The sequence below is a fragment of the Gastrolobium bilobum genome, unplaced genomic scaffold, assembly GCF_033153095.1.
Source record: "Gastrolobium bilobum isolate Gb01-03AN ecotype WA unplaced genomic scaffold, APGP_CSIRO_Gbil_v1 utg117450, whole genome shotgun sequence".
Taxonomy (NCBI): domain Eukaryota; kingdom Viridiplantae; phylum Streptophyta; class Magnoliopsida; order Fabales; family Fabaceae; genus Gastrolobium; species Gastrolobium bilobum.
Window position 1 is genome coordinate 70,611 of NW_026896053.1, and position 72,089 is coordinate 142,699.

Genomic DNA, 72,089 nt, shown 5'->3' on the forward strand with positions numbered 1-72,089 from the left:
AAATGATAAATTTTTTAATTGCAATGAGTCTGATTTATACTTTGCATTCAGATGACGCTTGTAGTAGGTGGTGCGGCCAACAGCCGCCCGACGGGGGTCCCGCTCTGAGCAAAACATTATCTATTTTCCACTCCTCTCTCACTTAGGGGCTGTTTGGTAGGGAGTAATTTGTTGGATGTCCTGGAAAGTGAGAGAGGGAATAATTTATGCACACGTTTGGTACAAGAGAAAGGTAAAATTTTTCTGGGTATCCTTTGCTCCCGGGCATCCATTTAACACTAGCGAGGTGGGATTATAATTCCCATTTAGAAGGTGGGTATTGTCTGTTCCCATCATTTGGTTTTCACGCGTTGTATTTGGCAGACTAAATTACCCTCGAACCCTAGCTTATCATTTGTGCAAAAAAATGGATTTGTGGTGAAAAGGGATGAGGCTCTCCAGCGAATGTTGAACGGAGATCCATCTACAGTTGAAAACATCTGAAACCACCTCTCCAACGTGCTGCACCACAGTGTCCGACCGAAACTCTTTCAATCTCGCATCAGTCCAAGCTCGCCGTTACTGCATATTTTGACGTTTTTCTTTGAATGGTGAGTTGTCCTGTAAGCATCGGCTCATCACAATGGGTGGTAGGTCCTATACAGTTTTTAGTAAATGTTTTCCAGTGGCGTTTGTAAATGAACGTACTAAGATTGTGTTGGTCTCCTTGAGGTATGTGTCTTGTTCATCTCGTGAAGCTACGAATTTTTATTTTTGTCATCCATGATTCATCCTCCCTCATTTGTCACTCCGATCTACAAATTTACGAGGCAGGTAATGTCAAACTCTACCATGTGCAGCATCACAGAGGCAAAGCCTACATGTTAATCGTGAGGGTTAATTTTGCTATTTTCCCCCCTTGATTCATAGATCGATATTATGTCACTCAGTTTTGGTAACCAGAAAACAACAACATCTCTATATAATGTTGGTGGGATTGTGAAATCGACATAAAGAACCCTTGTCAAATTTATCGGTAACTGGGTTTTTGTATTAGGAAAAAGAATCAAAATCCCTACAAGGTAATAAAATACAAAAACATACACATCCATAAAACACAACTCACAAAGTATTCAAGCGTGAAGTTGGTATCAAGGTAGAGTAACTCATAAACCCCAGGCTGTCTCTCTTCGTATAATCTTTATTTTTCTGATTTTTGGAACTGATTCTCTTATTTGACTCCTTTTGAGTTTATTTATGTGTCTCTGTGTTAGTCTATTGAATAATTCAACTAGACAACCTTCATTTTATTTTATAGAGTATTCACATATTTTGTTTATGATGTTGTAGTTGGTGTCAAAGTTTGGGACATAAAGGTGTTTAAGAAGAGACAATTAGTTTTTAAATAAATAGATGGAATGATCAGTCCAAGACTTATATGATTTGGCAAGGAGAAATAAATAAGTAAAATATTTATTACTAAGAAGCATAGAATATTATGATGTTACACTGTACATATATTTTAACTTTTGATTTCAGACATCAGGACTGTTTCCTAATTAGTATTACCATCAGATTAAGTTTCAGTTAAGAAGATTAAAGTGTGGTGCTGTTAGATTATTTCATACAAAAGAGAAGGAAAAAAAAGATATTTTGTATCAACATGCAATATTTGAGTGGGTAAGATATTTCATACAACTCCATGTTCTGGATGATGTTATATAGTAGATAAGATATATGTTAGTACCTGCATCAACATATCTATATTTGAGTGGGGTCTGTGCATTTGGTGTATTTTGTATCTGTTAGATTGGTTCATTATTAAAAATATTTAATAATGAACGTTCTTTAAGGACTACTTGAGTTGCTTTGTATTTTTCTGAAGTCATGTGATGATTGATAAAGTGGCCAACTTGAGGGATATCATATTGTGCAAAAGCATGATGCAATTGGATGAGTTTTCAAAATTATGTTGAAGAAATACTGAATTGTGTCCAATAGCTACTCGTGTTTATATACCAACATGTGCTTTAATGTATGGAATGAGTGAAAATATAGTATGACAAAAAAATTTGTGCTTATAAAAGAAATACTTGTATGATGATCAAAGTTGAACTTCGGTTGGTTTTATTTTTCTTAATATTGGTAATACAAAAATCCTTATAATAAGTTATTTCGTAGATGACATTATTGTGAACTACATAACCCCCTTTATTCATCAAAGGATTTTTGTTTGATGACACAAAGCCTAGGTTCTGTGTGAAAGAATTTTTTTGTATTTTCTTGCTTCATCTTTAGTTTTGCTTTTCAACTTGGCTTCAATGTCATTTATTCTGCACAATGCAACCTTGGACGAAGATAATGGAGAATATACCCTGACCCGGTTGTTGTGCTATGTAGTTCCACACACCGTTGATACCTCTGCAAATCTTCCAAATCTACGAGCTAATTCCTGCTCCGCAACTGTGCCAAATACACATCTGGGCTGAAATTTGAGGTAGACATTTTGTGTTGTTTTGCATGATCCCATTTTTTCTCTCTATATCCTTTTATTTTCAGCAACTTCAGTTTGGTTTATGCTGTTGAAATATCTGTATTTGGTGTTGCATATGCAGTGACATATGGTACTATATTTGTTTTGCAGAGGGGTAAATATATTTGACTACGCCTTATCCATTCTAAAGACATATCAATGTAACCCTTTACTTATGACATTGAATCATACACTAATACTCTTTCTTCTGTCAATGCAGAATCCTAGATTCGTCACTAGATTAGTGTGTCCGTGTTTCACAAATACGATAGGTCATTTTGTGAATGATATTTAAGCGTTGAAAAAATTCAGTAAGATTGAGTGTCAATTATGAATAGAAAGAAAAAGAAACTATTAGTTCTATTCTTGTGCTATATGGACTGTTTGAATCAACTTACCTTGATATTAATTAGTATGTGTGCTCTATTATTAGCCAAAATGGAAAAAAGGAAACGTAGTAGGAACAAAGTTACATGGGATTGTTATAGAAGAGCGACGATAAGGAAAATAAGTGTCCACCGAATAGTTTACATGAGTGACACAGCTTGTATTGAGAATACCAGGATGGATAGGAATAGTTTTTATAAATTGTGTGACTTACTGAGGACAGTTGGGAGGCTTGAACCAACTAAGCACATGCATGTAGAAGAGCTTGTTGCAATTTTTTTGCACATTTTGGCTCATGATGTCAAGAATAGGATAATTAAAAGACAATTCATTCGATTCGGTGAAACGATAAGTAGACAGTTCGCTAAGGTTTTGGAGGCTATTATACGATGTCATTGCGTTTTACTCAAAAAACCTGAGCCTGTCCCGGAAAATTCAACTGACGAGAGGTGGAAATGGTTCAAGGTACTATCTTAGTGTGTATTTAACTTTACAATGAATCTAATGATAATGGATGCTTGTCATATCAGTTGCATGAGTAATAATTTTTTTTTGTTATTATAGAATTGTTTAGGAGCATTGGATGGAACACACATCAAGGTAAATCTCCTACAAGCTGATAAGGCTAGATATCGGAGTAGGAAGGGTGAAATATCCACAAACGTCCTAGGAGTTTGTTCTCAAGATTGTCAATTCATTTATGTATTTCCTGGATGGGAGGGTTCAGCCGCAGACTCAAGGGTACTCAGGGATGCTATCTCTCGTCGGAATGGATTAAGGGTGCCAAAAGGTAATGAAAGACTATGATTTGTTACCATTTTACATTTAGTTAGAGGTACATTTTTTATTAAAGTAATTAAAACATGCTTAACCTATTTTATTTCCAGGATACTATTATCTGTGTGATGCTGGCTACATGAACGGGGAAGGATTTCTGGCACCATATAGAGGGCAAAGATATCATCTTAATGAGTGGCGACATGGGTCACAACCAACAACAGCACAAGAGTTTTTTAACATGAAACACTCTTGTGCTAGGAACGTCATTGAACGATGTTTCGGGTTGTTGAAGGGGCGTTGGGCCATTCTAAGATCAAAATCATATTATCCGGTTAAAACGCAATGCAGGATAATAACTGCATGTTGCTTGCTTCATAACCATATAAGGAGGGAGATGCCAGTTGACCCTTTAGAAGATAATGGAGAAGTGCACATACATGAGGCCCAAGATGATAGTCCAGAAGAGGCTATGATAACTCGTGTTGAGACATCCAATGCTTGGACTGCTCAAAGGGATGAGTTGGCACAACAGATGTTTAACGCATGGAGGAGACGTGTTTGAATTGGTTGTGCCATGTTTTGAACAACTATATATGTGTGTTCTTTTTTGTATTGTATTAGGGTGGCACACTATAGATGCTTAAAAAACCTCGGGTATAATGTAATAATAACTACTAGACAGATTATAGCAATATGTGGTTATTATGGTCTAATATGGTTGTATTTATATAATTTTCAATTTAGTAAGATTTTTTGCTTCATTATTTTCAATGTTGTATATTATTTTGTTTCTTTGCATAGATGGCCGACGAAAGTCAACAATCCACCAAACGCAGCAATCATACGTGGACGGCTGAGGAAGACAAGGCTCTTGTACAATGTCTGCTGGAAATTGGTTTATTATGGAAGGGTGACAATGGTTTTAAGGCCGGTTTTGCTATTCATCTTGAGAAGATGATACAAAGGAAAATACCTGGGTGTCTTTTGAAAGCAACCCCTCATATCACATCAAGAATAAAACTGCTGAAACGACACTACAATGCAATTTGCGAGATGACAGGCCCTAATGGAGGAAGCGGGTTTGGATGGAACGATAAGTCTAAGTGCATTGATGTGGAAAAACAAATCTTCAATGATTGGGTTAAGGTCAAATTTAATGTTAAATTTGTTGCTGCACTACATCTCTCATATGTAAACCTTATAGCACATGTTTTTTGTAATATATGTATGTAATGGTTTTTTTTTTTTTTTTACAGACCCATCCAAATGCTAGGGGGCTTTACAAAAAACCTTTCCCTTTCTTTCATGACTTAGCTCCAATTTTCGGTCGGGATGTTGCTACTGGACAACATGTAGAGGCCCCTGAAGATGTTGTAGAAGATTATGACAGAGGACCTGCTACATTCGATGAAACTGTGGATGGTGGAGATGATTTCTATAACCTCATGGATGACACTCTAGAAACAGGAAATCTTAATCCACTCCCGGATACTGCTACTGAAGAGGTTGTGGCACATTCTCCAGGGTCTACCACAGCTGCTAAGAGGGGGAAGAAACGTGCAAGAAGTGAGGATGCAGTTACTGTTATGGTTGCTGAAACCATGAAAGACCTGACCCATACTTATAGAAATGCAACCGACAAAATGGATAGAATGGTTTCTTGTTTTGAATCTGAAATTCCAACTCCAACTCCAACTCCAATTCCTACTCCATCGGAGCCAACTCCTGTAGATCCTAGAATGTCTATTCTAGATGAATTAAAAAAGATAGAAGGATTGAGTGTCTCACAGAGGGTGAAGGTTGCAATGATATTGGCCAAGAATAAGGACATGATGGATATTTTCATGCAGGGAAATTATGAGGAGAGGTTCTTTGTTGTGGCAACGTTGTTGGAAACTGCTCACTAAACAAAGAAAGTGTCTTTTTTGGAGATCTATGTACAGTATGTGGGTGCTTGTGGTAACCCTTTTTTGGACTGTACATGACAGTGTACAAAGAATTATCAATTATGTATATGTTAATATTTTTGGAGGTCAAGTCAAATGGATAGTAAAGGAAGACCATTTCATATGGACATACTGTCGGATTGTGACCTTTTTTTGGATTGTACATGAAACACTAGATCGCATACTGAATTTTTTGGAGGCATGCGTATGTATATGGGTCTTTTGGTGTTAATCTGTTTTCATGATATTTTGAGGAGGAGGATTACATCTCTCATATGTTGATAATGTGCATCTTGTACATGTGTGCTGTATGGATGAGGTTAGTATGATACATCAAAATGAATGGCAGTACATTGTTGTCATAGTATGAGGTATTGCTGCCAATTTTATATGTAGACGTACTTAACATTTAGTAGAAAATAATGCATCTGTCTCAATTGCAGGTTGTGAAACCAGTTATGTCAACTGCAATGTGCAGCATTCCCTAAGTGTCACTTTGTATCAGGTAAGTATGTATGTAAATGTCTGATGCAGACTTGATTTACTATCTTAAGGTTAGAACTATATGATACGTTACAAGCCTTATGATATGGGTTTACATGATATTCAAGTCTGATTCAAAAAAATGGTTTAAAATCTGCAAAAATCATAGCTTTGATAATGATAGTTCTAGCCTCGGTTAGTTAGGGTCTTTAGGAGTAGTTTAAACACAAAATTGACATATGCCTAAAACTTGATGCATTCGTTTGTCTGTGTTTCAGGTTTCAATTGTGCAGAAGAAGTACCACGAAGAAGAGTGTCAAGTATGCCTGTTGCTGCTGTATAGAGAGCAGCTTGTTCAGTTCCTTGTTAATGTAGTGAATTGAAGTAGGTTAAAATACTATGACAAACTCTGTTGGGAAACATATATGTATGTAATGTGAAACCCGTATGTATATGTGGTTGATATGTTATATAAATCGTGTGCAATTTATGCAGTATGAGGTGTCACACTCTGTTTATATGTGTTACTTGGAACTAACTATAATAGTTTAATAGTTTTAAATAAAAATTCCAGCCAGAAATCAGATTAGAGGTCACAAAAACTCAAATCAAACTAACTTGTTCAAGGTCTTGTTCTTTCTTCATTCTCTCATCTGTTCTTTTTCTTTTGCTTCTCGAACTGCTGTCAATCAAGTTGCCTCTGTGAAATCCTGCTAGTCAGTATACTGATCTATTTTTTTTCTTTTCGATTCAATATAAATTTCCTATTTTCATTGATTAATGGTTCTGCATTCTGCTTCATCTTCATTCTTGTTTCTTTACCATTTCCAACCAGAACTGGCATCACCACTCACACAATTCTTAAAAATAAATTTTAATCATTTTCTAATACTGCTATAGTTTAATAAATTATAAATATAAAAATATATTACTTTAATAGTGAAAGACAATAACAAGTTCAATTATTTTAGTACAAAATAATTGCGCACCAAGATTCTCTTCGTAACAACTCTTATGCGGCTCCACATATGTTCAATTGTGCAGTTCTGTGATTACAAAAGTTGTTTAAGAGACATTAGGCATGGCTGGTTTTATGTGACATATGTAGTGGGACCCTCATAGTTTATTGCTTTACCATGGCAAAGGGTCTATTCTGGTGTTCCCTTTTTTTTCTTTTTTCTTTATTGCAGTTTAAAATGAACTAAAAAAAGAATCGTAGACTTTGAGAAATTTTGTTTTATGATTAAAAGTGAGCTGAAGTAGCTGTGAAGATAATTACCTTATTGGACAATTAACAAATTGAAAAGACAGTCACCTTATGTTTAGAACAAAATACAAAAGAGAAAATACAGGTTGTTGTGACACCTAAAAAGTTATAGCCTAAGTTGAGCTCTTCTTGATTAAATATTAAATAAACTTTGCAGTAAGAATAGAACCATCATCAATATTTCTTGCAAGAATTTCTACTTAAATCAAAGATTAATAACTCAGTTAATGCACTAAAAACATCTGGAATCTTCCCAGTAAAATAGTTTACAGCAAGAACATGCTTCTTCAACTTGTTGAGGTTGCCAATATCTGGTGGAATCTCATCTGTCAAACCATTCTTTAATAATACTAGTGACTGAGGGTTCATGAGGACTCCAAAACTTGAAGGAATTAATCCAATGAGACTTGTGTTTGATCTAAACTCAAGTGATTCTAAGCTGCCAGCCAGTTTTTCCCAGTTTCCCTTGGGGATAGTAACTTGATTCCTGTGTTGTGATTCAAAGAGTTTGAAGAAGGACAGAGCTTTAAGGTGCTTGAGCTCAAACAATTGTGGTCTAAATTCCAAAATTTTGGCACAACTTAGAGAATTTTCATGAATGGGCCCAATGTTCAAGTCAGTAACATACCAAACTATTAATTGTCATACTTTGAAAGGTATCATTGTGTGACAGAAGGTTCAAATAAGAATAGTTTTTGGATAAGTGTAGAATTGACACAATTAAGCCAAGCAATTTTATTTATTTTTCCTTTGGCTTGTAGCAGAATGGACAAAAGCTAAAGTTCACTTGAGAATTCATTACTAAGTATTTCGAAAGCCTCATTTGTGGACATAAATAACCCAACATAAAGTTCACTTGATAATGTAAAATGAAGCATAAATAACCCAACACAACTAGGAGGATAGAAAAATATCCAATTCCTAGACATGAAATAAAAAAAATTGAATTAATAAAACTACTGCAAATGGTTTCCTTGACAAAGCATATTCCCATGAAAAATATCTATTCAAGCTAAACACATCAAGGAAATGGTTTCAGCTTTATTGTGCTTGTTGATGAATCCTATAATAAAATTAATATATCAAGCCTTACACCAAACTACCAAAGCTTAGTTAATCACAAATTTTTACAATTCATAATACATCCAAATAACACAAAAAGGGCCTACATCCATGTCTGCAACACATATCTAAAAAATTAAACCACCCCAAAGCAATACATTCTCTAATTCTGCCATCACTTTCCCAATAACAACTCAAAGATTCAGACTTTAGAAAACAATTCCCATAATGACTAACATAACTGAAGCAGTAAACTGAAGGACATACCTGACCCTTCTCCCCAACTACATGCAACTCGTCCGACGTAATTAACTTTTCCCCTGCGCAAAGAAAATGACACTGTTAGCGGAACAATTATCATTTTTTGTTCCAACATGCTTGCAAAGGTAAGACACAACAGTAACTTTAGAATATGGGAACATTGAACGAAACTTACACGGAGAATTGATCATAACATCGCGGTTTCACGAAATGGAAGAACTCAGATTGATAAAGTGGAACATTAGGTCACCAATGATGCATCAGGTCGTTCTTTACGTTTTGTTTTGTTATATTTTCAGTTAATCATAGGCACTTTTGTCAAATTTTATTATATTCCCAACAATATTTTGTTTTCAACCAAACACCAATACTCAAAAATTAACTAATATTCCCAGTAATATTTTATCCTACCAAACATCATTTTCGTAAAATTCCCAGACAATTTTTGTTCCAACTATATACCCGGTAATCGTGATTCCAGGATACAAAAAAATTTCTCCAGTACCAAACGCCCCCTTAGAGGAACAAAACATTACCTATTTTCCAGACATAGAAGTAGAGCCATTAGAACCTGAGCAACCCTTGATGACATTGAAAGAGACAACCTTTCCTCAACCCCATTTCTTGTTGAAGACGAGAACCCCAAAAAGGTATACTCTTTTCCTTTGTAGCCATTTGGGTTGTCATTAACGTTTCAAAGCTTTGTTGAAAATGTTGAAAACGCTAAAGGTTGAATCTTTAATGCGGCCTTTTTAGTTTTATGTTTTGGACTTGAGAACGCAAACACCTTTCAATATGAAAACTTGGTCATTTATGTAATTTAATTTAATTTTTAATTTCTAAGTTTGCTTAGGAAGTGGAGGAAAGTGTTACTTTGATGCAGCGAAGACAAGAAAGGTAGCAGCAGAGGAGGTTCTTTTTGCACTGTCTGTCATTAAGAAAGCAAATATTGATTCTGGTTTTCTTGAAACCCTTGGCAGAAAGCAAATATTTCTCCTTGTAAGTATGTAGGAGCCTATATTGTTCCTGAATATAGACATATTTCATCGTAACTCTAAAGGGCTTCATTTTAACATTTACTATAAAGTAAAATTCATTGGTGGTTTCCATAGTTAGCAAAATGATATGTATAATATTGAAGTGAGATGTTTTATATTCATTGTACTTAACTCTAAAAGGCATTCATGACATGCCGTATATTTTTGGTCTAGAAAAGTGCAATATATAGGTCTCTTTAATTAGTAAATGACAGAGACTTTTGTATATGTATGTCTTTTTTGATTAGTATATGTCTTGGACATTTATACATATAAGACTCTTTCGATTAGTTTATGACAGAGACTTTTATAACAGAGACTTTTGTATACATAATTATATTAAGATCATTTCAACTTTCATTATATTTGTTTATCAGGTGCAAAACATAAAATTTGTATTAATTTTGTAGAGAGAAATTAAAAATAAAATTTCAATGGAAAAGCAATTTCGTCAAAAATTGATAGAATAATTTTTGACGGAGTTTCATTCATTTTCCTTCGAAAATTATTAAAGGATTTTTCGACGGAATTTCATTCTTTTTTGGTCGAAATTTTTTGATAGAATTTGTTTTCCTTCGAAAATTATCACATCATTTTTCAACGGAATTTCATTTATTTTTCATTGAAAATTTTCGACGGAATTTGTTTTCCATCATAAATTATTACAAGATTTTTCGACGGAATTTCATTCATTTTTCGTCGAAAATTTTAGACGAAATTTATTTTTCGTCGAAATTTATTATTAGATTTTTTTACGGAATTTCATTCATTTTTCGTCAAAACTTTCCACGAAAAATATTCCGTCAAAAATTTTCTACGGAAATAATGTCCGTCGAATCACTAATTCCGTCGAAAAAATCATTACCAACGAAGAGATACTCGACAACAATGATGCACGGACACGGGACACGTGACACGTGACACGACACGCTGACACGTTAATTCTAAAAAATACTAAATTCCGACACGTTGGGACACGTTTTGATATTAAATAAAATATTTAATATATATAATATAATTTATATTTAATACATATAAGAGTCCATAATAAGTCATATAACCAATCAAATATTTAAATTTCCTAACATAAATATTAAAAAAAATAGAACATCCAAAGAGTGTAGAGTGTAGAAAAAATAAAAAATTTATTTTACTTATGATTACTCACAGTTCAATTATTTTCATCTCCATCTTGAATAATCATGGCCTCTATCTCTGGCTCATCAAGTGAAAGGCTAGCAAATTGAAGATCTCCAATATCATCAAGTGAATCGAATGTATCTCCAGCAATATCCCACATTTGATTTGCTCCTTGTGCATAACTAGGAGTCTTTCTTGATAAGAGTCGAAGATTGCTATGCACATAAACCAAGTCTTCAGCATGTTTTGGAGTGATTTTATTCCTCTTGATGGAATGCACAAAAGAATAAGTACTTCAATTGCGTTCAGCACATGATGAAGAGGAGGGTTGTTGCACAAGTCTCAATGCTATTTTTTGAAGCATCGGTGTAAAGGTACCATAAAGTAGCCACCAAGATTTTGGATCCATAGTGTATTGAGTACTATTGATGGCATCAAAATCGCCAAAGGTTCCACTATTGCTAATAAAATCCGCATACTCCAAACTAATCCGGCTTCGGTCCTCCATGCTAGGAAAGAATCTCCTTAAACATTTTTGTCGCTCTTGAGTAAGCTCTAAATCCATGTGTGGAGGAACTCGACTAGAATCTTCCTGAAGCCATTGTTGACTATAGTATCTAAAAGAGAAGCAAAAAAAATCAACAAGTTGTCAAATTATATCAAGAGGAGTATTAATTTTAAACTAAATCATATTTAAAAACTTACTTGGAATTCAAAGTATGTGCCAAATAGTGTAGTGGAGTTGAGTTTTTTGTCCAACGATCCACAAGAATGCAATGCACCACATCATAAAAAGAGGAGCTCTTTTCCATCCTCCTCCCCTCTTTATGGTATTAGCTTTCTCCACTTTCACAATCATTGTATCCCACATATCATATATCAAGTGAAGACAAGCTCTATCAGTGTCACAAGCTCTGATCATATCATAAATAGGAGCAGTGAAGGCAAGTATGTAATCAACTGAATCCCAAAAACAATCATCCAATAATTTTTCCTTCACATGTCTGGCTCTCCCAAGATTATCATCTCTATAAATATTCCATTTTTCACTTATCACCATATTTTGGAGACCACTCTTTATTAAATTGAACCTCTTCAGCATCACAATCATTGAAGCAAAACGAGTATCAGCAATAGAAAGCAACTTCAAACTCACAAACTCATTAAAGATGGCCAATCTCATAGAATGATTCATAATGAAATGCTTTATTGCAACAACATCACCTACAATATTAGAAATCCAGCTGCATTCCTCATACGTTATTTGATTGCTCTCCACATTCTTTGCAGCACAAATATTTTTCACAGTCAAATTCAATGTGTGAACGACACACGGTGTCCAGGTAATAGATGAGAATTCCTGCTCAATCAATTGCCCTGCTCCCTTACAATTTGCAGCATTATCTGTGATTACTTGAACCACATTCGTCTCTCCTACTTCTTGAATAACTTCCTTTAGCAACCTGAAAATGAGATTTTTATCATTAGTCTCCCTCGAGCAAATAAACACTTAAATAGAATACAAAAGTTCAAACAAATAACCTGAAAATGAAATTCTTATCCTTAATCTCCCCTGAGCAATCAACTGATTTTAAAAACATTGCTTTACCATCAGATACTGCCATGAAATTAATGAGTGGCCTCCTTTGTGAATCACTCCACCCATCACTTACAATACTCACCCCTTTATGAGTCCAAGCCTCTCGAATAGGTTCACACAACTTATCAATATTTTCTTTCTCCTTTTGCAACAAAGTGGTTCGCAGTGAGTTATATCCCGGTGGCAAATAACCTCCAATATTATGATTTGCTGCATAAGTATACGAAGCTTGGAAGTAAGGTTCTTTGCCAAATTAAATGGCGATCCTGCTGAATAAAACATTCTAGCAATCAGGTAATTTAATTCTTCTCGCTCCCCAACATTAAATGTCATCTCAAGAGAACCTGTAGTTTTTCTTGTTTTTGGGCACGTGGAAGAGCTAGAAGGAGGTAAAGGTACATTTCTGGGTGCATTGGATTGCTTTCTCTGGTCAGTTTCTTTTTCTAATTTCTCCATCTCTATCAGATCTCTATTTTGCACCATTAAGCATTTCCCAATTTCTTTGCCTGATAGTTTCAACAAATGAGCCCTCACTCTAGTATATGAACTTTTAAAATCTTTTTTACAAAAGTTGTACATCCAAGATAAATTTCCTCCTCCTTCCACTATAGCATCTATTTTGGTAACATATTTCCATAAGGGTTTATCTAGTAATTCATTGACATCAGAAGCACCGGTAGCAGCAGTGGCACTATTACTTGCACTGGCAGAGGCAGAACTCGAATGATCCATCTTGTAATTCTATAAATGTGTTAAACAAAAATAAAATTAGTGAGATTGATTTAGTATATAAAACAGAGCACTAAATTACTTGATGCAAGTAGAACAGAACCCTTTATGACTAATTTAGTGTATAAAACAGAGCACTAAATTACTTGTGAAGGGACAAAGAACACTTTATCATATCAGTGGGGTTACTGTACTTTATGACTAATCATTAGAATCGGGAAAAAGTAAAACTAAAGTAGTTCGTAGGTCTGAGGGAGTTGGATTAACATGGTTGAAAGAAAAAAGAATGAAATAAAAAGGATCAAATCTAATGATTAAAAGGAAAGTGCAACAAAAAAAGGCACTTTTTTACAGCTTACATTTCCTATATGCATGAAAGTATGCATCCTCTTCTGTTCTAAACAATACTATAATAACAAAGAAACATGAACAGATTAGCAGGCATTTAGAATACCTCCTTGGTTATAATATAATAACATAGAAACCTGAACAAATAAATAATTGGTAATCAAGGATTTTAGGTAAACTAACTTCACAACTCATAAACATAATATATCAGATAGCTTATAAATAAACAAGGGAACCGATAGCCTCATCAACCACATTCTTTGCTTATTTCTACTACTTAGTTGTTCAATCAACTAAAGATTTGTATGAATTTAATGAAGACCAACTTAGGATTCCTACACAAGTAGCCAACATAAGATATTCCAGCTGCTGCTTATATATGGTTTCATTGACAATTTGTTTGAAATGATGCTTAAATCACAATATTGTAATTAAGTATAAGATGAGATAAGTTAGCCTTTTAAAGAGAAAACTGAGATTTCTCTTTATATTTTGCAGGTGGAGATAATTAAGCAAGTGTATTTTGATTTTCACTCAAGCTCTTCTTCCATCTTTGTGCTGTGTTCGTTTCATGTATTAATGGAGAATAGAAGTTTTGCTTGGTCAAATGCCCTATATAATTTTTAACTTTGTTAGTAGTGTCATTCATTCAATTAGGGATGATTTCGTTCACATTTATAGATATATTCTGAAAGTGTCGAATGTAACAGATCCCCCTTTCTCTCTTTGCTATGCTTACTCGAATGTAACAGCTGCTTATATATTCTATTTAAATAAAGAGAAACCATCTATTACTCTCGACTATTGAACACTACGGAAATATTAAAGAAACCATCTAGAGTATCAAGTTCCATTGTGAGCAGAACTTAATTCACTACAAGGTCCCATTGACTGATAATCAAAAAGGAGAGAATCGAAAGAGAATGGAAAGAGTCTTACCGGAGATGTAGACGACGACCAACGACCAGAGACGACGACCGACGACGAAAAAAGAGAAGGACCAGGCGGCGACCAGCAGCCTCCACTCTCCAGCGCGAGAGAGGATCAGAGATTCAGAGGATAGGGTTCATTTTTGATTTTTATTAAATATTTTTTATTTTTTTTAATTGTAATTTTATTTATTTTTTACAAAAAAATGCAAAACGTGTCCAAATACGTTGACTACGTGTCGGATTCGGTCAAACACGCGTGTCCCCCAAGTCAACGTGTCCCAAAAAGTTGACCACGTGTCGGACGCATGTCCGAACGTGTCCGTGTCCGACACGTGTCGGACACATTTTTTCACAAAAAACACGTGTCCGTGTTTCATAGCTCGACGGCTTCATTTCCGTCGATAATTTCGTCGCAAGCTTCATTTTTTACAGAATTTTTCCGTCGAAAAAAATACCATTTTTAGTAGTGTATAAATAGATACCTTTACTATAATGAAAAGAAAATGCGTTAAAAAGCATAACAATACTGACAAAATGAAAAAAAATACATCAAATATAAAATGATTAATAAATAAATATAATTTACATTTTGAACTAATCACGATCTGCATCTTATGTAAAGCATAGAAATGACTAAGAATATTTCACACCGAAGGCAAATATATACAGTTTTATAACGTAAATCATATCGTGTGCCTCTTCTCAAAATACATTTAAAAATCCTATAATGATTCTCAATATTTGCATTTGAGAATTGCAACTTAACTCAAAACTTAACATGTCTAACAAATTTAACTAAAAAATATTTAAAAAATAAAATAACGGAAGCCCAAACCCCAAATTCTTGTGAAAGAACCTATTGATTATAAATTTTTTAAAACTTATATGTTTCATGTAATTTTTAAATATTTTATCAGACTAATGCAGTCATAGTTGTGTACATCCTTAATGCGCAATTGTCACTTGACTTTATTACATGACTAAATCTTGAGAATTGTGCATATATCACATGAGCAACTAGTAACACAAGTACTAGGATGTTGCCGCATGGTATATGTTGAACCTAAGGCTTTCTTTGAGAGTTGATTTTAGAAGGGAAAGAAAGTGAAGAGTTTTATTATGGGTTTAAAAAAGTGAGGAAAAGGAATTGGGGTTTTTTAAAAATCCTTGAAAGCCATTCTTGTTCTTAAAATTAAAGTTTCCTCGTTTCCGAGAATTTTAAGAGGTAAACTATTCAAATTTACTTATTTACCATTCCCATTAAAATCAAAACACACATTCTCTCTCTTTCTCCCCGCGTCACTCCTCCTAATCCAAGCCTCTTCGCCGTCGCCACAGACGCTGGCTTCCACCTCTCTTTTGTTGTGACTTCCTTTTTCTACTCTTCCAAGAGCTCCACCTCTTTCTCCTCATCTTGTCACCAAAAACAACCACCGAAAACCCCACCCATCTCTTTGTCTCCAATTTTCTCTTCCTCTTCGAGCCATATCTCTTCGAACCATTCGCACAAGGTAAATATACTCTTTAACTTTCCTATTTCTATTTGGTTCCCAAGAAAATATTTTCTCTCCAATCTCACTATCCTCGTTCAGTTTTGAGTTTGCCCAATATATGATTCTATTGTCAATTTTGATCTCTAGGTAATGCAGCTCTAAGAGAGAATACAACTATTTATGAGAAAGTTCAGCATAAACTTCCAATTCCAGAAACTGAAATTTGGAAATTTTTGGAGGATTTGAAGATTGAGAGGCAAGTGTTCACCTGTGCATGTCTTTATCTTCTCGATAATCCTGAGAGGATTAGAACAGTGATTGGCTGTCCTCTAGACAAACACAAAGAGTTGCTACTTGAGATGGTGCTTGATCCTGTTGGTTCTTTGAGGAAATTGTTGAAGTTGTAAAAAATGTATTCTTTGTTGGACTTTGAAATTGGAAATTATGGTATGTCTATATTTTATCATTTATTGCGTTGTTGTTGTGTGGTCTCATTCAATTTGACACATGCTTCAAGAGTTCTAAGTATAATTTCATTTTTATTTTTTCTGTTGAAAGTTGTCCCTGAATCACTATATGGGAAGCCCTTTACCAATCTAGGTATTCAAATATTAAATTTTTGAAAGGTAATCAAAACACATATTCAAAGCACTTCATATGATTGATAATTCAAAATTGCTTATCAGTCATATGAGTACTTATTAGAATATTTCAGGGAAAACTGGACTTATGGGTTTATGATAGTCATATTTACATCTGTTAAGGAATATAAAAACATATTATATTATTTAGAAATTGCTTCAGGAGTGCCCACTGTGTATTACTGTCGTTGTGTAGTAGAAGTCCTATTATATATGGAGGGCAATTAGGCATGTAATGTAACCATTCGATGTAATCTAGCAAGACCATTGCGTCCCCTCTCATTCTGCTTCCATTTTTCCTCTGATCATTATAAGGGGTGATATTGAGGGACAATTGTAGTAGGGTCCCTAACAATTAGAAAATGAATTATTTGTTAAGCGAGAATTTAAGTCCAAAAAAAGACATGCAGATGGCAATCAAGCTTTACTACATAAAGGTCCATCATGAAGCGATAGTGGTTGAGAGTACAGCTGCTAAATTGGTAATGAAATGTTGCAATCATGAATATGGTGCCCGTGGAAGGTTAAGGCAATGGAACTGAAAAATTAAGACAAGTGCATAAGTTATTAGGATTGGTCTAATAGTGAGGGGTTTGGATAGTTTGCATAAAGTCATAGGTTCGAACCTCAGCCTACACATATTGTGGTTTAATAGTAAATAAGGGAAAAAAAGACAATTGCCTTAACTAGTAAATGGGCTTGTAGTTATTGTAACATTTATGTTAGGCTTAGCCTACATATATTAATCACTATCCTATTTTACATGATTATCACTATCTTATTCTAAAATTACTATTACTATCTTATTCTATATAATGATCATTGCCATATTCCGCAAACCTATTGAAAAATTTAAATAGAGGGTTGAAGGACTTACTTGAGAAATGTCATAGAGAGATGTTTTAGAGAGGTGATAGATGGTGTCAAATAAGGGATGTGGGATTGGTTTTGGTTTATATAAAACACAACAAATAATGCACAAGGCTCATGCGCAACTCGCCATGGGTTGCCATAGATCATTTATGTATCAATCTCGTGCGCTACTAATTGTGCACCCGCTATATGTGAATTAATCCGGTAAAATAGTTGAATTTGACATTAGTTCAATACTTTTTTTTTAAATGCAATTGTTAATTTTTGGGAAAAGTTCAAAAAAACCATGTGCTATTACTTTGAATCACTTACACCTCTATACTTTTTTTTAATCACTTTATCCCCTATAATTTTTTCCATCCACCCCCTTTTTTAACACTGTTAGAAATTTAACTAAATATATTTATTTTACCCTTCTTAGAAGAAGAAAATAAAGTGAGAAAAAAATAAAAAAATAAAATCAAATGTTATGAAAACTTAAAATACTTAATAAAAGACTAAAAGAAAAAAGATCAAATGTGTCTAAATAAAAAAAATAGAATAAGGGAAAAAAATTAGAAGAAAAAATAAGACCAAACATGTTAAAAATCACAACAGTGACAAAAAAGAAAAACCAAAAAAAAATGTCTAAATAAAAATATATATATATATTGAATACAAAAAAATAGAAGAAAAATTAAGATAAAAAATAAAATAAAAACAAAGAACAAAAAGAAACCACAGTTATGAATTTTCAATATATTTTGTTTTATTTTTTTTCTATTTTATCCTTGCTCTATTTTATTCTTTTTATTTACATATGTTTGATCTTTTTTATACCTCTATTTTATTCTCTCTTTTTGTTTTAAATTTTTTTACAAAAATCTTTAGTAGATGAGATGGCACAAGGCTAAAAAAGAGAGAGAGAGAGAAAAATCAGAATAAAATAGACCAAAATGTGAAAAATTAAAAAAAAAAGACCAAACATATCTAAATAAAAAAGAATAAAATAGATCAAGGACAAAAAAGAAACAAAATAAAACCAAATACATTGAAAACTCATAATTGTGATTTCTTTTTGTTTTTTTTTTTTATCTTAATTTTTTTTTTCTATTTTCATGTTCCGTTATGATTTTTAACATATTTGAATTTATTTATTGTATTTTTTTATTTAGACACATTTGATTTTTTTCTATTATTTTTTTTAGTCTTTTATTAAGTGTTCTAAGTTTTCATAACATCTGACCTTATTTTTTTCTTTTTTATCACATTATTTACTTCTTCTAAAAAATGTAAAATATGTATACTTAGTTAAGTTATGTTAAGTAGGGTGTGGATAGGATACCAAAAAAAAAAAAAAAAGTAGGGTGTCGATGAAAAAAATCATAATGGATTAAATGATTAAAAAAAAGTATAAGAGTATAAGTAATTCAAAGCAATATCATAGGAGATTTTTAAAATTCGTCCTTAATTTTTATTCCTAATAGAGAGAGAAAGATTATTCTATACAAAACAATAGAGACTGAAAGATTAAAGTTATTATTTAAGGTAATTCAATCATAACATAAAAATCTATATACAAACAAACATCTTCAAAAATATTTATTCTAAAATTAAACGTTCAAACATCTTACTGTACCGTTTCAGTTTATACTACATTAGTCTATGACTATTAAAGCTCTCATTGATAGTGGGAATTTGATTTTCAATTTAATCATACATGAATACATCACATCATACATGAATACGTTAACAATTCATGCGAGCAGTGGACGGTCAAGATCTCTTCTTGATTCCAATCAACGGCCATGATTGTTCATCTAAACAGGCACATTTCGCGCTTTCACAGACAAATATCCAGACTTAAACTTCCTTCCTCTGCGTGTTTCGCTTGCGAAATAAAGATCCTCTGAAAGGGTTTCTTTTCCTACAATTTGAAAACCTAGGTTCGTCTTTCTCAATCATCCATCACGCACTAGGTTCGTTTTTCTTCTCGCTATTTCCTCCTTTTCGGACCAAACTCAGTGACATCTTTTCTCTGTTTATGCGGTTCTTTACTTCTTTTTGTGAAAGAAACTGAATTGCAATATTTGGCGTTTCTTGCATTGCAGCGATTAGGGTTCTTGTTTTCTAAGAACGAAATGTTTACCCGAAACCGGCATTTGCGGTCTTCTTCTTCGTCCTCTGAGAAGAGGTCCTCCGTTTCAGAAAATTCAAGCAAGAAGGTCAATACCGTGAAGACCCATTTGACAAAGAAGCGTACCCCTCTCGCCGACGTAAGCAATAACAGAAATGCCTCTCTCGCCGGTGCAAAGACCTCCATTTCTGCTCCATCCAACCCTTTGGTATTGTTAACTGGTTTCTTCTTCTTCTTCTTTTTTATTAGTGGCTTTTGTTTATCGGTAATTTTAAGTTCGTGTTCTGATTGGTGTTGATGTAATGGTGATTACATTTGCTTCTTTTTATTGGTACTGGTCTTAGTGAATTTGTGCATGTGTATAAGAATGACTGGGTGGTGAGTGGTGGCAGAGTTGGTTTTGGGTGATGAACAACGTCGCATAATAATGCATCACATGCATCTTAAAGTTGTGTTGTTGAAGCATGAGAATGATGTAATAACAAGTTTGATTCAATTTATAGAGAGCCTCACCTCTCTCTTTTTTTTTTATCGGAAGACTTGGCATTCACTGGGGATTATTTGATTTAATACATCAGGCTTTACCACATATTCCTTAAATGTCAAACTTTTTGTCAATAAACTATACACTGCAAAGGGGATCTTTGGCACAACGGTTGGTGTTGTTGTCAGTTGTTTTACCACATAGACCCACACACTGACCCTTCCCTGACCCTGCACACAGCTAGAGCTTTATATTACCAGGGCGACTTTTAATTAATTTTGTTTAAGTGGGTTAGTAACTTAGTATCGTTCATGCCTGCCAAGAACTGGGGTATACATATGTTTGATTTCTGTACTTTAACAAACTGTTACTGTTATTTGAAGGTTCCATGTGTGTCAAAGACTGCCAAGACGAAGGATTCTATTGCCAGTTCGCAGAAAAAAGTTATGACCGGGAAGACTTTGAAAGCCTCATTGAGCATAAAATCAAGTGAGTTGGTACTTTCCAAAGACGCATGTTCAACCAGAAGTAGTCAACCTAAGGCTGGAGTTGGAGCCTTCCCTGCTCCAAGCACTGATGTTGCTGTGTGTCCTGATTTGAATATTGGGGTCATTTCTCCAAGTAAATCCTTTAGCGGTTCAGTTTCACTGGATGAGAGCATGTCAACCAGTGATTCTTTGAAGACCCCGGAATTCGATTATATTGACAGTGATGATCTCGTATTGACCAAATCAATTGATAATAAGACATGTAGCACACTCAATGTTTCAGACTCTTCATTACTAGCAGGTTCATTTATTAAAGGCTCAGTCTTGCTTTCTCCCTCTCCCTATGCTTTGGCTAATTTGGATTATACTTTTTTCAATAATTACAAGTTATAATCTGGAATACTTTTTTTACTGCCGTTCACATGCATCCCCCGCCAAATTGATTTCAGGGAGAATATGTGGTAGTGATACTATCAAGAAGATAGAAGCAAATGAAGTTGTGGATATTGACTACAATGTCAAGGACCCACAATCCTGTGCACTATTTGCCCATGAAATCTATGAATGTTTGCGTAAATCTGAGGTTTGTCATTTTCATCTATTTTACTGTTTTAATCTCCTGTTGCAATTCTCAAGGTTTTTGCTACCAGAGTAGCAGTTGTTTTAATATGATGTGTCTAATATGTTTAGAAATTTCCCGTTCATGACTTTGTGTTCCATTTATCGATAATGAATACAGTAAATGTAAGTTATCGGAACATTTCAGCTTCTTGAAGCAATACATGTTAATGTATGTAGCATTGTAGCTTAGCATTGTAGGATGTTTTATCTCACAAAATATCTGACATGTCAATTCGTTCTAAGCTTGAAAATCAAATTCAATTACTTCTAAAACTATGTTTGTCTATTTCACTTGTACAATCATTTTGATTATTTTAATTCAACCTTTGTCTAAATATTAATGAGAAAAATCTGGTGTAATTGTAAAAGTCATATTCACGTCAAGAGGTATACTCTGTAGCGTTTAGAGTGATAAAGTATGAATGCATCATTTTATTTTCTTCTCCTTTCTTTTACCTTCTCACAATTGTTAAGAATGTGAATTTGACTTTGGAGTGCAAAATAATGGATAAAATTTGCGATTGAATTTTCTGAGTACCTTATGAGAGTGATTTGGTCCCACCTAAAGGTCTACTGTTAATTTTGATTTGTTATTTTAAGGAGATATAGCTTTTGGAAGTTTCAAGCACAGAGTTACCTACCGTATTACATCTTTAATTATGCTTGTGGTTTAGAACTTGTATACTTTCTCTCTATTTCTCTTCATCTTTTGTTTTGGTCTATTTTCTGGTTTTAGGAAATTAAAAGGCCGTCTATGGACTATATGGAGAGGATACAGAAAGACCTCTATCCTATCATGAGGGCCATACTCATTGATTGGCTTGTGGAGGTAAACTATGGTGGGTGACGGTATTGCCAGGGTGATATATGGTTCCAGGGATTTTCTTCCTCTTTTTGACCCCATTTTTCAGATTTTTTATTACATTACAATTTATGATGAGTCTTGTTATATCATGATTAGTGGGCCTTTCTGTTTCATTAGAAAATTTAAAATGTCAATATTCTAATTCTATCTTCGTGCTATTTCATTAAGTTCCTATATTCAATGTTTTTCACCTTAATTTGTCTTTAAATTGTAGGTTGCCGAAGAGTACAGGCTTCTACCTGACACGCTATTTTTGACAGTTAATTACATTGATCGCTATCTTTCTGGAAATGCAATGCATAGGCAGCGATTACAATTACTTGGTGTTGCCTGCATGCTGATTGCTGCGTAGGTTTCTTATCTCTTAATGATTGTTTGTTGAGCAATATGTGCTTAATTTGTGAGTTTACATGCATGTTTCTTATTCTCTTCTGTCCTCTGTCATGCGTTTGTATGCCTATCCGGCAATCCCATAACTATAAGCATAACATTAGTTTGATTTTGCCAGCAAATACGAGGAGATCTGTGCCCCTAAGGTGGAAGAGTTCTGTTATATAACTGATAATACATATTCTAAGGAGCAGGTTTGTATTTTGTTATCTATTGATTCATACATGCAGCTATGGATGTCTTTTCACTTTTTAGTTGCCTTATTCTCCTAAAAAATATACGTATGAAATTACTGCAGGTGTTTCAGATGGAATCTGCTGTGCTTAATTTCTTAAAGTTTGAAATTACAGCTCCAACAGCCAGATGTTTTTTAAGGTAATGACTAGTTTTCATCTTATTATTGGCAAGTGCAAGTAGAAATCGGTTGCCCTAGTATTGACTTGTAATCATGCCAATGCAGGCGCTTCATTATTGTTGCCAAACGTACCTGTGAGGTATGCATTTTGATTGAGATTATTTTTTATATCTCAAGAGTCTGGATATAGTCATGACCCTTACTGGTTGCTACCTTATACTATTTTTAGGTTCCATTGATGCAGTTGGAGTATTTGGCAGACTATCTCGCAGAGTTATCTCTTATAGAGTATGGCATGCTTAAGTACTCCCCATCGTTAATTGCTGCGTCAGCCACTTTCTTGGCTATATACATACTGCTTCCGAGGAAGAAACCTTGGGTATGTATTACAGGAAGAGATTAATTTTACTGAGGAATATTTTTTTTTTGATAGTTATATATAGTGATGCTGTGCAACTATGTATATGTTTTGGTATAGAATTCTACGCTAAGGCATTACACCGGTTACCAAGCATCAGAATTGTGTGAATGTGTCAAGGGATTGCATTTGTTGTGCTGCGATGGCTGTCATGATTTACCCGCTATCAGGGAGAAATACAGTCAGCATAAGGTGAGAATACCCTTGTCTTGCTCTCTTGTGTATTAGCTTTGTAAAATCGGGTGACTTAAAGCAGTCAACCATTTTTAGTTCCTTCAAACTAGCTCTCCTCTAATTTATATAAAATAATTAATTAAGTAATAATCCTAGCGAGAATTAACGGGAATTGTTAATAACATGGATTTCGTTTATTGTATTAAAAAATTAATCATTTGAATTTCCTAGGATCTGTTAAGCCAGAATCTAACTTGATTATATTAAGTTTGCAATGCGTGCAAACTTCATATATAATGATGATCTATACCTCTAGAGGCTTAGTTTCATTCATATGCGAGTGATATTAAAAGGTCTGAAGGGGTTATCCATATAGAAACCAGATCGATTCTACCTGGTTATGATCTCTAGTCAGCAGTTACGAATCTCATCCACTCAAAACGAGGGATGTTGTTTCTTGAGTTTCTGTTTCAATTTCACGGTCATTTGGCATCCTTCCCCGCCCCGCTCATCTTATAGCATCTGTCTGCTACTCTGGAAGGGGTCAATTAAGTTGTAATTTTTAACAATTTACTTGTATTTGGGGTAATCTTTTTGTTCATTTCTAAATACTTCCGTTTTTTAATTGTTGTTGACTTATATCGCCAAGTATGATGTTTACGATTTGCTAATTAATTTCATGTTCTTTCATGCTTATGGATGCATTCAGTTCAAGTTTGTGGCAAAGGAATATTGTCCTCCATCAATACCTCTAGATATATTCGGCAACTAAAGCCCGCACACTATTAATGCTCTATATGGGCCATGCGGTGTCGGCTCTGGAAGTTTGGGATCATTGCAGTTAAGGGATGTAGTGCTTCTTAACCATCTTGGTTGAATTTTGCATATGCTAATTCCGTGCTAAATATTCAAGTTACTAGGCCATGTCCATTTAGACACACAGTGTCTGTAGTCCTTACTTCCTGCCTTGTACCATTCCACCTTTTTAGACTTTTATACATAAAATGATATAGGTTGAAATTGCATGCATATTATAGTATATTGTTTGGAGTTTAATTAGCCATGAAAATAAGTAGAGGAGTACTCCTTTTTCTTATCTTATTATTTAGATGGCATCTCATATTTCAATAATGGACTTGATCGCTTGATTTGTTAATCGTTCAGGGCCTAGTTTTGACAAACAACGGCAGGAGCAGATATTGTAAGAAAGAGACTGTTGTCGTAATACTATATTTGAATAATTAAATAATATCCAGAATCAATAATAATATAATATAAAAATCATTTTTATATCTTGAATAAAATTTCTCTCTTTCATCTTTATATTCGATGAAATTTCTTTATGTGGATTTAGTCTAAATTCCAAATAGAAGAATTATTCACATAAAAAAAATTCCTATAAATAAAGGTAAATGGTTCACGATCAGATAGGTCTGCTTAGGCCTTCTGATAGCCAGCTCACTAATTCACATGAGGGCAAATAATTCTTTTATATCTTATTCTTCCTTACTACTGTTGGGGGTGTAAATGAGTCCGTCAGCTTAATAAGGGTTTACGGCTCAATTTGTATCAGGTCACTCTCATTTTATTACATGTAATCAAATATAATAGGTTCACATCTCAAAAAAGTCTATTTAGAAAGCAAGTTATAGGCTTTCTTTTGCATATTGGACTTATAAACCTACAAGTTGTCTTATATTATATTATTTATTTTTTAAAATAAATAAGTTATTATTTTAAAAAAATTTGTTTAATAAAATAATATTATTTTAATTATTGAATGCCTAATAGGCTTCAACATACTAACAGGTTTATACCTAGACTTTTATTTTTTTAAATATAAGACAGATTAAACTTATAATTTAGACCTATACAAGATTAATAGATCAAATCAAACTTAAAATATTTTATACAAATCTGATCTCTTTAAGACAAGGCTCAGCTCAGTACAGCCTATTTATACCTTTATTCCCATACATGCCTCACAGCTATGTGAGAACAGTTATGATAACGCACTTTTCGTGTTTAAGAGTCTTTCCCATGCTATATATACCCTCTTTTCATCTTTGAGGAATCATCTTCATTCACCATTACTCCCATAGTGAAACTCTGTTGAAATCACCATTTTAAACATAACCGAGCCTTCACTACCTTCCCTTTATCCTCAACTTGCCTAAGACCTTCATGATGAACACCTTTGAGCTGTAGTTCGTATGCTGCCTCACTTAGTCATTGTTACATCGATCTACTTCACCCTTTAATGGATTCGTCAGTCTACTCACCCTCTTAACAAGTTCAATTGCTTCAAAGAAAAAAATTAAAAGAAATAAGAGAGAGAGAGAGAGAGACGGAGGGGTCTTGAAAATTGTGGAAAAAACTTATTAAGGGAAAAGGAGAGAAAAAATAATAATAAATTGAGAGTAAAGAAGTTTTGTCATCAAGGAAATATAAAAGTAAATACTAAAATAAGGATAACCTTTTTTTTCTTTTAAAATATAAATCCCATGATACTATCATTTTATTATTCCTATTTTTTCTCTTAGATGTCTCGATAGGATACCATATTCCGCAGCAATCTATATTTATGCAAATTATAATTTTATAATTTATAAATTTTGGAATTTAAGTATGTATATTGTAATTTATATTTCAACAAACTTAAAAACTTGAAATTTGAAATTACTGTATTTTTGTACAATAACATATGTGAATACTATCGTATATTCTCCAGTACCACCTTTGAGAGGAGTTTAAAGCCTTAATCCTAGACTTGCCCCGAATCGAATTAGTTGCGAAGTAATAAACTGATTGGAATATTTCAAAAAAAGAAAGAATACTATCGTATATTATATATTCAGTTGATTTGCTTTTTTCCATGTTTTTTATATTTATATATTATGTCTATATTTTTATCTTAAAAAATAATTCATGAAAATTTTATTTGGTAAATTTTATATAATAAATTTTTCTGTAACTCATATATATTAAGATTTGCAGCCGTTAAACTTTTATTACTTTATTGTGATATTAAAATTAAAGAAATGATATGTTTTGAATTATATTTTTCAAAAAATAATCATGGGATCTCTTCGGAGGTATCCACACATATTGTGTGCCTAAAAATTTGTGGGATTCCCCGTGAGAGGTAATCCAAACATATACACGGTCGAGAAATGATGTTTTTTTTTTTTTTTTAAATATTTCAATCGGTTCATTGCTTCACAAGAAATTCGATTCGGGGCTGGTCCATGATTAAGGCTTTAAACCCCTCCCAAAGGTGGTACTGGGGAGATTCGAACACATGCTCTCACCTCCACCTACTCAGCTCCCTTGCGCCAACTGAGCTACCACCATTTGGTGAAATTATATTTTTTAGATCAAGGAATTTGTTTCCGTATGGGGCGTTTGGTAGAGGAGAAATTTTTTTTACGAGAAGAAATAATTTTCAGAAATATGATGGAATTTTTTTTTCCCGGATAAGTTACTAAAAGGTGTTTGGTAGGTCAAATTTTTCTGAGAATGTTGGGTTAATTTTACTGATGTTGTGTGTTAATTTTCTCACCACATGGGAAAAAACAATTCCACCCCATCAATGGTAATCTTCCATAACCATTTTATGAAGAAAAACAAATGATGGGAATTTTTTTTTCCAACCATACTTTTACTTCATCTCCTATTAAATATAGGTAAATAATTTTCTCTACCCTATTTTTTTAGGAAATATTTTTTTCACCTTCTACCAAACACCCCTTATATAAAAGAAGGCACGAGGATACCATTGCAAGATATAGAGCTCTATTAGATTAAAAAATTTATTTTATGAAAATGTCTTGCAGAATGATTATATATTTGTGATGTTGTATTATGATTTTAACTAGGGGTGTTCGCGGTTTAGATTGAATCAGTTTTGGAAGTAAAAATCATCTGATCCAATTCTTTCGGTTTGATCATGTAATCATTCATTCGATTTAGATTTTTTTTTCAAATCCGATCCGATCTGATTCAATCCAATTTTTTTGGGTTTGGATTAGTTCGATTTTTGGTTTTTTGAAAATCTTAAAATTTGTTTCATAATTATTGTGCAAATAACATTTTTTGTATATATTGGCTTTGTAAATTTATTTTTTTTGAAATACAAAAGCATCAGTAAATGATAGTATAGTTTTTTTTTGGACAATGAGATATAAAGCTCTACACAGATGAAATTTTGTTGATAAGATGTGACTAAGTTTTTTCTTGGATTTAGTTGATGGGTTAATAGGTCTTGGGTTTAGAAATTTTTGGGCGATGAGTAGGGAAACGCCTAAGTAGATAGAGGGAAATTAATATATTGGATCGGTTTGGATTGAATTGATTTTCATTAACCAATCTAAAAATCGATCCAATCTAATTAAAATTTGCGGGTATTTTTTTCGATTTTCGGTTTATTCGATTGATGAACACCCCTAATTTTAACATTATTCATTTAAGGGAAATGATATTGTAACAACCAATTAGTGTTACTACCAATGTTACTACCAATCAATTTTACCGTTAGATCGATTATGTTGATCCAACGGTTATATTTAAAACCATAAAAGTTTCTCCATACTAAGTTATAATTGGAAATACTATACTTAGTGCCTGTTTGGATGAGCTTTTATTCCTAAAAAAGTTACTTCTTTTTAATACAAAAGTCCTTTCGAGAATTTTTAGATGTTTGGATAACAACTTTTTAAAAAAGCAAAATTTAAAATAAAAGTTAAAATGCTGTTTTTTTTATAGCAATTAGTTGGTTGCTTTTGAAAAAAGCAGAAATTAAAAGATAATATAAATTTTTTTTTGAAAAAAAGATAATATAAAATTTTAAAATACAATGTTAACCTTATCCTATCATATCTATTTTATCTCTCCTTATCCCACCTATTTTATCTCTCATTTATTGTAATTTTATATATAAAAAGTGCTTTTTTTATTTTAACATCCAAACAACTTTTTTATGTAAAAGTGATTTTGAGATCATACATCCAAACGTAAAATAACTTTATCTTTTAAAAAAAGCAATGCATAAAAAGTCATTTTTTGAAAGCTCATCCAAACGGGCCCTTATAGGGAGAGGTTATAGTTACTACTTTTTTTTACTACTTATTACTACTAAATCTTAACCGTTGATTTCCATCAATCTAACGGTTATAATTTATTAGAATTAATAATTAATTAATAAGTGTGACCCAATAAATTAAAACCTTTAGATTGCCAGAAATCAACGGTTAAGATTTGGTAGTAACAAGTAGTAAGAAAAAAAAGTAGTAACTCTAACATTTCCCATACTTATTTGCGGAAACTCTTTTCAATTGTTATATTCACTAAGACAAATATCTCATTAAGCATGTGTTTTTAGATGTGGTGGTCATGGTTGGCAAAAAGATCGGGTTGGCTAGTAACCCGTCAAAAATGAGCCGGGTTGGGTTGACAAAAATGAGCTGCCAACCCGACCCGAGTCAGCTCGGAAAAAAATGAGCCAACTTGTAGGTCAAACGGGTCAGTTCGCGGGTTGAGTTTTTTTTTTATATATAAATACAAAATATAATATACAAAAATGGACAAAACTCACACATGTTACCATCTTCTTCTTTTTTTTCTCTCAGCCCAAGTTCTTAATCTTCTCGCATCGCTGTCATTTTTTATATTGTTAGGCACTGGCTTTGTTTGGTTCAAATATCTTACCCACTTGGTAGCAAGTGGTTCTAATTGTTTCTCGACGTTGGTGCAAATTTATTGTGAAGAAAATTTGAAACTAGAACATTTTGTTTTTACTTCTTATTCTGTAACTTTCTATTTTTCTTTTTTTATAAACTATTATGTAAGACAATTGTATTGTTTAAGCTGATGGAAATCGCATAGCTGATGCATTAATATTACAAGTTCATTTAAATAGACTGACAAAGAGCCAACCCGCGAGTCATTTTTGAGCCAATCCGCGAGTCAATTTTTGAGCCAACTCGCAAGCTATTTTTGCAAGCCAATCCACGAGCCATATTTTGAGCCAACCCTAACCCGACTCGGGTCGGGTTGGGTTGAATTTTCTGGCTCGTTTTTTTTTAGTCAACCTTAACCCGACTCATTTTTTTCATATTACATGCGGATTGAGCTAGGTTGGCCCGTTTTGCAAACTAGTGGTGGACACAATATAAATTAGATACTATATTTATCCAAGGTAGGAGTATTATCCAATAAAATTTATATTTTCATTCAGTTGAGAAGTTTTGTGATAATACGTACATGCATTTGATTGTGACAATTTGAATTTAGTAGGGTTGACCTTAATATCCTATTATAGTTTATATTTTAACATTTTAAAATAATACTAATTTTCTATAATATTTGCATCCAAATTTTTCTTTATAATATATATAGAGAATTAAAATTTAAATATATAAATAATGTTCCTTAATTAATAGTCTGAGGGATGTTAATAAATAGATCATATATAACAAGGTGATTTTGGTGGAAGTAAAATTGTCAAAATTTCACTTCCAAAACAATTTCAATTTTATTGAAAGCAAAAATCACTTTTTTTTCTGACATAAATTTACTCAAATACAAACAAATTCTGCACATCAATCAAATTATACTCGGAATGAAGTTTAGATAGTGAAAAATCTAAAGCAAACACATATCATGTTATTTATTAGGGATTAATATATCTGCTTCTGAGGCAGAAAGAAAATCTGCAGCAACGCAAAAACGACATCGTTGCTTCTTCTTTTTATTTTATTTTATTTTTTCCTTTGGTTTTAGATTGTCTTTTGCTTCTAATTCCCCCCTCCCCCCTCTTTGTTCCAAACCAAATCTTCCCTCCAATCAGTAACCTTCCACTGATCGTCAGCCCGTGCGAAGGGACACGTGATGGTGTTAATTTGTTTCCTTGTTTTCTTAATAGGTCAATGAGTAATAACAGATAAGTGAAAAAGAGCAGTTAGAGTGAGATGACACTTCAATTTCAAACCATCCATTTAAGAAGCACAGTTCTGAAAATTACCGTGGGCAAGCCCTTACTTCTAAGGTGAGTTATATGGGTAGCACAAGATCGAAGTTCCTTGTTTTCAGGTTCTATAGATAATGTATTATCGGTCCGGAGAGCCAAAATATAGAAAAATTCGCATTCATTGTACTTAGCAACTGGCTATGAAAATGAGCCTATCATTATATCTTAATTGAACACCTTAATATATTATGTTCATAAATATGGCTCTGCATCAAAATCACGTTTACTAAGACAGTCCTTGATGAATGAAGACCAAGATCAAAATTTCCCTCAAATACCTAAATGTTTGTTAGTATTTTATAACTATTGTTTTCGATTCAACATCTGTTCATATCACAAATTAAATTAAACTCCTGAATTTATTTCATTTTGATTGAATTTATTTTGTAGGAAGGGACAATATTTCCTTGTTGACATGGATGCTCAAATATTGAAGGGTTTATTGCTCTTTTTTAGGGGTTCATGTACTATTTTTTTAAAGAAAATCTAGAAAAACAGAAATAGATATTCAGGCAAACGACTGGACTAAGAAAATGATAGAAGGTTTTCCTAGTAGAAGTTGGGTTGCGAAGATTTACTGGACTAAGACAGTCAATCAAGTAGGTTTGACTAACAAATCAGTCCCGTCTGATAGGATGACAAGACTAGCCTCCACGTCGGATGCCACCTCAGTCACGTCTGAGAGATTGGCGCGTTTAGTTTTGTTTGAGAGAGTGACGCGATTAGTCTTGAATGAGAGGGTGACACGATTAGTCCCGTTTAAAAAGGTGACACGATTAGTGAATTAATTACCAACAAAAATAATTAATTCACTAATTCTACACATTAATTCATCAAAATATTAAACTAATTTACTAAGTATAATTCACTACTTAACTAGCTCACTAATTAGTTTAGTAATTAGGCTTCTATCTTAAGGTTTTATAAATAATAGACAAATTATTATTCAGTAATTAGGTTTAAAAAATGACATAAAAATATTATTTTACAAATTATTATTCAGTAATTAGTTAGGCTTCTAAGGTTTTATAAATAACATGCAAATTAATTTATAAAAATTAATAATTAATTCACAAATTAGGCTTCTATTCTAAGGAATTACAAATTATAATTATTATTTAATTAAATCGTAAGTTATAATTACTATTTATTTATTTCACTAATTATAATTACTAATTAATTATTTTGCTAATTATGATTCTAGCCTAAGATTTTATAAATAACATACAAAATAATTTATAAAAATTAATAATTAATTCATTAATTGTGACCTATGGTTCAACAGAAACGATTCTTTACATATTATCAGAGCCTTGGTGTCATGGGTTGGATCCTCACCGCCTCCCATTTAATTAATAATTAATTATGTCTTGTGAAATTTCTTAGCATAGGTAGGTGGACATGTGCATTGTCTACTCTTCAAGCCCAGTGAGCTCTCGTGTGAGGGGCATGTTAGAGATATATAAAACCATTAATGTAGCCTCACCCATCAGCTTAAGCTTTTGGGTTGAATTGGTTCTTTACAGTTTACTTGGTAATTGTTATGCCTCCAGCATATATATGCTTTAAAGCCAAAAAGAGAAAGAATTTTGATCAATCTTGGATAAAAGGGCTATAATTGTTATTAAATTGATAAATCTCAATCAGATATCTTGTTACTGGTTTTCTTCTAATTTTGTAGGAAAACAGGACAAAAAGAAGCCTAAATTGGAAGCACAAGTCTGAAGTCCCGCACTATTAGCGCGGGTGTGGCGCTAGTAGCGCCAGAAGAACTTTTCAAGGCAGAACCTCCACGCTACTAGCGTGGAACTAGCGCTAGTAGCGCCAGACTTTCAAGCCAACCACGCTTGCAGCGTGGGAACCACGCTAGTAGCGCGAAGCTGCAGTAGGCTGAATAAAACTCTCATGCTATTAGCGCAGAACTGGCGCTAGTAGCGCGAGAGTTACGTGAGAAATTTTTAAACAAATCCCAGGCTGAATCGGAGAAAGATTGAACCAAGATACACAATGAAGATTCAATCAAGATTTCTAAGCAAGGCATAAACTCTATAAATAGAGACTCATACCTCAGAGACAAGAAATCTTTGGCTGGAGAGAATTCTTGGAGGCTCACGCTGGAGATCAGGATTCCGACGGAGTTCAAGAACGAAGACCATTGATCTTTCATCTTCTTTTTCGTTATTGTTTTCATGAATACTTTTTATTTCTTTAACTTGTTTAAGTCATCTATGTCTGGCTAGTTTCTTTTTGTAGTTGGGATCACGGACCCAATGTGAATCCTTTATATTTCCTGTATTGCTATTTTATAATTTAATTAGTTAGTTTTTTTTATTCTACATGTGTTAATTTTTCCGTATCCTGTTTAGAACTGATCACTCTAAATTATAGGACTTTGAGGGTTAGAATCCACAATAGACATATTGAGATTTTAATCTGGATAAGGGTAGAATAACAATTTATGTATGATCTAGACATAGGCTTACATAGATTGCAGACTCATAATTCATTTGTTTAATGCTTGATTCAAGAGGAATTACTAAGACATTAGGATTCCAATTGGGTTAAAGGGTTGAAATCACTAAAATATTAGGGTTCAACTATTTTATAGGGAAATAATGAATTGTCTGAGCCAACTAATTAAGTAATTATAAAATAGAATATAGGAATATAAGGGGAAATCGAAGGTGAAGTGCATCCTGGCTACATCTTTTTTACAAATTTCTATCAATATTTTCTTACGTTCTTGATCTTTTCTTGCATGCGTTGGAAATTAATTGTTTTTAATTTTCTGTTTTTAAATATTATTTTATTTTAAATTCTGTTTTTAAATTATAAACACTCAATTACTTTCACAAACCAAACCAATTTTATTTTCCAACTTAAGGGGAATAGTTAAACTAGTACTTGGTGCATTAATTCTCGTGGGAACGATACTCTACTTATCACTTTATTACTTGAAACGAACGGTTTACTTGCCGATTTCGCAACAGTAATGTATCTAAAAAAAGTTATACTATCTAATTAGTCAGAAATGATGAATTGAAGGAAGTTTCCATGTCCGGATGAAATATGTCAATATGACGATGATTGAAGAAACAATGATAGGAACCAAGACTCAGAAGAGTTACTATACTATAAACTGAGAATCAATGGGAAGGTGATTAGGGTAGAATATGGCTGGTGGTGAGAGAACATGGCAGAGTTTATGCAAGTCAAGTGATGGAGATAAAGATTTTTATTTTGGAGTGTGATTTAATATTTATTTAGTGAGAAAGTTTTCTTTAAGCGTGAAAAATGTGATGTCATAACCGTTTTTAACCCTTTGAGATCCATAACGGTGTGAGATTGCGTGACTTCTCACCTTCGGATGATTTTTTCTTCAAAGGAAAGATGGTGCAATTGGAACCTGTTTTCAATTCGTCCGAACCAAACTCTAAAGCTGCGTTATTGTTGCCACCAATTTTTGTGTTTTCAGGTTGGGACTTAAGAAATCCAAGTCAAATGGCTCTGACTCTGCTTCTGCAAATTCGAAGCAGCAACAGAGAAAGCTTTTCACGGTGAAATTCAAGGTTGAAGAAGTCCCCATTATGTCCTTTTTCACCAGAGATAACAGCTAAAATGGAGGAACAAGTGTTTCAGTTAACAAAGCCTCCCACAACCAGAACACCCAGGAATCACAGTCACAATCACCTTATGAAGAGAAACACTTCTTAAAAGAAGTGATGCAAAAGTATTTGAAGAAGGTACCTTTCCATTTTACTTTTGGCATCTTGTTTTTTCTCTTTCTGAATAATACATATACCAATCTTTTTTTCTTCTTTTCCTTTTTTTAATATTCCATAGCTGATTAAGCAAAATTATATTATTGTGATTATCATTATTATTATTCTCGCGTCGACGATGTAGACGGTGGATGACAGTGGCGGTGGATCATCAGAGTGTCGTTGAGCTTGGGAGAATCAAAATGATTGGGAAGGTTAATTTTGTAAAATTATCACATATTCCCATCAATATTTTACAATCAACCAAATATAACATTAGAAAAATTGACCCAACATTTTCGAGAATATTTTGGCCTACCAAACAATTGTTCAATAACATTATCAGAAAAGTCATTTTCCCACTATATTCCTAAGAATTGTGATTCCCAGATAAAAATAAAATTTCTTACCAAACACCCCCTAAGATAATCATGTGTATAAAGAATCCATGCACTTTAAGGTGTTTAAGGGCCTGTTTGGTGTGATGTATAAGGCTTGATAGTATACGCTTATACTATACGTTATGACATTTTCAGTTGTTTGGTGTGATCATCGTATAATATAAGCTTATACAGCAGAATCCCTTAATATATCAAAATGATGTATAACTTAATCAAACCTAAGGGGGTGAGATTAGACTTGATAAGGGATTGATGTATTAATATTGCTTACAAGTATAATTTTCAAGAACTAATATATCATTTCAATATTAATGTATTAAAATAATTTTTTCTAATATATTAATTTTTAAAATATTAGAGGATTTTATCTTATGCAATATCATACCAAATGCTGGATAGTATTAAAATTTAATCAGGTCTTATACAATCAAGTATTATACTATCAGACCTTATCCAATACTATACACCAAACATGCCTCGAGTGTTTCCGGCCTTATCAAACGGTTAATGAGATGACCTATCAAAATTATATGACTGGTAAAAAATACTTTCTTTTTAAATTACAGACAATATATTCTACGTTAAGAAAAATTATATTTTCATAAACACCCAAAAAAATGTTATATTTTTATAACTTACTTTTTAATTTTAAAAGGGTAGTACACGGGGGGAGTACCGTAGTGAACTATCTTTTTTTTTGAAGTGAACTGCCTTAATTAGAATGTGAAATCTATTAATTTTTGGTCACTGATTAATCTTTTTAATTGGACTGTTATTTCTTAGTATTTTTATTAAGTGGAATGAAAGAAAATAAAATAGTAATGGAACAAAACATTAATTTAGTCAAATATACTCATACTTAATAAATTTCTTGATGATCATCGTACAAAATCATAAATGACAATTATTTATGGATAGAAGAAATAATATTATTCCTGTACAAAATATATCATAATGTCATAGATTTTCTTCCCTTAAATGACAGATATTTCAATTTGCGTAGCCCCTCCACACACAAATTTAAATTTTGCATAATTTAATTTAAATTTCAGAACAGGCATTTGAATATCAAAATGTGGCAAGCATGACTAGGGTTGGGAATTGGATTCGCAAAAGCAGCAGCTAACGACATATCCAGTGACCGTTTGAATTCAAATTCAAACCGAAAACTCCGATCCGAGTTCACGGCCTGTCACCTTGCCAGCGTGGCCGTTAACAGCCAATCATATCCCTCCATTTTCAAATCAACGGAAGCATGTTGGGCCCCACATGTTCCACCCCCGCTCCTAAGCTAACGAATACCGAGCCAGATCAACGGCCCAGATCTGTCCCCATTTGAAACCAACCCGTTTCCCCGCCTCCAAAGTACTATTAATAAATATAAACAATATAAACAAATTTATTACACTCACACACACAAACACAATCTCTCTCTCTCTTTCTTTATTCTGCAAAAGTCTCAAAGAAATAAAAGCGTAACATAAAGAAACAGTAACGCTCTCTTTCTTTCTTTCTCTCTCTCTCTGAAACAGTCTTGGTTGGTTCTTGTATAGAGCTAAAGCCAAGAAAGAAGCGTTCTTGTAATTGTAAATTTGTAATTGTGAAACAAATCGAATTTTGAAAAAAGGATGAGCCAGAATCGTAGTTCATCGTTTTCGTCCTCAACAACATCATCTTTGGCCAAGCGCAATGCACCTGCATCTGCATCATCCTCAAACAACAACGCCAAGAAGGTTTTGGCTAAGAAGCGAGCACCTCTCACTAACCTCACCAATCACATTGCTCCTCCACGCAACTCAGCCCAATCATCTTCTTTGGTATTCATCCTTTGATCCTTTCACTTCTTTAATTGCTTCAAAAATTAAATTAAATTAAATTAAATTAAATAACATTGATGTTGTTAGGTACCATGCGGAACTAAAGTTGCAAAGACCAAGAAAGAGCCTCTAGCATGCACAACTAGCTCAGCAATTTCCGGCAATAAAATACCCAATTTGCCCAATGTTAAACCTGCTACCGTTGTTTTTCCTAAAGCTACTTGTTTCCCAGAAAGGATTGAAGATGCTCCGTCTGTTGCCACCGTCACTGTTCATGTTTCAAGCAACATGGAGTTTTCGCCGAGTAAATCAGATGGGATGTCAGTTTCTATGGATGAGACAATGTCTTGTGATTCTTTCAAGAGTCCTGAAATTGAATATCTGGACAACAGTGATATTTCAGGACTCGATTCGATTGAGGGAAAGACGTTGAAGAATCTTAACATCTCTGATACTGCAGAGCAAGCAGGTTTCATATTGTTGCAGTTTTTCTTTTCATGTTGCCTATTTAGCTAGTCTCGTTGGCTTGACTTCTGTACTGATCTTTTTTGATTATTTGGGATATGATTTTTTTCTTTTACCCTTTTGGTAGTAGTATTACTATTAGTGCCTTCTAATGTAGGATTATCAATTTGTTTGCAGGCGGCAACTTGTGCAGTAGAGACATACTTGTTGAGTTGGAAAAAACAGACAAATTTTTCAATGTTGATAATAATTACATGGATCCACAACTCTGTGCATCCGTTGCTTGTGATATCTACAAGCACCTACGTGCATCTGAGGTAAAGCTTCATTTTCCCTGTTAACGGTAATCTCTGTTGTGTTTGCATTTTCTATGTGGAACATTATGATTTATTCTGGTTTTCACGGCCAGAAATATGCCAAATTTAGCTATCAAAATAATTATTATTTATTCCAAGTATTCTTATCTTTTCCAATTTCTGGAATCTTAGGCAAAGAAAAGGCCTTCAGCAGACTTCATGGAGAAAATTCAGAAGGACATAAATCCCAGCATGCGTGCTATATTGATTGACTGGCTTGTGGAGGTAATGTTTGTTTATATAGTAAATTGGTCATGTGGATTTTACACCCCCTACTTTGAGTCTTGACACATGTGAAGTTCGAACATATTGATATTATTAAATAATTGCAAATGTGAAATTTACTTTATTTTTGGCAATATCATGTCTTAAATTAGACTGAACTATCACAACTTCTTGCCTATGCTAAATATCTATTTCTGATTACAGGTGGCTGAAGAGTACAGACTTGTACCTGATACATTGTATTTGACAGTAAATTACATAGATCGGTATCTTTCAGGGAATGTGATGAATAGGCAAAGGCTACAACTACTTGGTGTTGCTTCCATGATGATTGCCTCGTAAGGAATCATATAAGTCCCTCGTGTTTTTCTGATTGATGGGGTTTCTACCATATTTTTTTCTAGGATTGATATAAAGGGACGCAGAAATAAAATTTGGTTTTTGGTTCTTGTTGGCAGTAAATATGAGGAGATCTGTGCACCTCAGGTGGAGGAATTTTGTTATATAACTGATAACACGTACTTCAAAGATGAGGTTTGAGTTGAATTCTTTGGTTTAATTTTGCGGTTTCTAGTTACTTGTTTATAGTATTTGAAGTGTTCAAATCTCAAGCAAATTATTCGATGCAGGTTTTGCAGATGGAATCTACTGTCTTGAATTTTCTAAAGTTCGAAATGACAGCCCCAACAATTAAATGTTTCTTAAGGTAGTAGTTAAGGGATGATTATCAGCTTGACCTTTACGAAGTTCTTTTACGCTGATCTCTAATACATCACTTTTTCTTTTAAAATATTTTTTCAGAAGATTTGTTCGTGCAGCTCAAGGAGTCGACGAGGTATCTTCCCTGCTTAAGCTGGCCATTTATAAGTTATGCGTCAGTGCCATAGGAAATGTTCATATAATGTTGGACCATGTTATTCACAGGGACATTGCTTTGCAATTATACGCATATCGATTCTAAATTATTAATTAGAGTTAGAAATGCAATAAAACCATACTTTAAGCAGTGGGGGTGAAGGATGGTCGATGCTTTTATTTAATTTAATGAGACAAGAAGAATGGAATTCTATAGAGGCTCCGATAACATTGTTGCCTTTTTTAAAGAGCATTAGGCTGAGAAATAAGATTTCAGATACCTACCTTTTGTTTAAATTTATTTATTTATTAATTATTTAGAAAATGAGGGGGATAATAATCAAACTCTAGAATATTTAATAATAGAGGCTTTGATATTAAGCCATTTGGATTGATGAGGAATTGTGGTAGTTTGTACAAAATTATGTGTTCAATTCCCACCCTTATATCCAAAAAAAAGTAGATACAAGGGTGGACAATAATCATTTAGAAAATGAGGGGGACAATAATCAAACTCTAGAATATTTAATAATAGAGGCTTTGATATTAAGCCATTTGGATTGATCTAATGGCGAGGAATTGTGGTAGTTTGTACAAAATTATGTGTTCAATTCCCACCCTTATATCCAAAAAAAAGTAGATTTTGATATCATCATTGGCTTTATATATCCACACACATTTGGAATTCCTAGAATGCATTTGAATTCTTTTAATAATTGGTTCATTATAATTAATTTCTAATTGAAGTCAAAAGAAATATAATATAATAGCAGTGGTACTTGTAGTTGTTGCTACGTAAAAAAGATACCATTGCTGGTGGCTATTTCAAATTTGTTGTTCTTGTTCATGATCTATTTTGCATATAATTATAATTATTGTTATGAATTCCATTTCTAAAGTATTGCCCCATTCTTTGGTGGTTTTATCCATGGATTTCTCAGGTCCCTTCACTGCAACTAGAGTGCTTGACAAACTATATTGCCGAATTGTCTCTCTTGGAGTACAGCATGCTTTGTTATGCTCCATCACTTATAGCTGCTTCTGCAATTTTCCTGGCCAAATTTATACTTCTTCCTTCAAAGAAACCTTGGGTATGTTGCTAATAACTAAGATTATGTGTACCATCATTACGGGGTTTTATTTATTGGTATGCTTGACTTAGTTTTTCTGTTTTTTCAACAGAATTCCACATTGCAGCATTACACCCTCTACCAGCCTTCTGATTTGTGTCTTTGTGTAAAGGATCTCCATCGCCTTTGTTGTAATAGCCCTAATTCTAATTTGCCTGCAATTAGGGAGAAATACAGTCAGCACAAGGTAAACATCTTGCCTTGTTATCTTGCATGCAGGAATAGGACTCCACCCCTCCTCCTCTCTTTAAAAGCACACACGCATTTGCTTTGTTGTTCACTTGTTACCATATAATCTATTGGAGTCCTATCTCATAATTTATTTGTGTTTCAGTACAAATATGTGGCCAAGAAGTACTGCCCTGCATCAATACCTCCGGAATTTTTTCAGAATTGAGCAGAGATGACAGTCCAATTTCCGGTTGGATGATAGGCTTAGATTGACTTAACTTCTGTCCCGAGAGAGAAGGCACTTCTTCTCTGTACACTGTATAATGTAGTTGCCAACCCCTTTCATCGTAATTAGAAATTTTGTATCTGCTTATTTTGATGTGCATACCGTTGATGCCCCCACAAATTCACAAAAAATCAACGCTTCAAGAGGCAACTTGTATTATTAGCTACTGCTTCTGCATCATTAAGGGCTAGAAGAAGCCAATGTCTAAATATTGTCCAATTTATCCAAGCCTTGCGGCGCCCTGGGAAAAGGGTATTTAATACTGTTGAACTGAGAGGATCTATTAATACCACTGCTTACCTTAAACCTGCTTAAGCAATTCTGCATTTTTTTTAATATAGCATCAATAAACCATAATAGAGCTTGGCTCAAGTCATACCGTGCCTTGGGAGATTGCTAAATTTCACAACCTAATCCTTAAAAGGTTTTTAAAAAGAGCACAATAATTATATATACATATGACGTTTCACATGCTTCCATTTCTAGAGCTGCTTCTGTCTAGTACCCCCACTACACAAGGGGAAGGCCTAAAGTATATAAAATGACCGGCCTTACAAGCATCATCAAAATCACATTAATAAAACACGTACAACCTATAATATTTACATCCCACATTTACTGAAGTATCATACATGCAACTTAACAGTACCAAACTCGTTATTCAGCAGTAGATAATTGATGGCTTACACAAATATTAGAGCAGAAAATGGCACCAACATTTATAAACCGCACTGAGCATTTGATACAGGGCTAGTCATACTCATAGCACTAGCAGCAGCAGTCACACCCGCAACTGTCCCATTTGGTATGTTGTTGAGCCAATGACAATCTTCAAAAGAGCAATAGGGACCCTTCGGCCTCTCAACATTCACTGGCTTCATATATTTAGGTGACCAAGCAGGGGTTCCATCCTCGTACGAATTATGGGTCAATCTCTGGATACCTGAACCATCCAATCTAACGGTGAATATTTCACCATATGGCTGGTAGTGATGCGGGTTGGAGATTGGCTCTGCTGATATGCCAGCATAGTCTGATGTGAACACTATACTCTTCCCATCCGGGCTAAAATACGGGTGGTTTGTCCTCCCACCCGACCCGCTTTGAATCAGCTTCCTCAACCCGGTTCCATCCGGGTGGATCAGGTAAATCTCGAAGCTCCCACTACCCGGGTCATGCCGGTCCGATGCAAAAGCGATCCATTCTCCATCAGGTGACCAATTGCACATTGTGTCAGACCATGGACCCTCCGTCAACCTTCTAAGCCCGTTTCTCTCTCCACCAACCGCATCCATCACGTACAGGTTCTTATGACCCGACCGACCCGACCGGAACACTATCCATTTTCCGTCGGGCGAGAGTGACGGAAAAGCGTTGTTCTCACCGTCCAGGGTCAATCTCTTGAGACTCTTCTTGTTAATGTTGATGGATACAATATCAACCTCGGAGCTCTCCGAAGCAAATGTTTCGCCGATGGCAGTGTAAATAACTCCGGGTCGAACCGGGTCCCACGCGGTCGAGAAGACAGTAACGTCGGAAATCTTTCGCAAGTTCGAACCGTCCCGGTTCACTACATAAATACCAGGCAACCCAACGTAAGCGATTTGGTCCCCAGAGGGTGAGAAAACCGGAAAAGAACCGACGAACCGGAAGAGAGTTAGACCGGGCACGGGGCTCCGAACATTCTCTAGCAACAACTGGGGGCTACTTTCCTTTCCGTTGGGTTCTCCCCTGCACTTGTGGTACCCGACCCGCGACGAATCGGGCGAGATGAACGGGTTGAGGTGGTGAGCCCGAGGCGAAACCAAGCGAGTCAGCTCCTTGAACTCGTTGTTAACCAGGTCGAATAGCTCAACATGACGAAAACTCGACCCCGGCCTTCTCGTTGCGACGGCGATGAACTTGTTATTTCCCGGTGAGGTTGCAGGTGTGAACGCGTGGAGACCCGGTGGGGTGACTCGTTCGATCACCACCGAGTCACCGAGAATCGCTCTGTAAATACTCCACCACTGGTCATCGCCTCTCCGGTGAAAGTAAAGAGTGCGATCGTCGACCCAACAGGGCCAGCCACCGTGTTCAACAACCTTGACTCGCTGAGTTCCATCTCGAGTTAAGAAAACATAGATGTCGGTAGTTAAATCCTCTACCTCACCGTCCCAACCGTCAGCGCCGTAGGATGCCACCGCCGTCAAGGTACCTGACGGAGACACGGCGGGGCTGAAATCAGCCTCGCCGTACGGGGTGAGCCTTCGGGTCAGACCCGATTTGAGGTGGGTGGAGTAAACCGCAGCCCAACTGACACGTGGCAAACCCGGGTCCTCGTGGGTGGATACATAAACCAAATATTCGCCATCGGGTGTCACAGTAGGCTTGTCTTTCATAGAAACTTGATTTGGTAAAAGAGGAACTTGGATTCTATCTGCAACAACAGATTCAAGAGCTGATCTTTTTCTCCTAGTTGTGGTTGTATAAACGGCGTCGTAGTATATGGTGGGGAAGCCGTTTCTCTCCGTAACGTAAACGAGTTGCAGAGGTGGCGGGTCGTTGGGAAGTTGGATATTGGTGTGGTTGGTGAAGTGGCCGTTGAAATTGACGGAGTGACCATCGGTGATTCGTAATTCTTTGTTAGGAGTGGATCGGTGTTGTTGAATTGGGAGGGAATAGATGTCGAAAGCATAGTAAGCTCTGCCAAGTGTAGTGAAGATGATGCTGCTTGAAGCTTCCTCAGCTGCACTACGTAAGGGTAACAGTAACACTACCCACAGAAAAGGTAAGTACCGTAGTGCTTTCATTGTTTCTGAGAAGGAAGAGGGGAATCGTGTGGTGGTGAATGCTGATGATGATGAATGCAAATGCACCTTTACCTTTGAAGAACTTGTATTCAGGTGAAAAAAATAAAAAATAAAAAATGTGATAAGGTGGGGCCATTCTAATATATCCTTGTCCATATCTGTCAATTTTTATCCTTTGGGTATTATTGGACGTTGGAGATATCTCTGGACTCATATCGTGGCAATTTTTATTCATCACAGATATTTGGAAGCCAAACCTTGGTATGTTATAATAAGTATAAAGATGTATGTATATTTGAAGAGATGTCTTTTTTCTTTTTTCAGACAGTATTTATTTCTTCATTTTTTTATTCAAATATTTGTCGTGTGCAATGACGTCTGCTGCAGATATTTCTTGCAAGAACTTTTTTATTGGTGCTGTGAAAGTAAGGGGAATCGAAGGCTATCAGTATTTGTGGTTCTGGTCCTTCCTGGACACTGGACTCCAGTGAAGTGAGGAGTACTGACTGGTTATTTGGTTTCATATGTCTTGTGCGTTACATATTTTGTAGGTCTTTCGGGCCTTTGTTATTATGGCATTGTTTGGTCTTGTAGCTCTGTTGGGCCATTGTTATTAGGGCATGTTTGGTGTTTGCAGGCTTCAATATATTCTTGGACAGTCCGAAGTTTTACACCACCCGAGTAATAAGTTAAAATATTCCTAACTTGTTTCCAAAAAAAAAAAATTATTTACTGAGGATGTTCTTTTTTTCTTTTTTTGTACATACCTATAAATAAGGATGTTCTCATTAGTTATAAGTATGTTCTTTTTACTTTTATATTATCATATTGCCAGAATATCAAATGACTTGCACATATAGTCTACTTTATAGATACTTGTCATAAACTATCGTATTAGCACTCTTATGACCTCTAAGGTGAAGCTGGTATCTATTTGAAGGTATGGACGGATCTAAATTGTGATTTTAGGAAAATTCTTATTTTTATTATCTCATCTCAAGGTATTACCTATGATATCTTGAGTTAAGATTTTACTTTTAACACTCAACCAAAGTTTTACATTTTACACTAGGTTAAGATATCATTTCTATACTATGGACAAACTTCATTAATTGCTTCCTCACTATGAATAAGAATGTTCTCATTAGGTATGTTCTTTTTACTTTTATATTATCACTGTCAGAATCTCAATTTACTTTGATATTATAGTTTTATTTTGTATATACTTCACTTGTCATAAACTATAGTTAATGTATTATCACTCTTATGGCCTCAAAGGTGAAGCTGGTAGGTATTTAAATAAATGGACGGATCGATTCTAAATTGTGATTTCACTTAACATTTGTATGTATGTTTGTTTTGAATTAAAAGTGCATCAATTTTTTTAAGATAAAGTTTTAAAATATAAAATATTATTTTTAGCTTAGTGTGCTTAAATTAATTTTGTAAAATTAAAATAAAAAATAAAGTTTGCAAATACTCTCACCTAAATACACAAACTTAAAGAGTTGGGTTGGGGTGCTAAAAGACTTCGACTGTATGTATTTTTCAGACTTCATTTTTGTTGGCCGAACAATAATAAGATAATAACAACGTATGCTAATGTGTTTTTACATAAAATATTTTACAGAATGAAAAGTTATTATTTAAAAATGTGATTAGTGTTTGTCTTTTTAAAGGACATAAAATTGTATCATTTTAAGTGAGATAAAGAGATAGACAATGGAGATACCAAAAAAAAAAGAGATAAACAATGAAAATCATGGAGGGGGAGGGGGAGAGATTTTTTTTAATTTAAATTTAAAAAAAAATACTATTTTTAACTAAAATGACAAATATTTTTTCCTTTAAAAATTGGGTTTATTGTTTCTCGTATTGTTAGAGATAAATTTATTTCTTACATACATATGTAATTTTTTTTTCTCTTTTCTTCTCATATGGACTCATATGAATTCCACACAATTTGATATGTAGAGATAAAATTTATCTCCTACAATAAGATAAATATTAACTCCTTAAAAATATTATTCAACGGCAATTCAATTTATTATGGAGTAAATATTATAAACTTTAGTTTACCATTTCCAAAAAAAAAAAAAGCTTTAGTTTATCAGATTATTCCCTATTATCATTAGTGACACTTGTATACATTTTTTTTTTTACTCTTTCCTCTCTTCTAATTAGTTGTCACATCTTTATTGGTTTGAATTATTAAAAAATTGGTGTCTGAGAGCACCAAAAATCTTCTCCGTTAACAGATATTGCTGCATTTTTTCATCATTAAAATATTTAAAGTTTTTAATTTATTTTTCATTTCCCTATTTGTCTGAAAAAAGAAAGAAAACCATGGTTGTTTTGTTGGTTACATTGCCCTCCCGGTTCGAAGAACATTTGTGTTGCGGTTTGACTAACACAACCATAGACGGAACATTACATTTTTTGTGGACAAAACCGCGTATGCTTCTTTTCTTTCTCTCTCTTATTTTTTTAGGAAACTTGGTCACTAAGTATCTTTTCGCATCTCTCTCTCTCTCTCTCTTCTCCAATTTCATCCGAACTCGTTCCATTTCAGTCAAAAGCAAAAAAATCTCATCATTTCACACTCTGCAACTCTTGAATTCGAGGTACAAAGTGTGATTATCTCCATTTCGACCTTGATCGAAGTTTTGAACTTTACTTATTAAAGGATGAGTTGTGTAAGTCTTCAATTCATTAAGTGACATTTTGTCTGGTTTTCCTCATATATGCAGTTTGAGTCATGAGCTTCTTGAGGCCCTCTGCATTGTACCACTTTCTGATCACTTATCCTTCCCTGCAATGGATGCCATGTCAGAGTTGGGGCTTCCTTCGATGGCCTGGTCTTGACGGCTTCTTGAGGCTTTTGGTGGTTGTTCTTCTCTGGTCTACCTTCTCTGAGCTTCGTTACATACCCTCATCTTCTATGTACCCCACCCTTCGTGTTGGCGATCGAATTATTGTAGAAAAGGTACACAAATATATTCTTCTTGTTTTGAGTTTTGACCTTATTCCCCCCCTTTTTTTTTGTTTCTTTCCTTGATTCATGATCTACCTTTATACATGATCTCATTGTTTGACGTGGGAGTAGGACCTTTATCTTCTTTGGAATACTTTCGCAGTTTTAGTTGTCCTTAGAACTAGAACGTTTCCATATGTCCCAATTTGGATTTGCATGCATCTTGTTTTTCTCTAAGTGGAATACCATAACTGATAGCCTGATAGTGTTTTTGTTTCTTCCCCCTCCATCTCCCTTCCTTTCTGCTACTATCACTGTCATCTACTGTTGCTACTAATTGGAGTATCCACAATAATAAGTTATAAGCCGTTGACCCGGTGGCATCTTTTCTTGAGCATGTAAGTTTATCTTTTCCAATGCTGCTTATTTTCAGGCCTAAAGTTGTAGCAATTGTTTGTGTTTGATCGTATATTCTGGCATATTTCACTTAGGAGAACCCTAGAAGTGTTCTTTCAATGCCTTTTTAGGTTTGTGTCCTGAAAGATTCCAATGGATGGTTGTACCTAGACTTTTTTTGTATTCAAATACATTTTAACTTTCCATCTTCCCACTTTCCACCTACTAACCAAGCATAATGGATTATGGATATTTTACTATTCAAATTTATCAATTTATTAAAAGATGAATATGATTCTACAAGTTTCACAGCTAATCATTGTTAACATTTCATAATCATGTTTAGATTCCAAGAGTTAAACAGTTTTTTTTTTTTTTTGGGAGAAAAGATCTTCATATTCTCTAGAACCAATACAAACAGTACTTCCTTTCCCTGTTTTACAAGGAAATCAGATAAGCACAAAAAATAGATATTCAATAAGTTGTTCTTCTTTTATGATTTAAATAAAATGCATTGCTGCTTGCAAGTTGCAACTGAAGGATAAATTTTGAACGAGTTATGAATTTACCAGTTAACATGATTGGTTTTGTTGTGAGCTTCATATTACAGCTTTCTACAAGCAAACTGTGATTGGGGTTTGAAATTCCTTTATATCTTCCTAAAACTCTTGATTCTCGATTCATATGCAGAAATTGCATTATCTGTTTTCTTATTTATGACATTGAATATAATCCCTGACAAGTTGTTGAATGGACTTAAGTTCAAGTTTGCTGGAGGATAATGTTGGTAATATATCCTTTTCGGCAGTTTAAGCTGAAGTCCTAATTTAATGTATGGAAGTTTTCCCTTATCTCTTATGAGGAGTTGGTTTTCATGTATTTATTGATATCTAATCGTGGTAATCTTTCCATGGGATTATATACCTTAAAATAAACTATGCTCTTTAGCTAGCATATGGAGGAAATTCCCTTTTCTTGTGAAGCCTAGTAATAATATACTCTGATGGAAAAAATTCTATGAATGACCAGTTGATTTGACATTATTAGTTGTGCTTTATCTTTGCATGTACCAGAATTCGTGGATATTCCAGATTTGAGGTATCTGCTTTAGATTTCTTAATCAATAAAAAAGGGAAAACCCAGTGTACAAAGGTTTCCCAACTTTATGAGGGTACTCATCAACGACACGCAGCCTTACTGTATCTTTTTTGCGAAGAGGCTGTTTCCTACTTGAACTCGTGACCTACCTATCACAATGGAGCAACCTGACCACTTGCTCCCGTAAATTTTCTAATCAATCTTGAAGAAAAATAATTTCTGTGATCTAATGCAACCACAGTATTTACTTTTTTATTTTTAATATTCTTTTACGACTTGTGCTTTTTAAGTGTGATGTTTTGTTTGTTAAACTATTTAGATATAACTTTCAGTATGCTTTTATATATAAATTAGTTTTGAACTATTCGGTATTTTCTGACTAGTAATTCAAGGAATAAGATTGAGAGAATTATGGTTATTAATGGCAAAGATGTTTAGCCATGTGGTTTAAAAGTGAATAACTACTTAATCTAGGCAATGCATTGCACTTGCATGGTTAAGCATGTGATCCAATACATGAAAGTTAACTTAAGGGGATGTTGAAATTTGGAAATGTTCTCTCTCTGATTGGAATGTAATAAATTGCATCCAATCAAGTGATGTGAGGACTAGCAGAGCCAGAAGTGTGCTCCACTTAAGGTTGGATATTTTTAAGTGATCCTTCTATGGTCTAATATATTAAAACAGTTGAATAGATTATTTTTCCTTGGTTTGATGTTTAATTCGACGAGCACCTGTAATATTTTGTTCTTGGTTGTTTGCTGAGGCTTTCAAGGTTATTTTGGCAGTTGATACTATCATATTGAAAGTTAAAGTCTTCAACATATTTTGTATTAAGGGTCCTAATTGTGTTGATTTATCAATTTTCATGTATTCAGCATTTCTAGTTTGCACAAAGGTCTCTGGTTGAAGTGACTAACCATATTTTAGCTGGCCTTCTCCTTCGTTATTTTCCTTTGTCATCTCATTCTAGAATTTTAATTAAGTAGTGAAAAAGATTGAAGAAAAGAGCATGAAATTGACTGAGTCACATATCTTCAAATAAAGCTGTTTTGAGCAACAAATTTTTCTTATATAATATTTTAATCTTCCAAAATCACCTGCCAAGGCTTTCTTTGAATGATTTTGGTCGCTGAAGTTCATTCATATGAAGTGTTGTAAATGAATAAGTTAGACCTGTGGTATTGAAGTTTCAATTCTTGTGGAAAACATGCCATGTGTTTCAAAAGAATAAGTACACATAAAACCTTAGGAGATAGAAACTAGGTCTATTGGGACAAAAGCTTGATGCTGTTGTAGATTAGTGAATCAAACAACTTCATTCCTTTTAATGCTATACTTAGATATAACTGAATAAAAGTGATCAAAAAAGGGTTCAGAATGAAGGATTTGCATAGTTAATGGAAATTTTTTGGTTGAAGCTTGTTATCATCATTGTTATTCATGCTTATTTCTTTCAATGGCTTTGAAGTTTAAGCTAGTGAGAAACTCTACCTTATTATGAAACAAATTTTGGGCATTTCAACAATTTTGAAACTTCCTGTGCAATAATCTAAGTTTGGTAGTCTGTTACTTTATATGTTTCATGCTTATTTGTTCAGCATATATCCATTTCCATCCTGGCAAGAAACACTTCTAGAAATAAGATCAATGGATATTTTCTGGTCTTATCTCTATTTTTATACTTCTTTCTTCATTTTTAATATATGAATCTAAATTATTTTTTAATGCAAACTTCCCCAGGCTTCTTATTACTTCAGGAGTCCTGCTATACATGATATTGTAACGTTCCTGGATCCAACACAGGTATGTTGTAGTGGTATAGAATCTACAGCTTACTTGCAGATCCCTAGGAAGCAGCTGATGACCCAGTTTGGTTACATGATTGGTTTTCTGTGTAGTTTTCTGGAAACAAAACAGATGTTGTTTTTATTAAGAGAGTTGTTGCAAAAGCAGGAGATACTGTTGAGGTATGAATTTCTAATGAAACTCCCTTTCTTTTAGTGTTATACCGAAGTTATGTATCTATTTAGAAATTTGATAAAGCCAATATAGCTAGCAAATATGTCAAGAAGATTCATGGGAATGAAAAATTAATTCCTAAATATACTAGCTTTGAAACCAAGGCTATATTTTTGTTTTTGTTTTTCTTTGATTTGGTCCATTTTGTGCATTATTTTACAAGCTACTATGACAAGCACCGGTAATAAATTAATTCCAATGGATATGTTTGATGAACACAGGGGAATACACTAACATAAGGTTTTCCTCACTTGAATCTTCTAACACCTTGCAGGTTCATCATGGGGGACTCTACATCAATGGTGTAGCTCAGGAGGAAGATTTCATAGCAGAGCCAGCAACATACACAACAAAATTAACTGTTAGACCTTTGTTGATTGCTATGACCCTTTTTCATTTTACTTTTTCTTTCTATAATAATGATGTGACCATCACATTCATGAACATGCTGGGGTAGAAATTGCCAGGATAATGGGCTTTGCATGAATAGCCAACTATACTTTATGTATCTTTCGAATAGATGAGGTCAACAGTTTTGGGCATAAAGGCTTTCTTGGTTAACTTCAAAAGCTCCATAATATCTGATTAAGGATGGCCCATTGTGGAACATCACCTGTTCTGTCCATCCCATTTATGTTTGTTCTGGGACTGGAATTCGAACTACTTCTCTTAATTCTATCCTTATTTTCTTATTGATTCATATTTGCCTTTTATTGATTCATATTTTTCTTTTCCTCATATTACTTCTATCCTTGCAGTATGTGCCAAAAGGCCATGTTTATGTGTTGGGGGATAATCGTAACAATAGTTATGATTCCCATGTTTGGTAAGTAACTTCTTCTACAAGTTACTGTACTTTCATTTTTCCTTTTCCATTAATTTTAAACTTATGGGAGAGGGACGATTTTCTGAATATGTTGATATATAATGCAATTGATCTGTTTTCTAGATGAATTTTTACATCTCTTCTTTTTTGGTAGACTTTTACATCTCTTTTTTAATTTTGAGAAATATGGGTTTTCTGTAGGTGAAATGAGGGAAATTGGTTTTTATAGAAACACTTGTTGTACAAAGACTGTATGAAGGAATTGTTGTTTTTAATCTCTATTTTGTTTGGAAATCTTAAATTAAACTCTTTCTCATATTATTAACTTTTACCTCTTGTTCATCTTGAATCTTACCTTCTCTAATGATGAACAGGGGACCACTTCCTGTTAAAAACATAGTTGGAAGACATGTCATGTGCTATCACAGACCAACAAACATTTGACACAAATAAATTTGAGATGTACTGGAGGAACTATATTCTTTTCTACTTTGGTTTGACCAAGGAGACGGCATAATAGGCCATGGGATTTCCAAGAAGAGTTCCCTCCCGCTGTTCCACTAACGAATCATATCATTTCTCATATGCTCATAGCGAGGCTCCTTAATTCAGAGCATGAAACAAACTTACAGAAAAAAATCATACGATTTCTACAGGGTTCAGTGTTGTTTGTGTAATGAAGCATGTCATTTACTAACTGATATTCGTATAGGAATCTCAGTTTCTTTGGTAGTATTTGTAATATAGGCTTATTTAAGTTGCAGTCAAGGAAATGTGTGAAAGACAAACATCTTTTTCATGTTTTGGACATTTTAAGTCTTGTTTCTCAATTGCCACAGGAGACTTTACTTTTAAAAGTTAAAACATGTAATAGACACATGGCAAAAGCGTCCTGGTAGCTTTTCCAACATAATTGCTTTATTCTTTTACCATTTTTTAGTTCACTAAGCTTGATTTTTAGCCATACAAGTCTTTAGGCAATATCCCTCCTTTTGTCACTGTTGGAGATACTATTATGTTCCTTTTCCTTGCACGACTTTGCTACCAAAAACCAGAGGATAACTTGAATGAAAAGAACCGTTGGAACGTGATGTTTTCTGTTAGTATGGATACATGCTGGTTTGCAACTTGGATGGTTCAATTAACCAGAACTTTGTCAAAGGGAAGAATTTGAAATGCGTGGAATATATGTATGTAATTGTGTACGGATATCCATTTTTTGCGACTTTTGTTAGTTGTGTCCTATCCATCAGTTGGCTCTTGCAAAATTTTTGGAAGATTAATATGCTATTCGGATGAAACCCACTTAATGGGGGGTGGAGGGAAGAAAAAAGTATGTATCTGTATGTCTCCACCTTCCGGTATACTCAAAGAGCTTTACTTCTCTCACGTTGTACGAGGTAAGTTCTCTTATGTTGTGAGATAAATTAAGTGGAGTTCACCAATTTTTAAAAAGGGAAATAATAGTCTCATGTTGTAGGAGACTACTATCTTATGTCATAGACACTTCGATAAGTGTGCTGCTATTTTATTTTATTTTATTCTCTCTTTTTTAGTGGTGGGTCCCATCATTTTGTATCTTAGCATAAGACATACTCTCTCCTACAACATGAGAGTAGACAAACCCTTTTAAAAAAATAAAAAAGAAAAAAAAATGAGACACATCTTTTTATGAGAGTGTAAGATTAGAGATGAATCTTATGTAACATGAGAGTATAATTTTCCATACTTAAAAGGGAAAAACAAAGAAGCTATAGGAGTGGCTCAAAAGAATAAGGAGTTGTTGGAAGCAGTGGCGGGCTCAGGAAAATTAATTCATGTCCGCACATTTAGTGGCAGGAGTTGACTTATCAATGCAGGAAAAACATATAGGGTGAATAACAATTCTAGGCAGATAGAAACTAATGTATAAATTAAGGGAAAAGTGTGAGTCATTTTAAAGGATGTAAAATTGTGTCATTTTAAAGGAGGTAAAGTTGTGTCATTTTAAGGGAGAGAAAGAGATAGATCACGGGGGAGAGAATGGACAAAAAAAAAAGGTGTGGGTCTCACCTTTTTGTGAGAGTGAAGTGACACAAGTTGCTTTATTTAAAATGATAAACATTTTTCTCATAAATTAAATGTTACCAGTAGGGGTGTCAAAACGGGTTGACACGACACGAATTCTACACGACACGAATACATCAACACTAACATGACACGAATTTTTATTCGTGTCAAAATATTAAACATTGACACAACACGAATTTTTTGCGAATTGACACGACACGACACGACACGAATAACACGTAAAATAGGGGTCAAAACGGTAATTGATAAAAAAAATTTAAAAAATGGATTGAAATTAAAAAAATTATAATAAAAAATTATAAAAAAATAATTATAAAAAAATACGGGTCGACACGAACACAAAACGAATTTTTTTGCGGGTCAACCCGAACACGAATTTTCGTGTTGTGTCGCGGGTCGACCCGCGTGTCAAAACCTATATTGACACCCCTAGTTACCAGTGAAGCAAGTATGACAGTAAAGCTATGTCCAATGATTGTTGAGTTGAGCGATTAAAGTGTGCAAACTCAGAAAATTAAGTCATCCTATCTCTTCAGTTACTACCTGAAAAATAGTATTTTGCCAAAAAATTTATTGACATTTAATCTCAACACAAAAAAGATATTTAACATGTGCATTGCAAAATTAATAGTGACTAATATAAATATTGAATCAAGAGATAAATAAGGGCCTGCAACAAAGAAAAAGAAGAAGAAGAAAAACTAAAATCAAATTTTTATGTCCGCAAGTGCGGACATTTGCGCAGACGTGCGTCAGCCATTGGTGGGAAGGGACTATAGAAATAGCAGAAAAGGGTAAGGAGCTGTTGGAAGGACTACAGGGAATGCCAGAAAAGGTTAAGGAGTTGGAACAAAGAGGTAAGGAATGGAAATGAGAAGGCTGCTAAACGAATAAGGGTATTTGACCCGACTCGTAAAAGTTTAGGTTTACATATTTAAAATTGATTGTTGGAACCAGACTTAAATTTGTATAAAAGCTCATACAATAAAAAGACTTCGGACTCCAATTTAAAAGTCCGGCCTTAGAGCCTCTCAGGTTGGCCTAATATACTAACTTTTATTTTATATTTTTTATACTACTCATAATAACCATCTTTCTCTCTTCAACCTATTTCATCCTATTTTATTGATTAAATATACATTTTGAATGATTTTGTTCTATATTATATTGTTTAGATATACATTAAATTTGTAATTTTTTGTGGAATTATTAGTATTGTTGATAGTATATTTTATTTGAATAAATTTTTATTGTCTTATTTTTTTTAACAGATTAAATCATATTTTTATTTTGGGTTTGGTGTTTGTCATTTTAAATGAGATAAGTTATGTCATTTTAAGAAAGAGATAAACACAAGAAATGGAAATCATGGGAGAAAGAAAGTGGGTAATTTTTATTTAATTTAAATTTTAAATAAATTTTTTTCTTGTCTCTATCTCTCTTAAAATGACATAAATTTATGACATTTAAAATGACAAATATTTTTTTCTTTTATTTTTTTGTAACTAAGGCAGTTCACAGACTAATAATTATATTCATAACAAATAACAGACTAGGCCAGATTGACATATTTAAATATAGATTTGACTTTTTAAGATTAAAGTCCGACCTGACTCGATCCGTTAACACCCATAGAAATGTGTTTGTCCCATGCGAATTAGGGGTTTAAACGGGGGTAATGACAGAAGGGAGGAATTGTCTTTCTGTGCAAAAAAGTTAGAGCACATGACACCTGATAACATAATCTGAAAGGCTTTAGTAGTGTATGTGCCAGTGTCACCTGTCACCTTTTATATAACGGAAATATAATTATCATATTACATGACACAAATTACATCATGTTGTAGAGATAAAGTTGATGGAGTCTACTGTTTAATTTGTTTTTTGTTTTTTATTTAAACAGTGGACTCTACTAACTTTATCTCTATAACATGATGTAATTTATATTATATAACATGACCAAACACAATCCCTTTGTATAAAACCTAAACATTTTTATTTTCCTGTACTAAAAAAAATAAACAATAAAAATTTAACCCTCTTAGCTCAAGTGGCAAAGACAATTAGTTTAAAGCTGGATAATTATTATGTCGTACGAATCTCATGAGTCATGACAAATTGACAATTAGTTTAAAGCTGGATAATTATTATGTCGTAGGAGTCTCATATTTATACAGATTTTTTTTCCACTGTGATTATAGAAATATCGGGAACTTCACCTCCTCAAAAAGGTAATAAGGGTCATGATATAAATTTTTTTTATTTTTTTATTTTGTCTTTAACATGTTTAAGTCCCTTGACTACATGGTAAAAAAAAAGTTTTAAGTTCCTTGCCAGTATGAAAAAATGTAACCCAACAATGATAAACAAATTTACAACTACCCTAGTTTGATACTTACTTTGTATTAGTACCCTACATTGGTGAAAAATCCTGGGCATGGTTACAGGCACGAACCTGTGACCAATAAACATGACCTTTTTAATTTGACGATGTCTTTATTCAACTGGCGCACTCGCTCCACCATTTGCGCCATTAGTGACTCTACTCCCATGGTAGATGCTCGATAACACTGTAAAGAACCTTGAGATCATCACTTCAAAAGCTAGCTCAAGGGGTGGGAGTGCTCAAAGCCTTATAAATGCCATATTAGTTGTCCATCCAATCAATGTAGGACTATATATCTTAACACGCCCCCTCACACATTTCATAGGCCCATTTTTGGTTTACCTTTTTGTGCTTTTTTTTATTTTATTTTTATTCCACTTTTTAAGGCGGGGACGGTTAGGCTCTGATACCATGTAAAGAATCTTGAGGTCATCACCCCAAAAGCTAGCTCAAGGGGTGGGAGTGCTCAAAGCCTTATAAAGGCCATATTAGTTGTCCATCCAATCAATATAGGACTATATATCTCAACAAACCCCAAGGGGACAAGCAACCAGAGGCCAATAACATGTGTTAGGTGTACATGTGTACAATGTACTACGGTAAATAAATAGACAGTACAAATGGTGCAGATTCTAACTTGCTAGTCATACACTACGCTTATTAATTATAATCATCGTGAGAGTAGCTTGCCATTCATATACTCCTCTTGTCATATGATAGTTCTGTTTTTGAAAAAAAATAATAAATAAAAAAAATTGGGTCAATTGAGAATTTTCATATAAGTAATACAATTCTCGTGATTATTTGAATTGAGAAAATCCTACAAACCTTACAAGTCGTTAGAAAGGATTTCACAAAAATGATTTGTTAAATACTCATAAAAAGGACTTTGCTTAGAATTGATTAATTCAAATAAAACTGCGGGTAAAAAACGAATAAATATCCTAGAAAACTAACAGTTTTCACTTGGAGTTTCAACATCAAGCCTAAACCTCTTTCCAAGGATGGAATGAGAGAATAGAATCAAGAAATGGCCAATTTGTCAACAACATTCTATCTTAATCTTGACGAATGGCTTATGACAGACGGTGGCCGTAGCAAAACAGGGTTACAAAGACGCACAGCCATCCAATCTATGCAAGTTGAGACAGTGATTCAGTGAATGCGAAATGCGAATTATAGCATATATCTTTCTTTGACCTCTTTCATAGTTCATGTGCTTAAGATATTCATAGCGATGATACCATGACATGAGAGAGGACGGATCGAAAAAATGCTCAGCCACCCAAAGTTAAGTGGTGTCTATAACACTGTTTTATTCTTTCTTGTAATTGATATTCATGTTTCAATGTTATGTAATGAATCTGTTTTCCCACGCTTAGTTTTGTTTATGAATTGATCGTTCATAGAGGAACATATGAATCTTGCATAACAACAGGAATATTGCATTCTTAATTCTAATTGATTAATTGCTAGGGTTTGTATGATCTAGGCATAGACTTATAAATTCTATGACTTTATGATTTTCTCTCTTAATGCTTGCTCTAGAAAAAACCTCTAAGGAATTAGAGTTTTGAATAAAATAAAAGATTAAATCACCAAGGGATTGAGGTTTAGTTAATGGGGTTTTATTTTCTTATGCTTTATTCTAATTGAATTCTCATGTTGTGACTCAATCAGTAGTGAGTCTCAAATTTATTAGAAAAAGAAAAAAGAAAAGAAAAGTTTTACACGTAAATCGAAAGGTCTCAACATGAGAAAATGTTTTCCCTTTAGTTAATTTAGAGAATCGTCAATAACTTGAACTTGAATATTGATTGCATGAAAGGGTAGAAATATTATGAAAATGTTGGAAAAATCGAATCCTTAGATACACTTATCTTTAATTAATTTCAAACTATTCTTGTTCGCGTTCTTAGTTCTTGATTATTGTTCTTGGTTCTTAATCTTGAAAATTAAAAATACTATTTTTAAAATTCTGTTTTACAATTTAAATTATATTCTCAAGAAAACCCCATTATCAATCAATCCAACTTTGGTCGCGTAGATAAATTAGTGTTTGATATATCAATTTTTGTGAGAACGACAACCTCACTCTTTTTACTATATTACTTGTAGAATTAATGCACTTGCTGAAATTGCAATAATGTTCCTTGTAGAGTACCATACCTAACGACAAAATAATTGAAGATTAGCTTGGTCCGAATATCGTGATTAAGATGTGTCATGATCATCCATCAAGAGAAATTTGAATTGAACGAGGCACAGTTTTCTCTGTTCCTTTTATGACAATTTTTGGCATAAATATGTATAAAAATTAAATAAATCCAATCTTTCTTTAAGTAAGAATTTGCTCAAAATAAATGATGTGTCTAGCTCAAAAGGCTTAGAATAAAGGGTACCAAAATTTTTAATTACAGGATCAAATCAATGAAATCATATCCCAGCGAGCGCTTATTCTGACATTCATTTGGGGCAGGTTCCGTATATATACATTTTCAATATGGGGTATGTTTTTCTCATGTTACATGAGATAACATACTCCTCCTACTCATACATCAAAAGTCGTGCTAGCTTTTATTTATTTTTTTACTTTTTTTTTAAAGAGTAGGTCCCACATATTTTGAGTCTATGGCATGAGATAGCAAGTCTCATGCAACATGAGACTTGTATTTCCCTTTCAATATTCTTGATTTTACTATGTAAAATAGTTGTCTTATGTCACATAAGACAACTATCTTATGTTGCACACTTATAAAATTTTGTGCCCATTTTTTCTTTTTTCTTTTATATTATTTTAAAAATTATGGGTTCAACAACTTTGTTTCACCCATATAAGGGCTTGTTTGGTGTGACGTATAAAGCATGATAGTATAAGCTTATATTATACGTTATGACATTTTCAGTTGTTTGGTGTGACCATCGTATAGTATAAGCTTATACAGTATAATCCCTTAATACATCAAAACGATGTATAACTTAATCAGGCCTAAGAATGAGGGATAAAGCCTAATAAGAGATTGATGTATTAACATCGTTAACCAATGTAATTCTCAAAAATTAATATATTATTTTAATATTAATCTATTAAAATAAAAATTAATTTTTCAATATATTAATTTTTAAAATATTGAATATTTTATTTTTATAAAAATTAAATTTATATTTTGAACACACTGATCAATAAATTTTTATAAAAATTAATATCATATGACATTTTTTGAAGAATTATATAAATTTTTTATTAAAGGATATTTTTATTAAAAATATTTATTTTTATCATATATAGTATTATACAATGCATTATCAAATACTAGATGATATTATCTTATACAATATATTATTTTATATAATATCGTGTCAAACGCTGTATAGTATTAAAATTCAATCAGGTCTTATACAATCAGGGCTTATACTATCAGGTCTTATAATATCAGGCCTTAGTCTATACTATGCACCAAACATGTCCTAAGATAACTATCTTATGTGACATAAGATTAATATCTCCTTGTTATCAAAAAAAAAAAAAAAAGATTAATATCTCCTTATTACTATTCGTTGTGTGCAATAAAAAGGACACGTACAATGAATCAACTAGTTACAATGGAGCACCAATTGTTGATTTCAAAATAATTTTCTGTTCCTTGCAAAGTACTATACCTAATGACGCAATAATTGAAGATTAGCTTGCTCCGAGTCTCGTTAATAAGATATGTCATGTTCATCCATAGTAAGGAATTTGAAATGAACAAAGGGCAATTTGCCTAATTTTTTTTTTGGGAAGGATATTGTGACAACCAAGTTATGTTACTACCAAGTGACTACCAATCAATCTTACCGTTAGATCGATTATATTGATCCAACGGTTATATTTATTTTCATCTTTGTATGGTCATGATTTCCCAAATTTAATACTTTATATTTATTTTCACCTTTGTATAGTTATGATTTCTCATATTTAATGCTTTCACTTTAAATATGGGGAATCATGACCATACAAAGATGAAAGTAAATATAACCGTTGGATCAACATAATTGATCTAACGGTGAGATTGATTGATAGTCACTTGGTAGTAACACATCTTGGTTGTCACAATATCTTTCCCTTTTTTTTTCGAAATTTAGAGAGATAGAGACTTGTATTTTGGTGGAATTTATAACGTCCGACAACTTGTAAGGATTAATGATTGTCCTCACAAATACAAATTAACACGAGACTTTTCATCGTGTTTTGTCCTCACTCACATAATTCCTGGAAAAACTTTCCAGGAGGTTACTCATCCCAGAATTGCTTCAAGTCAAGCACGCTTAATTATGGAGTTCTTCTATTATGTGCTACCGAAAAATAGACCATCTTGTTAGTATAGATAATACCAATTAATTCTTATAAGTTATCCCAAACTGTATCGTTCCATACCAGCACAGTCTCTGGAATCTCTCTCTTCCAGATGTTGATTCGATTTATTCATGTACCCCCAGCTGCAAGATTTGGCATGAACCGCTCATTGTCCATGCCTCTTTTGCACCGACAATCACTTTCTACCCTTGTCAGCCTTTGGAATGTTATAGAATTCAAGCTCGAAAGGGGTTCCTAATAATTTAATCACACAATATTCCTTCCATGATAATTTATTTTATTTTATGTGTTTCTATAAATATTTACCATGATATTGATCCTTCAAGTACATATTATAAATCAAGACTTCTCAACAATTTTATTCAAAATTTAATCTTCAATCTCTCTCAATCTACAAGGACATATACGTGTGTGTTTTATGCTCTCTCTCTTTTCATTTTTTTTTCTCAAAACGTTATTTGTATTCTTATTAATTCTTTATTATAAAGAATTATGAGCTCCCCAATTATAGGGATTAACCGAACACGTCGACGGATGCTTGTGCTCAGGGGTGTTAACGGGCCTGGCTTTGGTCTTAAAAAGTTAAGTATGTGTTTAAATATGTCAGTATAGCCTAACTCGTTATTATTAATATAATTATCAGCATGTAGCTTGACTTATTTACAAAAATAAAAGTCTGATTTAGCTTGTTAAAAAAAATAAGGGAACAAAATTTTATCCAAACAGAATATACGATCAACAACATTAATAATTTCACAAAGATTCACAAATTCAATGTATATCCAAACAACATAGTATCATTGTTGTTATAATCTCGATTTATCACTACAATTTTATGTTTTTACGATTTTTTTCATCAAACGATTTTACTAATATCCCAAACGCTTTTACGATTTTTTTACATTACGATTTTACGTTTTACGATTTTTTTAATTCCCTTTCGATTTTACTTAAGATCTCGATTTTAACAACATTGCATAGTATAGAACAAAATCATTCAAAAAATTTATTTAACCAATAAAATGGGGTGAAATGAGTTAAGGAGAGAGAGGACTATTATGAGTAGTATAAAAAATATAAAATAAAAATAAAAATTAATATACTAGATCAGCCTGAGAGGCTCTAAGGTCGGACTTTTGAATTGGAGCCTAAAGCCTTTTTATTAAATGAGCTTTTATACAAGTCAAGTCTGGTTCCAACAATCAATTCTTTTTTTTTTTTTTTTGGGTAAGCTCTAACAACCAATTTTAGATATGTAAGTTCATGTCTTCACGAGCTGGGTCAAAGACCCGTGGTTCGTTTATCACCTTTCTCTCTATTACGGTATATATATTACCATTATATACGTGTATATTTATTTATTTTTGTACTTATACGTGAATTTTTTTACTATGGCTATGGTCGGCTCACTAGTGTTGCATTAAAATTCCTTTGAAAGTTTGATTTTTTTGTCTTTATTTATACATAATTAAAATAAAATTTAATTATGTTGAGCTAAGTGTCATATTTCCTAAGTTGAGCAAGATGTTGACCAACATTTTATGTGGACAGATAAAATAAATAAATTTTATTATCATATATTATTAGGAAAAATATATAATCAAAATGGTTTAATGTTTTTGCTTTTATTGTTACAAAAAAATTCTATTTCTACTTTTAATACATAAATATTTCCTTTACTTGTGGAGGAAAGAAAGAGAAAATTTTGGCGGGACACACTCACTTTTTTGCATTGTTGTAAAATCGGCCGGGTCGACTCGGAACCCGGTCACCAGACCAGTTCGGGTCAAGCATTGGACCGATCATGCATCGGCCCGGTTAAAATCCGGCCAAATCCGGTCAAAACCGGTGACCCGGTGACCCGGTAGAGTCATGCATTTAAAAATAAAATCAAAATTGTTTCATCTTGTCAAAAAAATGTAGAACTCATTTTAAATTTGTTTTGTAATTTTATTTGCTAGTATACTCTTCTACAATGACCTCAAATTTCAGCTTTCAATATTGAATCAATTTGCGGAATAATAAATTTAGAGATCGTGACATATGTCATTTTTAATGTAGTTGAATTTAAAAAATATGAGTTCAATGTCATTAAGAAGATGTTTATGCGGATTATGAGTTGTAATTTAAATTGACATAGTAATAATATGCATTTTTATTTATTTATGCTTCATATTTTTGAGCTTATTTAATGAACCTTATTTAATTCATTTTAGATATGTAGAATATAATTGAATTTATATGTTCATATTTATATATATTTGTATATATCTACATATATCTGGGTCAACCGGTCCGACCAGTGACCCAGTACTCTGACCGGGTCAATGCCCGGGTCGAGTTTAATAACACTGTTTTTTGTGATTTTAACAAAGAAAATATTTTCCTTGTAAAAGCAAAAATATTTTGTCTTTAAAAATAACAATAGTCACTATGTTATCTCTGTCATGATCACATAAAAGAAAGTGAATTTCGTTGTGAAGAGAAAAAAAAAAAGAAAAATTTAATAGAAGTTGAATTCACTCATTTTTATCTGAATATGGTAGAAAAAATAGTAAAAATAGAAATATTTTGCCCTAATTAAAAAGGGGAGGGTTATATATTTACAAACTATACTATGTACTCTCAGAAATACACTAAGTTACACTATGTACTTCCGAATATATATAATATAATTTGTAAAAATTTGTAAAAATTTGTAAAAACAAATTTGTAAACGAATCTTTCCTCAATTAAAAATACCAACTATATATTATCACTGTATTATCTCTTTTTGCTTATTCTAATACAATCTCATATCTATTATTATTATATTAAAAATTGCGTGCGAGTCTCATGTCACGTGACACTTCGATATTTTTCTTCTTCAAACTTTCTAAAGCTTCTTTCATAATAATTTTACATTTGATGTTAATAATTGATAAAAATCATAAGTAATTATAAATACCTAAACTGCATTTTTCAAATAATTGGTCTATATATTCCTCTGGTCGTAATTTGATAAGATTTACTTTTTCCTCAAAAATGTAATTGGCCTAGAGATGCAATCAAACAACTATATGGTGTTGGAGTTGGAAGATCATCAATAAGTATCAACGCAACTTTCCTGTTATAAGAAACTTAATAAGTGTAGAGTCTACCATTTTTTTTAAAGAAAAAAAGAGCAGCATGATTTTTGAGGGGTTATTTTTCCCGAGTAAGAGGAGACTCACATTGCCCATGATTGACAGCATATATATAATCGAATTTCATAAGAGCAAATGTACCTTCTGTCTTCAGCCAAGTAAATAAAGGTAGAACTAGGAGGGGATAATCAATATACAAATAGGTCAACCCACCTCTATATAAACGAATAAAGTCTTGGCTTAATCTTTTATTATATTATCTTATAACTAAACACACGTGGCTTCACATTGATTTAACTCAATTTTTTGTTTTTTAAAAGTATTCATGTAAATGATTATTTGATTTCTTGTGATTTTTGATATACTTTGTAACCGCTTTAAAGGTGACTAAAAATATAAGGGAAAATTTCAAAAATTTCCCTGAAAGTTTAGTCAGAATCACTTAACTTTTTCTCAAAAAATTTAATCATTTACACCCTTACTTAAAATTTTTTTATCACTTATCCCCTAACTTGATTTTGTCAGGCGGGTCCAGGGGAAACCCGTGGCGGGGGACCACCACCAATGAGCCAAGGCTACACCAACCGCAGCAAATGGATCCGACACCATGTCTCAACCCAAAACCTTAAGGCATTGGGTTCATAGGTCCCTTCCACTTATATACTCTTCACTTAGCTCATTACCAACCAATGTGGGACTCATCACACTTGAATATCCCAACAGATTTTCCATCCAAAGTTGAAGTTAACAGAGTTAGTCTTTTAAAAAAATACCAAAATTACCCTTAAAAAAACACATAGCACTATTACTGATGGCAGGAGATAGTCATTGAGCAGTGGAACCCTAATCGTTTTGACGCTCCACTGCCCCTGCTTCTGATTAGCCGGTAGATGCTTATATAATTCGGGTTCTGAAAGAAACACACAACACTCAAAGATTTGGACCGGTAAATCTCTATTCTATTCGGTTGTATTTGAGTGATTTGTATTCTCTCTCTATAACAAAGAATAAAACAAAGTTTCATAACACAGACCCTATATGAAATCAATGGCATTCAAATGCGATCAATGTAATATATATATATATATTTCGCAGATTCAAGAACTCACATATATCAAATGTGATGAAAGGAGATTTTTTTGAAGCTTGTTGTTTTTCCAGATTTTTTGGAAACTCATTTTTTTTGCTGTCCAGACATGTTATCTTGTGGATAATAGTTAATGAAATTGGTCCTTTAATTGATTTTTTTGCTGTCCATTTTTTTTACTTGCTCAAAATATTTACATCTTTAGTCCTTTAATTAATATATGGAAGCATTGAAAATTGGTTCATCTTTGACAAACGAAAGGTGAAACATATAGTGGGGCTGAAAAAATTACAAGATAACAAAAAAAGGTGTCGAGGGGTTAATTCCTTTTTTTTAAGGGTAGTTTTGGTATTTTTTTAAAAGACTAACTCCGTTAACTTCAACTTTGGATGAAAAATCAAGGTAGGGGGTAAGTGATAAAAAAAAATTTAAGTAAGGGTGTAAATAATTAAAAAATTTAGGAAGGGGTAAGTGATTCTGACTAAACTTTCAGGGTTTTTTTTGAAGTTTTCCCAAAATATAATTTATGAGTACTCTTGATATACCTTATAATCTCCATACTAATGATCTATGTAGCACCGATACCGACGCGGGACACGTGACACGATACGATACGACACTCCGACACGTTAATTCTAAAAATTGTTAGATTTCGACACGTTAGGACACGGTGTGATATTAAATAATATTTTTTATTTATATAGTGTATATTATATTTAATATTCAATAATTTAACAAAAAAATGAAGTTAAACTTATAATACCCATAAATTTTGCAAAGAAACATGAGATATCCCAAATATTTATATTAAACTCAATAAAATTATAATCGTAATCCAACGAATTTATTAGTTGGAACTAAAAACACAACGTAATGCAACCTTTGAATCATTTTTTGAGTTTATACAATGCGTGTTGGAGTGTCGGAGAGTGTCGAAGTGTAGAAGAGTGTCGAGAAGTGTCGGACACGACACATCAAGGTCTTTGAAGTGTCAGTGCATTATAGCTAATGATGACTAGAAATGTAATTATTCTTCCTTCATAATTGTATCTTTATATAGACATATCATATATGCATAACATAAAGCTACTGAGAATGTGAATCTTATCCCATTTGTCTCCTTTACTCTTTGTCTTGTATGTCTATCCCTCATCTCTCCTTTTAATTTTATATGGTTAACTATTTTTAAGTTTTTCTTTCTATATTAAAGTTTTTTTCATAAATGTCGGTTACGTCTTAAACCGCTAAGCACGTAGATTTAGGGGGTTGTTCTGATAGAACCAACAGAAAAGAGCTTTTTGCCTTTACTCAAATCAAATTATTCCAACAATGAATGTTTGAAAAAATATTTAAAAAAAATATTTTTAATATTTTTTTACTTTAACACTTTTTCCACCCAAATCCCATCTACTTATACTCTCAAATTAATTTCTTTCAAATTTTTTAAATTATAATTTTGTCTTTCATCTCAAATATTAACTGATCCGCTCTTCTTCTTTTCTTGGGAGAACTGATCCACTCTTATATATTAATAATAACACATGTGTTCGAATCTCTTCAATATCATCTTTGGGAGAGGTTTAAAGTCTTAATCCTAGACCCGCTCCGAATCGGATTAGTTGCAAAGCAATGAACCGATTCGAATATTTCCAAAAAAACAAAAACAATAACACGTATCATTCTCAGTTATTTACTTTTAAATTTTAAATTTAAATTTTTTTAAATTAATTATGCATATTTTTTATAGTTTATAATCTTATTTTTCAATTTATTTTTTAAAGTCTACCTAAATTAACTATGTACATATCTCTTATAATTTCAAATATTTTTAAAATTATATATTTTAAATTTTAATTAGATTTAAGGAAAAAGTTCAAAATATCTTATGTGATTTATTCTTTTATCACTTATCTCCTATGTTTTTTTTTTTCTTATCACTTACCTCCTTTATGATTTTTTTCATTTAAGTTCATCTTTAACATTGTTAATATTGAACTAATCTGCCCATTTTATCCATATTTTATCTACATAAAAAATTATTAATCTAACATAAAGATTTTGGCCACCAGCACCGAACTGCTCTATGTCTAAGAGCCCACCAATCCATTTAATTTAACGAGAACCTCCATTAGTTTGGAAGCAAGTTGACTCATCTATTATAACGTTCTTCAAAATTGTAAAATTCAACAATGTTACGGAGTTAATTTTTGTTCCGACAATTAAAAAAAAAGGCTTTAGAAAAAGATGATGGCTTATTGTCTTATGTCTTGAATGCAAACACTAGATCGAAGTATTGCTTAATGCTTTGTATATTGTGATGCTTGCACTCATTTTGCTTTTTGTGTTGTACAAACATCTTGATTACCTTCCTCAAATAATCAATTTCTTCATGAGAACAAACAATAATAAACAAGATGTACCATTAAAGAAGAGAATCGTTTCTATGGTAGATTTTTATGATATATTAATTCTTTTGATGTAGGCAAAATATGGATTAAATAGGCAATTTAGTTCAAATTTTAATAGTATTAATGGTGAACTTGGATGAAAAAAACCATAAAGAAGATAAGTGATAAGGAAAAAAAAACTTAAGTGATAAAAGAATAAACCAGATGAGTTTTGTGTAAGAATTATTGGTTCTGCAGAATCGTTTAATGCCATTGCAGTTTGGGATGCAAACGGATAATCATCATTTTACTAATTTACCTCTTGATGTGCAGATCTCGAGTAGAATCTTCCCATGTACGATTCATTTTCACGAACTGCTCACCTCAGCGCTGTAACACGAACAAACTCCTTGAGCCTGGACAGTAGCAGATCTTCCAGACTATGTCTCAAGGGGAAATGGAAAGTGAATGGGCACTCTCTCACTTTCAGGAAAGTGACCTTACCTCAGCCTCTGCAACCACCAAGTGAAGACCTAAGAGGCTGATGACTATAAGTGTAGAATATATATGGATTCCAAGAAATCCTAACCCTAAGCTGAATGGGCTTTAAGTTTCTTGAGCTCTTCTTACACACTAGGCCCTATTGGGCTTTAGTGAAAGAGCAAAAATCAATAATCTCCCACTTGCTCTTGAGTACAAACTTGGGCCCAAAACCCAAGTCCATGGATCGCACTAGTCGTCATCAACTGAAATTGCCTCACCCCTTATCTCGGGATCTACTAGCTGTTATTAATCAAGGCTCTTGATAATCAACAAATGATTATCTAATTCGGTGTTACTTCACTAAAAGTCTGAACTTGAACTCCAAGACTAATAACACATATAACGTGAATATGCATCGCTCCTTTGTAGAATGTCTATAATTGATTAACTAGTTTTCTGTTACTCAATCAATTATTTATTTGTTTGACTATGATACTTTCTCTAATGGATTACTCGCACTTGTCAATGTCTTCAATATCCAAGTATCGAAACATATCAAGGGGACATGTCTTATAAATTCCACATCATTTATCTCATAAATACTGATGATTAAATAATCTTACTGCCAAAATAACGAGTTATTGGCCGTCAATAGATCGAACCTCACTCGTTGGTAAATCAAAGAATGAACACTATTTGATTATCTATTTAAAATAAACTAAGGATTAAGAGCAATCACATAAATATAGTTATCAGAAATTTAATACCTTATGATAGAAAAACAACCTTAATCATATCTCTCCTTGATTCTTTCAATGTGAGTGTTAATTCACACCAATATTTCACAATGATTAGGACAAAACTATTTCATAAAATGTTGCAGCCTAAATAAAGTGCCAAACTTTATCTAACAACTATAAACTAATTCATCAATCGTGAGAACATATGATCATGTCCTCTATGAATGTATCCAAATGATCATATACTTCACAATTGATCCGGACCTTAATGTTTGTAAATTGTGTGCACAAAACAATGAATAAAATCTCATTGTCTTACTTTAAGAGCAAAATGAACACAATATCTTCCACTCGTTTAATGCAAGTTTGGGATCCTCCTACGACCCAAAGAAGTAACATGCCTCTTGAACACAAGTTTAGGAAAACTCTTAGTAACTGGGTCTGCAAGATCCACCTCTAATGTTATTCTAGTTTAGTGAAAAAAACTCATAACTCGAGGTCGATTTTCTTGAGTAAATATCAACTTGAAAAACTGAATCTGTGAAAGCTCAGCTCTTCAAGACACTCACTAGAATTTACCAGCATATAACCTCTCGTTCTCCAAATATACTTGAGTACATGCTTAACAATAATCTAGTGTTCCTCTAGGTCTAGAATGGTACCATCTCACTATTCACATTGTGTGACAGATGTCTGGTCTAATGCTCAACATGGTATGCATGAGACTACCTATTGCCAAAGCATAAGGTATTCTACTCATGCATTCTTCCTTCTCAGGAGTCTTTAGAGGTTATTCTTTAGGAAGATGAATTCCACTTCTAAGAAACATAGTTCCCCTCTTAGAATTCCCATGTAGAATTTTGATAAAAAATTTGTCAATATAAGTAGCCTAAGGTGATGTCAAAACTTATTCTTCTGATTTCATAAGAGTTTTATACCAAGAATATAATTTGGCTTCCCTATTACTTTCATAACAAAATGCTTACTTAGCCAACTCTTTATGTTTGATATTACCTCCATGTTGTTTCCAATAAGGAGCATATCATCTACATAAAGTACCAGAAAATCTATTGCCTCCCCTTGGATCCTTTACATATAAATAAAAATTATTAATCAAGGTTTTCTCAAAATCAAAATTTTGAGAACCTGATCAAAAATAATATTCCATGACCTAGATGCTTGCTTAAATCCATAAAATGGACTTTCACAAGTTGTGTACTGTGTGTTCATGCCTATTAGCTATAAACCATTTTGGTTGTTGCATGTAGATATCCTTAAATCTAACTCCGAAAATAAAATCTCATAATTGAGACTTGTAGCAGCAACTAAGAGAATCTAGATAGACTCAAGCATGACATCTGACATTACCTCCAAGCTAGCTTTGAAGGTTTTCACCTTCCTGTCCATCTTTTCTTTGTCTTTTAGGTCCACATGTACCTAGTGGGTCTTACCCTTTTTGGTGTCTTTACTAGAGACTATAGATAGTTGAAATATAAGTATTTTACCTCATGGTTCATAGTTTTGAGCAACACTTGATCACCAACATCTTATATGCATTATTGTAAATTGTGGGATCAATATTACTCAACAATAGGTAACTTGAGAGTTCACAATGTTCTCTCTCACTACTAATGTCCTGCACTATACCTTATGTATTTACAGGTAGATCCAAGATTGGGTCAGATGGTGGATCTTCAATTTCTTGAGGATCCACATATTATGTGTTAACAACTCCTTGATATTGTTCTTCTATATGTGATACTAATATTTCTCCTAGTTCCACTTATATATTATCATGTTGAATTTTCAATTATGGTTCTCGTGTTTGTTCACTAGAGGTATATATTTTCCCTTTTGAACAATTAAGGGAACAGAGGATGGAGTTTCTAGAGATCTTAGAAATTCTTGATCTGAGATATGTCTCATCAAGAATAACCTTACTCAAGTGCTTATAATTTCTCATTTAGTCCTCCTCTAAGACAATCACATGAGTTCTCATTTAGATCATGTTATCATTTGGACTAAATAAAATCTCATCCCTGGTTCTGTTAGGGCAGCCAAAAGATATGCATTCGTACAAGATTTCATCTTATTTGATCGATGTTGTAGGACGTGTGCCAGAGCACCCTAAATCTGAATATGGTTTGAATTGGGCTTGCACCCTTTCCATAATTCTTTAGATGTCTCTATAACAGACATAGATGGAATCAAGTTAAGAGTGTACATTGTCTTCTCCTAGGTATCTCCCCATAAAACTATTGACAAGGATGAATAACTGAACATGGACTTCACCAAGTCTAGAAATATTTGATTTCTGCATACTGCAACTTTGTTCAACTAACATGTTCCAAGAGTTGATAGTTATGAAAACTATCCCCTCTTAAATTAGGTAAGACCTGAACTTACCAAACAGGTGTCCAAGACTTTAGTTAGACCAAAGTGTTTTGATTTGAACACCTAGATGTTTTTTTGCCTCGGACTTAAACCTTTTGGAATTTTCCAAAAGTTTTAGACTTAAAGCGCACTAGGTTCATCTGTCGAAATCCAGAGTAACCATTCATATAATGAAATACTCATAACCTTTTCTAGGTATAATGCTAATTGGTCCACGTATAATAGTATATATCAATTCTAGATGAATAGTTGTGCAAATTCCTTTGACCTTGTAAGATTTCTTAGTGTAACATTCCTATAATATCCCTAACCTAATTAAATAGTAAATTACATGTTATTAAGTAAATTGGCATGTATTAGTGAGTTAAAAAAAGTAAAAGGCCTAATTAAATTAATTAGGGTCACTTTTGAGGTAAAAAGTGTACTCAGTGAAAATTAAGGGGTATAAATGGGTGTGGGCAAAAGTACCCAAAATATAAAAATGGAAGTGGAAATATTCCTAGAAAAATATTCCAGACACTTGGGTAAAGTTTGGTGATTAATGGAGTTGAATAGATAGATGAACCAATACCCACTTTATTCCACTTAACCAAAGTTAAGTGACCATGCCATAAAAGAACCCCAAATCCCTCCCATTCCTGTCGACAATAAGAAAAGAAAAGACAAGAAAGAAAGAAAGAAGGAGAGGAGGAGAGGGAGAAGAGAGAAAGGAGAGGGAAACCCTAGCTCCCTCCATTCTTAACCTTTTTTCTTGATTCAAAAGCCTAAACCACTTAGATTCTTCCCCCCATCCTTAATCCCAGCTTGGTTCTTAGTGGGGAGTGGTGTGTTGTGGGATTTCTCTCTCCAAAGTTTCGAACCATTTGGAAAGTGGAGAGATTTGTTGGCTTCTACCTCCATGGAAGCTTGAGGAGCAACCTTGCCTTGTTGTGTGATCCATGGTGGTAAGTTTTCCACTCTCTTTCACACAAATTCCTTGAGTTTTGCATGATTTAGGTTTTGATGAATAGTATTTTAGGGTTTTATGATAATGTGAGTAGATTGGCTATGTTCTAGGAAGATTGAGACTTAGTGTATGTTGTGAAAAATGCTAGGAAGGTTAAATAAACGGTAGAAATGAGTTTAGATTGTTATTTAAGCTATGTTCAAAATCTTGGAAAATTCATGCTTGAAATATCAAGTTTCTTGCATTGTTGAGCTATGGCTTGGATTGGTTGTGTTGATGGTGTCCTTTGTGTTTATAGGATTGAAGCAAGAGGAACCACATTGAGTGACCAACCATTAGTGGAAGCCATGGAGCTTGAGCAGCTCATTTGGATTATGTGTGTTGGTGATTGGAAGGAATTACCAAGTTGAGATCCCAAGAAGGATTGTTGGATAGGTGAGCTAGAAGAAATCTTGCAAAAGGAGGGAAAGCATTAAGAGGTAAACCTTTGGATCTTGGAGGTTAATCCCTCTTGTTGTTCCACCATTGCTTTTATGGAAGTGATGGTTTATGAATGGATGATTGAGTGGTAATGTTAGTATTATGGTATGTTTGCATTCATATAGTATTGTTGTGTCATTGGAGAAAGGGTCAATGGACAAGCACTAGGGGCTAGGTTGTATGCTTAGTGGAAAGGACTAAGATGCAACTGAAGCGTGTGCGATGATTTGATTGTTTAATTCTGTGGCCATTTGAATGCATGAGTATGTTGTACTTAAATCATTACTGTTATTGCCTCTGGATATATGATGCATTACATGCCATGTGGATACTAACCCTTCATGCAGGAAATGAACTCTGGGGTTGGAGGAGCTCTCCAAGAACCCTGGGTTTTTTGAGTTTTATCTCACCCCGTGTTGTGGGGCATCATTTCAGGTACGGTTAGAGGTGAGGTTGACAGAGGCAAGAAGCGTGAGTAGATGGTACCTGGCATATGATATTTTGAGATTCCTTACATGTAGAGATACCATGTATAGGACTTCTATTTGAAAGTCAATTGTCATATGTATATTATGCTTTATTGGATGGACTTAGCATATGCTCATCTCTTTTGGTACCTCTTTTGGTTTTGAGAGCCAAGGGATTGAGCATAGTTATTTTGTAGCTAAGTCCCATGAATTGTAATTAAGACTTGTTGTAATTAATGAAGATGTATGTATGATGAAATGGTATGCATGCTTCTCCTAGTGTATGAGTACTTTGAAAGACTAGAATTTATGCATTGAAAGAATGATATGATTGTCAATTAGGTGAAAGAAGACCTCTAGGTTGAAAATTCAAGTAAAAGTAGAGATATACCATTTTGTTGTCCAATTTTCGTATCCTATATGATAGATTTGGATCCTTGTGTTCTCAAGGAAGTTGTAGATCTTTTTCTTAGCCTTCCATAGAGACCAAAATTGTGTAAATTGGATGAGTAAAACTCAAGTTATGAGTAGAATACCATAGAAGGTCAAATTGTCTTGTTTTGGGTGTTTGCTGCAGAACATCCACGCTATGCGCGTGAGATTCACGCTCTAAGCGTCAACCTTTCTGTTTGCCCATGCTATGGGCGTGGATCCCACGCTATGGGCGTGGGGGTCCTGGGAATTTTGCACCAATTTCTTAAAAAATGCGTAACTTGAGCTACGGTACTCCGATTTGAGCGCGGTTTGAAACCACGCATAGCTAATGAAAAATCCTATAACATATTAGAAATTGGAGGCCATAAAATTAGAATAGGAATTTATTAAATAAATAAAGAATGGATGCGTTTAGTTTCTAAAAGCAATTAAAGTGGGACCTACAGTGATAATTTCACATATAGTTGAGTTATGATCACAATACAGGGATTGATTTAATTACGGAAATGGATTTTGAACAAAAGCTTTTATAAATAAAAAGGAAAAAAGGTTATCTGTTTTTTAATTCAATCTTGTGATTGTAACTGCGCATAATGTCGTACGTAATGATAACAATCCGGTTTTAGAACGGGGTGTTACAATTCCCGTCTCGAGCCGGTTCAATTAACATACATATGATACTTAACAGAAATAGCGGAAGACTTAACTTACGAAAATATGAGCTAACT

At 33.5% G+C, this 72,089-nt stretch overlaps 5 protein-coding genes across 5 annotated transcripts; 3 read left to right on the forward strand and 2 right to left on the reverse strand.

Annotated features, from left to right (window-relative positions):
* Positions 1-10,906: 10,906 nt before the first annotated feature.
* LOC133297483 (uncharacterized) lies at positions 10,907-13,207 on the reverse strand. Its single transcript, XM_061496645.1, has 4 exons — positions 12,558-13,207; positions 11,643-12,368; positions 11,268-11,492; positions 10,907-11,138 (listed from the first exon to the last, which is right to left on the reverse strand). The coding sequence occupies exons 1-4, from the start codon at positions 13,205-13,207 to the stop codon at positions 10,907-10,909; spliced, it is 1,833 nt and encodes a 610-aa protein (XP_061352629.1).
* Positions 13,208-19,405: 6,198 nt separating this feature from the next.
* On the forward strand, positions 19,406-24,174 carry LOC133297486 (cyclin-A1-4-like). The gene is made up of 12 exons (XM_061496649.1): positions 19,406-19,449; positions 19,582-19,815; positions 20,475-20,880; positions 21,029-21,162; positions 21,937-22,029; positions 22,280-22,413; positions 22,574-22,649; positions 22,754-22,830; positions 22,916-22,949; positions 23,040-23,189; positions 23,289-23,420; positions 24,112-24,174. The coding sequence occupies exons 2-12, from the start codon at positions 19,612-19,614 to the stop codon at positions 24,172-24,174; spliced, it is 1,503 nt and encodes a 500-aa protein (XP_061352633.1). The 5' UTR covers positions 19,406-19,449; positions 19,582-19,611.
* Positions 24,175-36,219: 12,045 nt separating this feature from the next.
* Positions 36,220-40,037, forward strand: LOC133297481 (cyclin-A1-1-like). Its single transcript, XM_061496644.1, has 11 exons — positions 36,220-36,408; positions 36,496-36,877; positions 37,051-37,190; positions 37,362-37,454; positions 37,659-37,792; positions 37,913-37,988; positions 38,084-38,160; positions 38,256-38,289; positions 39,251-39,400; positions 39,492-39,626; positions 39,774-40,037. The coding sequence occupies exons 1-11, from the start codon at positions 36,220-36,222 to the stop codon at positions 39,834-39,836; spliced, it is 1,473 nt and encodes a 490-aa protein (XP_061352628.1). The 3' UTR covers positions 39,837-40,037.
* A 180-nt stretch (positions 40,038-40,217) lies between these two features.
* On the reverse strand, positions 40,218-42,939 carry LOC133297484 (uncharacterized). The gene has a single exon (XM_061496647.1). It carries the CDS (start codon positions 42,842-42,844, stop codon positions 40,616-40,618), a length of 2,229 nt encoding a protein of 742 aa, XP_061352631.1. The 5' UTR covers positions 42,845-42,939; the 3' UTR covers positions 40,218-40,615.
* Positions 42,940-45,171: 2,232 nt separating this feature from the next.
* On the forward strand, positions 45,172-50,985 carry LOC133297485 (chloroplast processing peptidase-like). Its single transcript, XM_061496648.1, has 7 exons — positions 45,172-45,312; positions 45,439-45,674; positions 48,900-48,962; positions 49,058-49,126; positions 49,453-49,539; positions 49,937-50,004; positions 50,379-50,985. Exons 2-7 carry the CDS (start codon positions 45,447-45,449, stop codon positions 50,446-50,448), a joined length of 585 nt encoding a protein of 194 aa, XP_061352632.1. The 5' UTR covers positions 45,172-45,312; positions 45,439-45,446; the 3' UTR covers positions 50,449-50,985.
* Positions 50,986-72,089: the final 21,104 nt, after the last annotated feature.

Coding starts and splice junctions, on each gene's coding strand:
- LOC133297481 (XM_061496644.1), top strand. CDS start 36,220: ATGAGCCAGAATCGTAGTTCATCGTTTTCGTCCTCAACAACATCATCT. Junction 38,290..39,250: donor CAGCTCAAGGAGTCGACGAG/GTATCTTCCCTG, acceptor TGGATTTCTCAG/GTCCCTTCACTGCAACTAGA. Junction 39,627..39,773: donor AGAAATACAGTCAGCACAAG/GTAAACATCTTG, acceptor TTTGTGTTTCAG/TACAAATATGTGGCCAAGAA.
- LOC133297484 (XM_061496647.1), bottom strand. CDS start 42,844: ATGGACAAGGATATATTAGAATGGCCCCACCTTATCACATTTTTTATT.
- LOC133297483 (XM_061496645.1), bottom strand. CDS start 13,207: ATGGATCATTCGAGTTCTGCCTCTGCCAGTGCAAGTAATAGTGCCACT. Junction 11,493..11,642: donor ATGTGGTGCATTGCATTCTT/GTGGATCGTTGG, acceptor CTTCTCTTTTAG/ATACTATAGTCAACAATGGC. Junction 11,139..11,267: donor ACTATGGATCCAAAATCTTG/GTGGCTACTTTA, acceptor TTCCATCAAGAG/GAATAAAATCACTCCAAAAC.
- LOC133297486 (XM_061496649.1), top strand. CDS start 19,612: ATGTTTACCCGAAACCGGCATTTGCGGTCTTCTTCTTCGTCCTCTGAG. Junction 23,190..23,288: donor TTCCGAGGAAGAAACCTTGG/GTATGTATTACA, acceptor GTTTTGGTATAG/AATTCTACGCTAAGGCATTA. Junction 23,421..24,111: donor AGAAATACAGTCAGCATAAG/GTGAGAATACCC, acceptor GGATGCATTCAG/TTCAAGTTTGTGGCAAAGGA.
- LOC133297485 (XM_061496648.1), top strand. CDS start 45,447: ATGAGCTTCTTGAGGCCCTCTGCATTGTACCACTTTCTGATCACTTAT. Junction 48,963..49,057: donor CGTTCCTGGATCCAACACAG/GTATGTTGTAGT, acceptor TTTTCTGTGTAG/TTTTCTGGAAACAAAACAGA. Junction 49,127..49,452: donor AAGCAGGAGATACTGTTGAG/GTATGAATTTCT, acceptor AACACCTTGCAG/GTTCATCATGGGGGACTCTA.